The following is a 66,385-nucleotide window of genomic DNA, read 5'->3' as shown; positions in this document are numbered from 1 at the left end:
TCTACTTTCAATTATGAGAGCCACATGTCACGGACTTGAACCTTTTCAAGCTCCCGTGCGGCCTTAGACACTTTCAAGCCCCCTTGAAGCGCTAAGTCAGCCTACCCAAGTGTGCTAACTTAGTGAAGACTAAGGCTAGACAATTGTTTTGCTTACTTGGGTGTGTAGGAAGAGGTTAGGCAAGTGAGCAAGAGAGTTTGGGAATGTATACAACTTGTATTACTTGAGAGGAGAGATTACAACTTGGTTGCTTGGTGAGGAGCAAATGAACTCCCACCTCCTATTTATAGGCCTTTGGCCTTACAAGAACATTCTAGATGTGTACAAATGTGTGGCCTAGATTTAGTGTCTAGAATCCTCCAGAAATATCCACACAACTCTAGAACTATCTACTATGTACAAGACAAGTCTAGAGAATTCTAGAGAATTCTATACAACTCTAGACAAGTCTAGAAAAGGCTAAACAACTCCACACTAATCTAGAGAATTCCAGAAAGTTCCATACTTGTGTAGAGAAGTCTAGAAAGCTCCAGTCCATGCAGGCTCCATGTCATCGTCTGCTGGGCGTCTGCGTGGCGCCTGCGTGGCATAGCCTCTTGGTAGCGGGGTGTGACATTCTCCCCCACCTAAGCTCGCGACGCCCTCGTCGCGTCTTCTTGCTTGAACCGCTGGATATGCTCTGCGAACTGCCATAGTGTATCCTCATGCTCCCAGCTCGCCTCGCTATCTGGCAGGTTCTTCCACTTCACTAAATACTCTGTATATTTGGGCACACCTCTCCTGCTCATCACACGATCTGCAAGGATGCAATCAACTTCCTTGTCAAAGGATGTGACGACTGCCGTGGGTGCCCTATGCGATATGCCCCGAGTAAGGTCTTCCGTGTCTTCATGATAAGGCTTGAGCATGCTGACATAGAAGACTGGATGTATCTTCAACTTGGGTGGAAGCTCCACCATGTAGGAGACCTTGCCCACCCGTTTGACGATGGGGAACGGGCCCTCGTACCTCTTTACTAGCCCCTTATGCACACTCCGGAAGGACTTAAACTGTTGGGGTAGTAGCTTAACCATCACCTGGTCTCCCACTATGTACTCCACCCACCTTTGCTTGGTGTCGGCCCACTTCTTCATCTTCTTTGCTGCCTTGTCAAGGTACGCCCTAGCCAAGTCGGACTGCTCATGCCACCTCTTGGCAAATTTGTAGGCCGCCGGACTCTTACCATCGCAAGTCGAAGCAATGGCGTTGGGTGTCATAGGCTGCCGTCCGGTAACAACCTCAAATGGACTGTGATTGGTAGCCTCGCTCCGCTACAAGTTGTAAGAAAACTGTGCCACCCCAAGGAGTTTGGCCCAATCTCGCTGATTAGCACTCACATAGTGCCTTAAATAAAGCTCCAGGAGAGCGTTGATGCGCTCCGTCTGCCCATCTGATTGGGGGTGGAAACTCGTAGAGAAGTTGAGATCCGTCCCCATCTTCTTGAAGAGTCCCGTCCAAAATCTACCCGTGAAACGCGGGTCTCTATCACTGACAATATTCTGCGGAACTCCCCAAAGCTTGACCACATGGTCAACAAACAACTCTGCTGCCCTCTCTGCTGTGCAGTCTGCTGGTGCGGGTATGAAGGTGGCATACTTGCTGAACCGATCTACCACCACTATAATGCTCCCACAACCTTCTGACTTGGGCAAGCAAGTAATGAAATCCATAGAGACACTCTCCCATGGTCTCTCTGGAATAGGCAATGGCTCCAATAGGCCTGCAGGATGCTGTTGCTCAATCTTGTCTTGTTGGCACACAAGGCAAGTCCTCACATATGTCTCCACATCATCACGCATCCGAGGCCAATAGTAAGAATCTTCTAGGAGTGCTAGTGTGCGTCGCATACCTGGGTGACCAGCCCATTTGGTGTCATGGCACTCCCGTATCAACTCCTTTCGCAAGTTGCCCCACCTGGGCACAAATAGTCGGTCCCCTGTAGTGAGAAGTAAATCATCCCTTAGCCAAAAGCGCCGAGTCTTCCCTTCCTTAGCCAGCTGAATAAGGCTTTTGGCTAAAGGGTCATGCTGTAACCCCTCTTTGATCCGCTCCACAAGAGAGTGTTGGGGCCGACTGATAGCTGCGAGCTCGGCCTTGCGACTAAGTGCGTCCGCCACAACATTGGCCTTGCCCGGCTTATATTCGAAATGGTAAATGAACTCCGCTAGGAAGTCCTGCCAACGAGCTTGCTTGGGGCTAAGCTTCTTCTGTGTCTGGAAGTAGCTGGTGGCAACATTATCTGTCTTAATCACAAATTGTGCCCCGAGCAAGTAGTGCCTCCAAGTACGTAGGCAATGGATGACCGCCGTTATTTCTTTCTCTTGCACAGTATAGCGCCGCTCAGTGTCATTAAGCTTGTGGCTCTCATAAGCTATGGGGTGTTCTTCCTGCATCAACACACCCCCAATAAAGAAGTCTGATGCATCCGTGTGCACCTCATATGGCTTGGAGTGGTCGGGCAAGCTAAGTACCGGCTCCTCCGTAACTGCCCTCTTCAAGTCATCAAATGCCCCCTGGCACGACTCTGTCCAACTCCAAGCACGCGCCTTCTTGAGAAGGTCTGTCAATGGGGCTGCTCTCGCCGAGTAACCCTTGATAAAGCGGCGGTAGTAGTTGACAAGCCCAAGGAATGAGCGTAGCTCTGTCACCTTAGTGGGCGGCTCCCACTCTTGAATGGCCCTCACCTTTGCCTCATCCATCATCAGCTTGCCATCCCGTATCTTATGCCCTAGGAACAACACCTCCTCTTGGGCAAATGAGCATTTCTCTGTCTTCACATATAGGTCGTTCTCCCGTAGGACTTGGAAGACCGCCCTCAAGTGCTGCACGTGCTTCTCTAGAGTGGTGCTATACACAACAATATCATCCAAGTACACCACCACAAAGCGATCCAAGTAGGGATGGAAGAGCTTGTTCATCAAAGTACAAAAAGTAGCAGGTGCATTGGTGAGGCCAAACGGCATAACAAGAAACTCATATGAGCCATACCTCGTTACACACGTAGTCTTAGGCTCATCCCCGTCCGCTATCCGCACCTGGTAGTACCCCGAGCGCAAGTCAAGCTTAGTGAAGTAGCGTGTTCCACCAAGCTGATCAAAGAGATCGGCAATGAGAGGAATGGGGTACTTGTTTTTGATAGTCACCTTGTTGAGCACCCGGTAGTCGATGCACATGCGCAAGGACCCGTCCTTCTTCCTCTGGAACAACACCGGTGCGCCATATGGGGCCTTCGATGGTCGAATATAGCCCGCATCTAACAGTTCCTTAAGTTGCCTCCGCAACTCCTCCAACTCTGGGGGTGCCATCCGGTAGGGCACCAAAGCAGAGGGTTTAGAACCCGGTTCCAGCTCAATCTTATGATCCACCTCCCTCCTAGGTGGAAGCTTCTTGGGTAGCTCATCACGTCCGTGTACTCGTCTAGCACGGCTCGTATCTTCTTAGGCACCTCTTCTTGTGGGGAAGGGACTATCTCATCTTCGGGTGTCTCCAGTAACGTAGCAAGGTAGCTAGTCTCTCCCTTCTTGAAGCCCTTCTTGAACTGCATAGCTGACAAAGCTTGGGCTTCCAACTTGGCGCCTCACTCCACTGGCACCATGCATGCTGTGTTGCCTTCCATAATACACATAGTGTTAGCAAAAGGGATGGGGAAGGCTCTCACCTTGTCTAAGAACTCCAACCCAAGGACTAGTTTGAAGTCGTCCATAGGTACCACCGATAGATCTATGTGGCCACCCCACTCGCCAATGCATGCTTGGACGCCGTGTGCCATGCCATGTATAGCCTTTGCCGCCGAGTTAACTGCCTTCATGGAGCCCCCTTCTTTGCTATACTTGAGGCCCAATCTCTTGGCCTCGTCAAGGCTCACAAAGTTATGGGATGCACCCGTGTCCACCAAAGCACGTGTGGGTGTCCCATTGATGCTCGCCTCCACGAACATTAGCCCTTTAGCCGCCGCCTTAGGGACTTCAGTTTTAGTCTTAATGGCATTAAGGATTTGCAATGAACCCATCTGCGCCTCCTCCTGTTGTTGCTCTTCATAACGGCTCGTCATGGCATTGAGGGTCTTCCGCTTTGGGCAATCTCGTACCCAATGTGGTCCATCACATATGAAGCAAGAACCCTTAGGCTTGGGTGCTCCTTCCTTGTTCTCCCTTCCCTCTTTGCCTCCATGGCCACCACCTGGCTTACGGGACCAATCCTTGTGGGGTGCAGCGCCCTTGTCTCCCCCACTTTTGCCGGCATACCTCCCCTTGTCCTTGTCTTTGTCTTTTGGCTTGGACGAGGGTTCCTTCTTGGAGCTGAAATCAATAAAGGACTCCGCCTCTGCAATAGCTGTGGCAAGGTCTTGCACGTTGCGCCGCCTCAACTCCGTCTTAGCCCACAACTGCAATCCATCCATGAAGAAGAAAAGAGAGTCCTTGTCGGATAGATCCGGGATCTCAAGAGTCAAGTTAGTGAATTCCTTCACAAAGTCCCGAATCGACCCAACCTGTTTTAGCCTTCGGAGTCTGCCCCTAGCTTCATCCTCGGCATTCTCAGGATAGAAATGATTCTTAATTTCCCTAGTGAAATCAGCCCAAGTATCAATAGAGACCGTACCTTTGCCTATGTCACCATACTTTTTCCTCCACCATAGCATGGCGTGGTCGGTGAGGTAGTGGGTCGCCGTGCGTATCTTGATGGTCTCATCGGTCATGCCTGTAGCCTCAAAGTATTGCTCCATGCTGAAGAGGAAGTTCTCCAACTCCCTCGCTACCCGGTTCCCACCATAGCACTTAGGCTTGGGAAGATCAACCCGGGGTGCTACTACCCCCGTAGTAGCTGTGCCGGACGCCACCGCCCGTTTGCACAATGTCCAGTCCGCTCGCATTTCCTCCACTTGCTCGCGGAAAGTGCCAAGCTCCTGATCAACATAGCCACTTAGGGTGGCAAACTCCCCCAACATAAGTTCTCGAAGTGCTTGGAGCTCCTGCCGAAAGTCACCACTTAGGGTATTGAGTGACCCTTTGACAGCATTCTGGACCTCAACGTCCTCCGACTCCAGCCCATCCATGCGCTGGTGAGCATCCTCAAGCTGTTCCAACACGTTGGCTATGGACCCCTCCATCATTGCCACACGTGCCTCTAAGCCCGCCATGATGTCCTTCGACCTAGCCCTCGTCCTCACTCCACCTGGAGGGGGATTTGTTTCCCTTCCACGTAGAGTCTCCTCTTGGGTGCCAGTCACATCTGATAGCTCCGCCATAGCTTCCTCCACACAAGGTGTGACGCTTCACGACCTTAGCTCTGATACCAACTGTCACGGACTTGAACCTTTTCAAGCTCCCGTGCGGCCTTAGACACTTTCAAGCCCCCTTGAAGCGCTAAGTCAGCCTACCCAAGTGTGCTAACTTAGTGAAGACTAAGGCTAGACAATTGTTTTGCTTACTTGGGTGTGTAGGAAGAGGTTAGGCAAGTGAGCAAGAGAGTTTGGGAATGTATACAACTTGTATTACTTGAGAGGAGAGATTACAACTTGGTTGCTTGGTGAGGAGCAAATGAACTCCCACCTCCTATTTATAGGCCTTTGGCCTTACAAGAACATTCTAGATGTGTACAAATGTGTGGCCTAGATTTAGTGTCTAGAATCCTCCAGAAATATCCACACAACTCTAGAACTATCTACTATGTACAAGACAAGTCTAGAGAATTCTAGAGAATTCTATACAACTCTAGACAAGTCTAGAAAAGGCTAAACAACTCCACACTAATCTAGAGAATTCCAGAAAGTTCCATACTTGTGTAGAGAAGTCTAGAAAGCTCCAGTCCATGCAGGCTCCATGTCATCGTCTGCTGGGCGTCTGCGTGGCGCCTGCGTGGCATAGCCTCTTGGTAGCGGGGTGTGACACACAGGCCACTTGACCATTATTTCTTCAACTCCTATCAATAACACAATTGGCAAAGATGATTAGGTACTAAATCTCTTAGCAAATTTATTATATTCTTGTGTGAGCTCGTTACTTTTACTGATTTTATTATACATATTTGAATCATCAAATTTTAGGATTGATTCCTCTCAGACGCAAATAATTTTTTAGGTGTATTATTTGTAGACAAAGTTTGAGCTTTATCCGATCCGTGTAAGGAACCTTTTGCACGAGTTCTTTAGATTAGTTGGGATAAAAGCACTGAAACCTCATTACGATGAAAAAAAAAAAAAAAAAAAAATACCGAAAAGAAAAGAAAAACAAACAAACACCTACTAGAAAAAGGTTTTATAAGAAAATGTTTGAATTTTTTGACCCATTCAACGTAAATGTCACTCGTATATATTGTGATTTAGCAAATAACTCCTAGAGTATTTTTAAAGAGGATTTCAACCATTCACATTTCACTTTTGAAGAAGAGGAGATGCATTAGGGCACAAGTCTTATTAATCATTTATTTAGTTGGAAAACAGATAAAATTTATTTGAACATTAATCTCCAACAGGATTTACCACTGAAGCTATATTATAAATGGACAAAAGTTTTAAATTTGTTGAACAGTCTCATCAATAATAGTAAGTAATTTAAGTTTCCTTTCCAGATATATTATTACTTTCTGATGGATCGGTGGGGACAATAAAGAAAGATGCTGATACACTGTAATTGGAACCTAAGTACTTAACTACATTAATTAAGGCTTTTTCATGATAAATCCTTTTGTTTCAACAATTCCTTCTATCAACGGATTTGGATCTCTCCAGATAGATCTCTCTGCTGTGCGGCATCCCTTCAGTAGATCTAAAGGTTATAAAAAGGACACGTCCTTTAACTAATTTAATGTAGTTAGGGATGCAACTTCGGTGGGACTAACTCGTGTAACTCGATTTTTCCTTGAAAATTTTATGTAAGTGTCTAAGGAGGTACTTGGGACTGGATTAAAATTTAGATCCTAAATTTATTTTTGGCAGGATTTGGGTAAAAGTTTTACTAACTTGAGAAACCTTAAATACAAAAAAATTATATTTAATATTTAATTATTTATAAGAGGGTATCCAACTAACTTTGACAGGCTTGCTTACCTTAAAAATTAATAGTTTTAAAAAAATAGTAGTAATTGAATTTTAGTTATAAAAACAAAATACTATAGAATATAAGGTTTTGAGTTACTTTGAAATTCTAATAAGAAAAATTTTATTAACCACTCCACAACTCAAAATTTTACTTGGTGGTTTAATTTTATTATTATTATTAGTAGTAGTATTAGTAGTAGTAAAATATTTTAATGTCGATGTAATTTGAAAAACTTGAGCAACATGGCATGGGTTGAGACATTATGGATTTTTCAGGATTTGGGTTTGACACGGACAAATGTGTTAGAACCATAAGTTTGGTGCGGGCTAATAACCCCTGTTCCACCTAACCCGCCCAGTCCCACTCCTGTACTGTAGTGTTATGGAATACATTAAAATGTCTTTTTTTTTTTTTTTTTTTTTTGGGAAAAAGTATGTTAAAATGATATTGCAATGCTCCGTCGACAGTGATTAATTGGTCGATTTTTTTGAGGAACGATCTCGTCTCCATAGCTTTGCTGATCTTAAATAAGTTTTAGTCGAATTATGACTGATCAAGATTCAAGACACGGAACTGATCATTAAAGAATGAAATTCCAAATTTTTTAGTATGTTTTAGAGAATGAAAGAGTTTAATTACTTATAGAAGATAAAAGTTAAATAGTATTTTGTGTTTAAAGATAGAAAATGTGAAACAAGGAAAGGGTCAAATCCATATATATCAGTACTATTATTAAATGTGCAAAGAGTTTCAGTACTTCAGTATTTATTTATTAATATAGAAAAAGAGTTTTTATAAATAAAAAATTACTTAAAAATTATTTAAAGAGTTTAATTCAAATTACAAATTACCTAATAAAATTTATAAAAATTAATTTAAAGAATTTAATTCAAATTACAAATCACCTAATAAAATTCATTTTTCTTGTCCCACGTTGGTTTTAAGTAAAAATGATTACATGGAAGCCTCTTATAAAACTATAAACCTAAAGAAATAATAATTATATCTTTCTCGGCCTTTTAGCTAAGATCAAGTGTAGTACTAAATTTTTTTGAATCGGCCTTTTAGCTAACATTTTTTGGTCTTTTGGCTAAGAGTAAGTGTAGTACTACTTTCTTGGCCTTTTGGCTTTTTAGTATTTATTTATTAATATAAAAAAGAATTTTTATAAACAAAAAATTACCTAAAAATTATTTAAAGAGTTTAATTCAAATTATAAATTACCTGATAAAATTCATTTTTCTTGTCCCACATTGGTTTTAAGTAAAAAGGATCAATGGAAACCTCTAAAGAAATAATACTAAATTTTTACCTAAAAATTATTTAAAGAGTTTAATTCAAATTACAAATTACCTAATAAAATTTATAAAAATTAATTTAAAGAGTTTAATTCAAATTACAAATTAGCTAATAAAATTCATTTTTCTTGTCCTATATTGGTTTTAAGTAAAAAGAATTACATGGATGTCTTTTATAAAACTATAAACCTAAAGAAATAATAATCACACCTTTCTCGATTTTTTGACTAATATTTTTCAGCCTTTAAGCTAAGATCAAATGTAGTAGCCATTGCGTATTCGAAGGGTCTTCATTAAATACAATTCTTATTTATTTTGGACTATTTCCAAGTAATAGTTGTTGGCTGCCTTTGATTTTAATTCTCATTAATTTCAGTTGAGATGAAACAATCCTCTCACCAAATGTAGATTGGGATCCACGTTCGTACCTCCAAAAATTAAAAAAGAAAGAGAGAAAAAAGACAAATATTGAAATAAGGTGCTTTATCTATACTTCCCAGACAAAATCGTTGAAATAACAATATTTACCGAAAAAAAAAAAATCGTTGAAATAACAAGTGTACCAGACAAAAAAGCTTTAGTGCACCCAAGAGTATTTTTGATCTATGGAGGTGTTTGGATTCTCTTCGATGGTGATTTAGTATTGTGGTGATTTTTAATACTAAAAATTTATGGAAGCCCCAGCCAATTTTCTCATAAGAAAGTATTTATTTATTAATATAAAAAAAAAAGATTTTTATAAACAAAAAATTACCGAAAATTTATTTAAAAAGTTAATTCAAATTACAAATTATCTAATAAAATTCATTTTTCTTGTCCACATTGATTTTAAGTAAAAAAAATTATATGGAAACTTCTTATAAATAACAGACCTAAAGAAATAATAATCACACATTTCTCAGCCTTTTGACTAAAATAAAGTTTAGTACTAAATTTTTTTGGGTCAACCTTTTAGCTAACCTTTCTTGGTCTTTCGGCTAAGATCAAGTGTAATACTACTTTCTCGGCCTTTTGACTTTCAGTATTTATTTATTAATACAAAAAAAGAGTTTTTATAAATAAAAAATTACCTAAAAATTATTTAAAGAGTTTGATTCAAATTATAAATTACCTAATAAAATTTATAAAAATTAATTTAATGAGTTTAATTCAAATTACAAATTACCTAATAAAACTCATTTTTCTTGTCCCACATTGGTTTTAAGTAAAACTATAGACCTAAAGAAATAATACTAAATTTTTTTGGGTCAACCTTTTGGCTAAGATCAAGTGTAGTACTATTTTCTCTGCCTTTTGGCTTTCAGTATTTATTTATTAATATAAAAAGAGTTTTTAAAAACAAAAAATTACCTAAAAATTATTTAAAGAGTTTAATTCAAATTACAAATTACCTAATAAAATTTATAAAAATTAATTTAAAGAGTTTAATTCAAATTACAAATTACAAATTACCTAATAAAATTCATTTTTCTTGTCCCACATTAGTTTTAAGTAGAAATGATTAAATGGAAGTCTCTTGTAAAACTATAAACCTAAAAAAATAATAACCACACATTTTTCGGCCTTTTGACTAAGATCAAGTGTAGTACTAATTTTTTTGGGTCGACTTTTTGGCTAACATTTCTTTGTCTTTTGGCTAAGATCAAGTGTAATACTACTTTCTCGGCCTTTTGGCTTTCAGTATTTATTTATTAATATATATATAAAAAAAAAGAGTTTTTATAAACAAAAAATTAAGAGTTTAATTCAAATTACAAATTACCTAATAAAATTCATTTTTCTTGTCCCACATTGGTTTTAAGTAAAAAAGATTACATGGAAATCTCTTATAAAACTATAGACCTAAAGAAATAATAATTATACCTTTTTTAGCCTTTTGGCGAAGATCAAGTATAGTACTAATTTTTTTTTAGTCGGCTTTTTGGCTAACCTTTCTTGGTCTTTTAGCTAAAATCAAGTGTAGTACTACTTTCTCGGTCTTTGTGTAAAGAATTTCAATATTTCAGTATTTATTTATTAATATAGAAAAAAGAGTTTTTATAAAAAGAAAAATTACCTAAAAATTATTTAAAGAGTTTAATTCAAATTACAAATTCCCTAATAAAATTTATAAAAATTAATTTAAAGAGTTTAACTCAAATTACAAATTACGTAATAAAATTCATTTTTCTTATCCCACATTGGTTTTAAGTAAAACGGATTACATCGAAGTCTCTTATAAAACTCTACCTCAAATTATCTTTTATTTTGAGTTTTTTAATAAAAGAAAATCTAATTAGACAATGATATATTTAAAGAAAATAAAATAATTTTTATAGAATTCTAACACAAATTATCTATTTTATTTTTAATAAAACTCTATTGCATTAGACAATGATATGTTTAAAGAGTTTTTATAAAACTCTAACACAAATTACATATGTATCTATTTATTATGAGTTTTTTAAGAAAAAAAAATTTAATTAGACAATAAATTTTAATATAAAAAAATATTTATTAATTGATATAAAAATAGTTTTTAAAAGTGTTTCTATAAAACTTTAAAACAAATTACCTATTTATCTATTTATTATGAGTTTTTAATAAAAGGAAATCTAATTAGATAAGAATTATTAATATTAAAAATATTTATTAATTGATATAAAAAATTAAATAATTTTTCTAAAACTCTACCACAAATTACCTTTTATTATAACTTTTTTAATAAAAGAAAATCTAATTAGATAAGAATTATTAATCTAAAAAATAGTCTATAAAACTCTACCACAAATTAGCAATTTTATTTGCTTTTAGTATTTCAATATTTATTTATTAATATAAAAAATATTTATTAATTGATATAAAATTAATTAAAATAAAAGAGTTTCTATAAATAAAATGAATTAAAATAAAAGATATCATTATTAAAACAACTAAAAATAGATAAAATAGGTAATAGTTTAATAAAATAATTTACCAAATAATAAAATAAATTACAAAACATTCATCACATGCATCACACGTGCCTTTTACTAGTGTGTGTATATATATATGATTTTTTTACATATGTAAATAAAGAAAGATAGACTGTGAGCATCTTCAGATCAGAACAGTAACTAATAAAAAGTTCAAATCGGTGGTAACCTAAATTTGATTTGATAAATTATACATAAAAGTATTCAGATCATTAAGTAATTTACATAAATTCTTGAAGTTTGATGCATTTGAGAAATATGTCCGATCTAAATTAAATTTTGGACTTATAAAAAATTAAAAAAAATAAAAAGTCAGGTTTTGGGTTTAAAAACAATGTGATTGAAATTTTACCTAAAAAAAAAAAAAAACTATGTGATTGAAAATGTCAAAGTTGAACATTTCTCTTTGAACTGAGAAGGGGGTCATTAATAAAATTAGGGTTAATTATAATGACACCCCCTGAGGTTTGATGTATTGACAATTATAAACAACTTAACTGTTTTTTGGACAAATACACCCCCTATAATAATTGTAATCCAAACAAGTCCTTAAAATGTTAGAAAAGATGTTATTGCCCTTCAATATTAATTCATTTTTATTATAAAATATCATAATTCATAAAAAGTCAAATTTGCCCTTATATATATACATTATTGCCCATATATATATATATAGAGAATAGCCGAGAGGAAAAGAGGAGCAACGGCATCGCCACCACTATCACCCACCATCACCACTCATTGCCACCACTACTACCCACCATCACTAGCCATCGCCACCACTACCACCATCACCGAAGATCGATGTTTTACCGGTGGTGGTCTTCAAACCTTAGGAAGTGGTCTTCTTTATTTGTAGTTGATTACCGGTGGTGGGTCTTCGAGCTTGTTGCCGTCGTTGAACAAGAAGAGTGGTGGGTTTTCGGGGTCGTTGAAGAAAAAGAAGGGTGGGTCGCCACCGCAAAAACCTTAAGTTCCACCGTCCGATAAATTGATGAGAGAGAAAGTAAAAGCAGAGGCACAAACAGACCCATTCAGTAGTATTCTCAGTACCATCCATTTCAATCACTCCAAACCCATTGCAGAAGCCCAAGTCTTTTTTCATTCTCACTCCCTTCACACACACACACACAGACGTATGTATGTATGTGGAAGTCTTCTTTGAAGAGAACAATTTAATTGTGTAATGTGTAGCTTGAATGGGCTATGAATATGCTCGATTGCTGACTTGAATCTGTCAATTTTGTGTGGAGATTTGGTTTACTCAAAAGTTTTTGTGCTGAATTAGTTTTTCGTGCCTTTGAAGTCCAAAATTAGGGTATTTCGGTGGTTATTGCTTCGATTGTCTGTGAGTGATCAGTGCAGCTGAAATCTGAAGAGTTCGTTATGTTTTTTAGGAATTAGAAGCTCATGACCTTCAAGTAGATGAGAATCGGGAGGTTTCTAGAGTTGAAGCAAGCAATAAGGGTTTGTGTGAGGGTTTTTTTTTTGGGGTCTTCCCTCTTGAGCTGGAAATGTGAAGGTTAATTAGTTGAAAATTTGTCAACATGAAGTTCTTTATTACAGATTGGTGTATTTGGGTTTGGACGAAGAAGATCAAGAACGGATGAAGCTGAAACCCATCGTGGTCTGGTTGAAGATAATGGAATCATTGTTTCTTAGCACCAAATCTAGTTGGCAGGAGGTGGTAATTTTGCATCGTAAATGTATGATGGTGTTTTTAGGTGGGAAGGAAGTGGATGAAGCGGTTGATCAACTCTGTGGGTGTTTTAGTCTTTTTAAAATGTTTAATATTTTATGGTTAAAATGAATTAAATATTGAGGGCACTTTTGTCTTTTTACATCTTCTAAGGACATGTTTGGACCTTTGAGGATGTTAACTTTATCAAACCTAAGGGTGTAGTCGTTAAAAAATGAAAGGTTGAACTTCCACCGGCTCGGTGATAAAAAATAAAAAAAACTTCGACCGGCTCCGGTTGCGTCAGACAATTCCATCCTTCTGTCCGACCGGGTGTAAAACACTCCCTCTCTTTCAATTTCTCTCTCTAAAGCTCTCTCTGCTCACTCATTTTCTCTCTCTTCTTTTTGTTTGATGTACTCTTCAGAGGCTAGGTTATTTTTATTTGCGGTTAAATCGCATCTGAATTGGGGCAAAACCGAGCTCTATCTGTGCTACACTCTCTCTCTTCACACACAGGTACATGCAGATTCTGAATACTCTGTAATAGAAAGAAAATTTTTATTGGTTCTGCTTTATAAGTAACACGATTTACTATTGTTTGATTAATGTTTTAGGTTTTCTTTTTTCTTCATAAAATTTGAGTAATTGAATACATATGTTTTAGGTTTCTTTTATTCTTCATAAATTTTGAGTAATTGAAGACATATTATGTATATATATGTGTGTGTGTGTGTGTGTGTGATTGGGACAGCTTATTGACATTATGTAGATACGATTAGAGTTCATATAGAAGGAAGAACTATAATACTTAGCAAATTCATTAGTATTTTTACCAATTATATTTTGATTTGGAACGTAGAAAATCGTTCACTTGAACAAAATAGTCCAAAATAATGCTAATATTTATTGTCTGCTTGATAGGAGGATTCAAAAATGGATTAAAGGGACGGAAGGAAGGACAAAAATTATATTCTAGGGAAGGGAAACGTGTTGTTCCCTCTTTTTTGGTTGGGTGGAAGGAAAGAAAAGGTTGACACTTTTTATTGTTTTATTGGAACTAGGAGGAAAGGAAGAGGAGGTTTTGGATCTTATTTCACCAATATACCTCTCTTACCAAATAAGTTGGAGTTAATAAACTTGGGTAAAAAGCATACTTTCTAGTTCATCCAACAAATATTCTTTGTTCGTTCTCCTCTTCGGTTCAATTATGGATGAAAGTAAAATGGTGGACCTGGAGGGATGCCTATGAAGTTTAAATTGGAATGCCTTATTTTAGCTTTCTCACTCCAAACCACCTATGGGCTATGAGAAAAGCCCAAATGAAGAATTTTATATGACAATCTTGCTCCTTTGGTGAATTTTTTTTTTTGATAAGTAATAATTGAAATAAAAAAGGCGTTCAAGAGGGGACGCATCCCTTAAACAATAGTGGAACTAGGGATTAAGATCCAAAAGAAGCCAAAAAAATAATTAAATCATCGGAAGAAGAACAGGACTTCCTCTTCACATAACTGAAAAGAGAGCGTATGATGTGAAGTTTTAGAATCGCCATGGACGATTCTTTCCCTTCAAACATTCTACTATTCCTCTCTTTTCAAATGCACCACCAAACACAATGTGGTACAACTCTCCAATAATCGCGAACAACGCTGCTCACACGGCATCCTCTCCATATACAAATCAAATCCTTAGGATAACAAGGCATAACCCAACGCATACCAAACAGACAAAAGATAAGATTCCAACAATCCCTCGCCATAGGACAATGCATGAGAATGTGAGCAACTGACTCACCATCTTGTTTGCACAAGCAACATCAGTTAACAAGATAATTGCCCATTTTCCTTAGATTATCAATCGTAAGGATCTTACCTTAAACAGCGGTCCAAACAAAGAATGCCACTCTAGTTGGAGCCATGGAACGCCAAATAGTCTTCCATGGAAAATAAACAATATCGAAATCAGAAAGGCATAAGAATAAGGAATGAACTTCAAAGCGAGCATGGGAAGAGGGAATCCATGTCATATCATCATTACCTCTGCCAACTGCCTCTTATCGATACAACAAATCCAAGAAAACACATACCTTGTCCACCTCCTAATCCTGAAAAGAGCGTCGAAATTGCATGTCCCACGTAATCCCTCTGTTATCAAGGTGATAAGAGTTGGCTACGTAGGCAAGTCTATCAACTGCAATACTGTATAACCTGCGAAATAAACAAGATAAAGGCCAGTCTCCGCACCAAAGATCCTCCCAAAAGCGTACGCATCTGCCATCACGAACTTTGAATCTAATATGAGTGGAGAAAGCGTCCCATTCCTTCCTTGTGAATTCCCACGCCCCAACTCCTCCCACAAGAGAAACCAGACGAGTAGACCAACCACCACTCTCTTCCCCATATCGACATGAAACAAGCCTTCGCCAAGGGCGATGTCTTTCCCTTCCATACCTCCACAGCCATTTACCCAGAAGAGCTTGGTTAAAGGGGACCATTCTTCTGATGCCACGACCACCAAACTTCATTGGCTTACAAACTTGTTCCCAATTGACAAGGTGATACTTAAATTCATCACCTCTTCCACCCCAAAGGAAATTCCTTTGAATTTTTTCAATCCTATCGGCAACAGAGCATGGAATTTGGAACATAGATAAAAAATATGTGGAAAAGTTTGATAAAGTGCTCCTTATAAGCGTAACTTTCCCTCCCTTAGACAAGTATTACTTTTTCCATCCTGCTAATCTCTTTGCATACCTATTAATCACAAGGTCCCAGCACCCACTGTTTTAGAGGAAACCCCTAAAGGCAAGCCCAAATACGGAATTGGAAAAGAACTCACCCTACACCCAAGGATTTCCGCTAAAGAAGAAATATCTTGAACATCTCTAACCGGAACAAGCACGCTTTTAGCCACATTAACTTTTAGACCAGAGACAGCCTGAAAACAGGCCAAAATGCACCTCAGATATCTAAGCTGAGACACATTAGGATCACAGAAAATTAGGGTGTTATCTGCAAAAAGTAAATGAGAGACCTCCATCTGATGGACAGGATCTCTTCCCACCATAAAGCCCTTGATAAGATCAAGATCCTCTGCTCTTCGCATAAGTCTGCTTAAGCCCTCCATAACAATAAGAAAGAGGAAAGATGACAAGGGATCTCCTTTTCTTAAACCTCGAGAGCACCTAAAGAAACCAGCAGGAGACCTGTTCACAAGAACAGAGAATTTGACAGACGAAAGGCATGTCTCAATCCATTTACTTCCAAACCCCATTCTCTGAAGCAAATAAAGTAGGAAATTCCAATTCACATGATCATACGCTTTCTCAATGTTAAGTTTGCACAAGACTCCGGGAACACCACTTCTCAATCTGGAATCCACACATTCACCTTCAATAAGAACTGAATCAAGAATTTGTCTTCCTCAAACAAAAGCATTCTGGGAATCTGAAATAATCCCATCCATCACTCCCTTCAACCTAAGAGCAAGAACCTTAGCCAGAAGCTTGTAGATACATCCCACTAAGCTGATAGGACGAAGGTCTTTAATGTCAGAAGCACCTCCCTTCTTAGGGATAAGGGCAATGAAAGTTATATTAAGTGACTTCTCAAAGGCACCAGTAAAATAAAACTCCTGAAAAGTGCCCATGACATCGTTTTTCACAACTGTCCAACATTCTAAAAGAAACCGCATAGTGAACCCATCTAGCCCCGGTGCTTTGTCCCCATTACAACTAGATAAGGCCTTTAGAACTTCTTGTTCAGTAAAAGGATTCTTAAGCCCTTCCCTATCGATCTCGAAATTGGCCTCGAAATGAAGACCATTAAGTTTAGGTCTCCAAGCAAGCGGTTCGGTATAAAGCTTATGATAAAAAGAAGCAATCCCATTATGCACATCTTCCTCCCTCCACAACTCTACACCTTCCACCCAAATACGTCCTATATGATTACTTCTTTTATGAGCGTTAGCGAGTCTGTGGAAAAATTTTGTATTGCGATCTCCCTCTTTTAGCCAAAGAGCCCGGGATTTTTGTCGCCAAGATATCTCCTCCATACTAGCAATCTCAACAAAAGTTGCCTGACAAGAAGCTCTCCTAGAACGCAATAACTCCACATCCCCACCCGCCTCTTCTAGGCGATCAATCTCTTAAAAATCAGCAAGAACTCTACTCTTCCTCCATTCAAGATTCCCAAAAACGTCTTTATTCCACTTTTTAAGATTGAATTTGAGAGCCTTCAACTTAGTAGTTAACATGAAACTAGATGAGCCTATGATAACAACTCCCTCCCACCAAGACTGAACTTTCCCTTGGAAGTGCTCCGCTCTTAGCCACATATTCTCAAATCGAAACGGAGACCTTTGAGAACTCAAACCTTTGCAATCTAAAACCAAAGGAACATGATCAGAAATGACCTGAGCTAAAACTGCTTGAACGACATTCGGGAATTTCTCTTCCCACTCCCTAGAAATCAAGAAACGATCCAGCCTTGAAAAAGTTACTGGTCCCTGCCATTTGACCATGTATAGGCTGCGCCTTCCATAGGTAAATCAATGAGAAGATGCTTGTCAATGAAATCAGAAAACTGATCCATTTCAAAAGACCTCCTACCTCCTGTGGACCTCTCTAATAACAGAATTGAAATCCCCACCCAAGCACCAGAGAAGAGACCATATTTCTTGAGCATGATTAAGCTCCTCCCAGAAAAAAGATAGACCCCAGTGAAAACCCAACTGAAATTGTCCTCTTCCAATTTGAACTTGCAAGACACTGAGAATCTCCCTACCCACACATCCAACTGAGACACCCATCTACAATCCCACATAACTAAAATACCGCCCGAAGTACCTGTAGCATTCAAGACCTCCCATTCTACAAACCTTCCTCCCCACAAGCTCCTAACCACCCCATCCGTAATGGATGCCAACTTTGTTTCTTGCAGACAAACAACTTGGGCCCCCCACTTCCTCAAAACAACCTTAACCACCCTCCTTTTATTCGGGTCGTTGAGACCACAAACATTCAAGAAATAATTCGTAGCTGCATTAAAAACCAAATAAGATAATCTCCCCTCCTCCTTTCTTCGCGCTCCAACTCCTAGTCCTTCCCCTCTCCTTCACCACCCCTTTCTTACCTTCATAATTGACTTCAGAGATAAGATTTTTGATCTCCTGTGCCCCTTTCCAGGATGATAAAGGCCTTGGGTTCACTACCTCTTCAGTCACAGCTACCTCTCTGCCTTCCACTATTGCTTGAAGAATGGAATGTGTCTGATTACTATTTCCCTCTGAAGAAACACCTAGCAACTCACTAGCAGCTCCTATTTTTTCAATCATCCAGTCCTTACCCAAATCAGCATTTGTTACTGAACAACCAGATCTCTCAATTTCCAAAGGTTCCTCCTCTAGCACTTCAGAGAAATCATTCTCCATCCAAGGTACAAACTCGTTAGAACAGACTTCTTGGATAGAAACCAAATCAGTAGCCACCTCCTCATCACAATCCCTTCCAAAATCAAAAGGCTCTGAAAACGAGTCAGAATCGGTACAGTCTCCCAGTCCACTGCTCAAAAAAGTAACCAATTTATTCTCCTCTTCCCCGTCAGACGATATGCAATTAAAACCTTTCAAAGCAAACATAAAGGCGAAGTTCTTTGAGCAGAGCCATGGTTGACTCATTAGACAGCTGAAAGTGAAGGTCTCTCCCAACTCGGACCAAGACCCCATCTGATGAGTCCTGAACTTCACAATTGAGTGAATCAGCTTGGCCTGAAGTGACAATTTCACTGGCAGTCTTCTCTGTGCCCATACTCTTCAGCAGGTGCCGAGGGCACAACAGACATAACACAACTCTTCTCCATTGACATCTCAACATCGCCCCTCACCTCTCTAGAAAGGGTGGAAGAAGAAGAAGGTGCTTTAAGGGAGCTCTGAGAATGAGAAACAGAGGACATACCTGGGTCAGTGGAGGTCCATTTTTGTTTATCTTTCCTCGACCATCTATAAACATGGTTGCTTCTGTGAGAATCCCAAGATGAAAGTCTAGAACTGCTTCCCATTATCCGAGTTGTAGTTGGAGGGGGCTTGAGTGAAGAATCAGTGCAACACTGTAGATGACGAAAGCCCTTCTTGTCTATTCCCACACCAGCCTCATCTTCACTTAATTTCATCCATCTCCTCTTCTCCGGTGAGTTCCAGAAATTCACTGAGGGAGCATGAAGAAGACGACCCTGTATATGATCAGTGGCTGGATTGGGTTTTGCATTAAGAAAAGAAACTGACTTCTTATTATTGGGCCCCAATGAACCATTCTTTTTAAGTCTTCAAACGGCCCAATACTTAACTTAGCATTGTTTCGGCTGGACTTGGGCAACTGTGGGTTGGGCTTATCATTGAGGAAAGAAATGGATAGCTTATTGTTGGGCCTCCGCATAACATTCCTTTTAAGTGAAGCTTGTGGTCCATAAGAACCTACCGGCCCATTGTTCAGCCCAGAAAAAAGAGGCCCATACCTATGCCCATCTGAGTCCGCTGCATGAAAGGCCCTCGTGAAGCCACGTGGTTGCCCACGTGGTTGATAACCATCAAGACGATCAAAACGAGGATTTGAAAAGCGTTGATGATGGGCGTTATGCGTACGCCTCGGATATCTGTCTACCCCACTCGCTGCCGGCTCGTTGGCGAATGCTCTTTGCTTTCCTTGAGAACTGAGTTTAGTCTGCAAATGCTGATGATGCCCACTGTTGAATTCTCCGTCAGACGGAAGGGGAGAAGCCTCACCAAACCCATAATAGGATTTTGGAAGGATGCAAGGTGAGGTTTCCTCAATCAAACTGATCTTGAAGGCTACTCGATGGTGAAATATGGAAACCATAAGGTTCCATTTGGATCGAAGGATTTCAATGAATGGATTTAGGTTCAATTGTGTAGAAAATATTGCTTGATGAATTTGAGAGGATTTGAAATGAAGTAAGAGAACTATAACTTATGTATGGATTTCAAATAACAAGGTATAAGGAGTTACTTGAAATCCATGCCGGCAAGGATTCTAGTTGCCAATGATTGTCATAAAAAATTTCTCTTATACCCATAATCTAACATATGAACTTCGCTATCCAATTCCAATAGCCAACCTTTCACGTAAACTCAAATACCTCGATGTGAAATCTATTCATTTATCCAAAGGAGACCTGAACTTGCGCTCGCTTATCTTAGACTATTGCTTATTTATAGGGTTGAATTGTGTAGTCTGAATACCAAACCTTATCTTTCTACAAATATATCTTGTGTTAATAAAATAACCAATGATATTATGTAAGTGTGCCAATCTTTTAGAAATGCAATGTGGTATAGTTAAAGGGAATGAAAAAATGAATCAAGATAAAGTTCTCCCCAGCTATCTAGCATGGCAGATCTCATGTAACTAATTTAGGACCTCTTACTTCACAGTTCTGTTACGGCTAAAACTTAATTGAGGAGTCATCCTGCATTTGAACAGCATAGATCATATTGAGATGACCAGGTAATATAAAAGTATACATGATATATAAGTAAAATTCATTAAAAGCACTCGAAAGGGGAGCGTGCACGAGGACCAAAGCATACAAAGAAGAATAGCTATACTCTCAACCTATCTACAAAACCCAAAAATATCCCCCAGAGATGTACAATTTTGCCCCTTAACTCAAAAGAATAAAGAACTCAAAATTTATTACAGCGCTTCACATAAAGAATATTACATTCAAAAAAATCTTATACATTCAGGTTGATATTGTTTCCCCTGCCCCCGATAAGTGAGTGGGTGATATCCCTTGTCAAATTAATAAAGCATATCTTTACTTTGCCAAGCAAAGATTCCTGATCCATAAGTAGAATGCATCATGTCAGTCAATAGGGGGAACTGCAAAAATGCAAATAATGTTACTGGAACACAAGCGGTTAGCGCCACAGGAATGACAATCCATGCCAGTTGATTGCCAAGTAGAACGAAAAAGGTTGCACTAAAAGCGATAAGCATTGATGCTATAGAGAAGAAGAGGGTTGTAAGACCAATAATCAACCTCTTTGGTAAGGACTCAAGGAAATCTTCCTCAGCATATCGTGAAGTGAGGATAGATAAAACATTAATATTGAAGTAACAGAGGAAAATAGTGCAGATGCATCTGATATGGCAAAAATTATGAATGACTTGGCTTGAAGAAAATTGGGCGTGCCTTGAAGAAAATTGGGGGTTCCTTCATTACTGTTTCCTCCCGGTACAGTAAAAATTGCAGCAAACATCACTGTCGTAATAAGCGTAGCGACAAGCATGCATGCTGAGGCAGTGTCTTTCATCCACTTCTCTCCTTCTTTGACCAATTCCTTATGCTCCTCAGTAAATAACATTCGGGGTGTTCGACCTTCTGTGTTTCTCATCTCTCTGTATAATGGTTGGACATTCTTCTCCACTTCCTTTGAATTTTGAGAAGAATAAAACATTACAAAAACAAAAAAGCATTTTTAAATGAGAACAAAGATTAAAAAGTGCTATAAAACACAAACTAACAATTACCTTGAACCATAATAATTCTCGTTGCATCTGAAGTGCGGCACCAGACACAATATTAAGTCGATTTGAAGGAGCCAACTTTCCAGCCAAGTGTAGCATATTATTATTGTTTGTATCTTTATAAGAAGTAATTAAATCTTTATGTGCTCCTATGCCATAAATGAGTTTGAATATCTTCTCTTGGCGATGCATAACTGCAATATGAAAGATGCTTCGGCTTTGCTCATCTACTTTCCAAATTAGATCAGGATAGGGACGAATAAGCTCAACGATAAACTCGAAGTTTCCAAACTCTACAGCAACAAATAATGGTCGTGAAGGGCTTCTAAGTAAGTCCCCAATATGCGAGTCACCCAATAGCAGAACTTGTTCCCAAAGACACTCGAGCAACTTTAGGGCTTGAATGCTTAGTAATTTTTCCTCTCGAACATCCATCATTCCTAGCATCGGAAGAAAACCTAACTCAGTCAATGAACAAGTGAAGATGTAGATAAGAAATAAAAGTTGTGTCATACCTACAACTTCTGCTGTGTGCCAAACTAGTCTAAATCTCTTTTCTTTTTCTTTAAGTAGAGAGAGACTACAAAATAACATATCATTATTGTTTTTGGAAAAAAGAAATCATATTTTGTTAGGAAAACTAATTTAATAAATAGGAAAATACTTTTTTTTTTTTGATAAGTTAAAACAAATAACAAGGAAAATAAATAGGAAAATACATTTACAAATATTTTCCACTAAATTTGATTTTTTATTACAAAAAATCATATCAGAAATTTTAATCTTTGTTAAATAGTCTTATGGTTATGTTTATAATGTCTTGTAAAAGATTTAACCAAAGTTACGTAGTCTAACAACATGCCATAAATGACTAGTATGAGTTAGAGGGATAACAATAGATAGAGTACGGACCTTTGGAGTTTTTGTGCTTCTGGTATTTGGACAAGCTAGAGGTGTCCCCGGATTCATCAGGTGTTTGTGTGTGGAACCCTTCAAGAAAAATAATTTAAGTTATATTTACAAACTAATGATTTGGATCAACCAATGTTACTCAAATTTATAGCAGTTCTCCATTCTTTTACCCATTCATATTCCTATTGCCCAGGTTGTTGAGTAAATCCTACTCTCTGGAACTAAGTTTTACCAATGGTCTCAGAAACATTACAAGACGAATTCATTTCCTACATTTTAATCTCAAAGAGACCATGGGAGTCCGTCGACCACATTGTCCCATTCAAAAGGTGTTGGTGAATATTTTCCATGCAAGGAGACTTGTGGGAAAAATAACTTGCAGACTAGAATTCTTCCTTGCACAAGTCTTACTTGGTCTTCTTGGAAATACTTCCCTTCTGTCCCCACATTTTAGGGTCAATTTGATGCTTTTCTTTTATTTGAACTTTGTTATTTAGGAGGGAAGTCTTCTATATTAGGTAGTCTGCCACTCAGCCTCCTTCCCTTGTGATTAATTTTTCCATAATGATAAAGTGGCAATTTCTGTTCCCGGCTCCTCATCATCTAATGTTCCCACATCCTAGTACATTTTTCGCTAAACCTGTGCAAGTCGGCTTACTTAAGCACGGGCTAGCTAGTGTTTATGAACCAATCCAATCCAAGCAAAGACAAATCTAATGTATAAGCTTTTTCTGTCCCATAAATGATTAACCTGAACACACTCAACTTTATCATCATTTTCTACTTTAATTTCACCATATCTTTGCATCTACTTTATGATTATTTTCTCCCTCACTTTTTTTCTTTTCTGCTGTCTTCTAGTTTCCAATTTTTTTTTTCGATCAGAGAGATTTCTGATCCAAAAAGTTAAAACTCCTTGGCATGCTGATTGAGTTATATCTTCTAATGGAAATCAACATAGCAACATTTTAGAGCCAGTTAGGTGAGCCTAATGTTGCATGCTTGTTTGTTAAGAAATCAAGCTTACAATTCAAGCTAAACTAGAGTAGATTTGCATGGTGAATAGCCTTGCTACTGAGCCATGATGGTAGCCCAGCAGTGGCAGAACATTCACAATAAGTGTGACATGGTGAATCTTGAGTTGTGTAAAACATCGTGATGATTACAATTAGTAATAAGAATATGAATTCACTAGGAAATGGAGAAACTAACATGGATATATACATCTCTGCCAGATTCCTAGCTGACTTGTGCCAGAAAATGCGAAAGGCTTTCGAGCTAAAACATGAAGGGCTGTCTCACCATTTGAGTCCCGCTGAATGGCTAATCCTGGTCGGGGCTTGAGGAGGTCCAAAGCTACATCTAAGAATAGCATGACACAGTTGATTAGCTTGTTGACAGTAGTTTCTTCAATACAGAAGTATGTAAAAGTAGAATGTTACCTTACCATACAAGTCAGAACTGATAGTAGCCATAAGTAGTCCAATATAGTCTGCCTCTGTTAGATCTTTATCATCAGTGACCGAGTAGAGATACCACACCATGTCCCTGTAACCTAACAAAGCAGCCATGTGGAGTGCTGTCACTCCCTTACTACCCCTCACTGCCGGCAAGTTCTTGTTCTTTTTCACCATTACCTCTGCAATCCTTGTAATTCCTGTTGCAGCAGCAAAACAAAGTGCTGTATTGTCGTACTTGTTTTGCAATGCTAAATCTTTAGCATCCATAAATTTGACCAACTCCTCCACAAACTTGGTCTGCTTGGCCCCAGCAGCAATGTGAAGGGCTGTTTCCCGCCCTTTTGTGATCCTAGCAGTTAGGGCATGCGGATGCAATCTGATAAATTCTTTAGCCTTGTCCCAATCACCTGTGAGTGCAGCTTGGTATAGTGGCACATACATGGTAAGATGTATGGTTGGTTTAGTCCCTGCCAGAAATTATACAAGTACCGCAATTGAGTCACGACTTATGCTAGTGATATTAACAAACTTAACAAGTAAGTTTCTACCTAATATAACTAAGAAATTGCATCTATGTATTGAGGAAGCAATGCTGGTGATGTTGAAATTTTAGTGGTTGTATTGGCAATGATGGTATGGCTCAGCAGTGGTTGTGGTACTTGGACATTGTAGCAGTTATAAGTTTGATTTGTTCCATATTTTTAAGTTTTTACATTTCAGTATAAGATTAAGTTCAATTACTAGCTGGTATATGTTGAAGAATTTAAATATTCAAGTTACTCCCTCTATAACAGCTTAAGCTTTTAGAGTAGAAGGTTGTTAACATGGTATCAGAGCAAGTTAGGTCCTGTGTTCAAACCTCACTGTCGCCCTGCTTAAAATTTTTTTTTTTCCTAAATGCCCTGCTTTAAAATTGAAATATGCTTTGGACCAAAAGAAGACCAACGTGATGGGGTGTGTTGAAGGATTGGAATAATTAGGTTACACCCTTTCTAACAGTTTAAGTTTTTAGAGTAAATGGTTGTTAATAGTATACATAATAGGAAATTTTGACTTTATTAAGGGGGAATTATTTATTTGTTTGTATATTGACAGGGGATAGTTCAGTTAATTGTAATTACACTTTATTTATTGTATCCAAATAACAATGGATTTTTTTTTTTTTTTTTTTTTTTTTGCCAAAGGTTAACATATTTTGACACAAATTAAAAACAAATGAAAAAGTGTTCATGAATGATTTGGTTTTGCAGGGTGAACAAACTAAATTACTTACTAATGGAAAATAAATAAATCATAAAACCAAGAAAAAGACTGTGTGAAGAATAGACTTGCCAACTCGTAGAAATGAACTGGGTAATGTTGGCACTGCTACTGAACCATTGGCACTGTTAGTGAGCTGAACTGAAACAATTTGTGGTGGGGGCAACGGTGGAAGCACATCAACCCGAATTTCTCCATTAAAACTGCTTGTAGCTAAATGATCAATATTTGCTTGTTCTTCACCTGTTGTATCTATTGTTCCAGATTCATATAGGCTTGTCGTGGAGTTTGGATCGGAGTATCTTTCTGGGAAGCATGACTGGATTGAATGACTTCGTCCCAACTCCTTCGAGCTGTTCATGTCCTACTCTCAATTTGCAATAAATGTTTCAAAAGAGGAAATGTGATAGTAACAAACTGATGAAGATTTTAGAGCAGTACCTGGATTATATATGCAAAAGAAGTAAAGTCTATTGAGGGACAGCAAAGAAGTTTCCTTGGGTTAGGGATGTGTCACTACTGCTTGTATGTACTAACCCAGAAAGTCTAGAATTCTGTCATCATATATCCGTGTGTGGCTTTCAGGGTATATATGATACAAGTATGGGTAATATCCTTCTGGATGGTCACTAAGCTGGTGTCTTCAAGTAAGTTTCTTGGCTCTTTAAGATTTTGACCTTTTTTTTTTGGAGTAATTTCTTGGCTCTTTCTAATTTGACCTTTTTTTAAAAAAACAAAATAAAAAAACAAAAAGTCTAGTTTCTTGGCATTTTATATTTTGACCTTTTTTTCAAGTAATTTCTTGGCTCTTTCTATTTTGACCTTCTTCTTCTTTTTTTTTTTTTTAATTTTATTAATCTAGTTTCTTGGCCTTTTATACTTTTGACTTAAATCACACGGATTCACACCAATTGTTGAGAATCTGTTGCCAGGAAAAGATGTGAATGAGAAGTTGTTCAAGGTTTTGCATAGGGTATAAGTATTGTCCATATATTTCTTGGTTACCAATGGTATAACCTTCTCATCCTCAAATAGGAGGGGAGGGGTTTGAGCGTGGGAGTGGGCAGAAGTTTGAGTACTTACCTAATCAATATATATATATATATATATATATATATATATATATATATTATTGGCCCCTAAGCTGGTTTCTAGAAGTTTCTTGGCTCTTTATATTTTGACATTTCTATTTAAGTAATTTCTAGGCTCTTTATATTTTGACTTTTTTTTTTTTTTTTTTTTTTTTTCAAATTAGTTTCCTGGCTCTTTTGATTTTGACTTAAATCACACGGATTCACAAGAAGTGTTGAGATTAGCAGGAAAAAATGTGAATGAGAAATCACTCAGAAATGATGCTTGGAGAGTGATTAAATTGACTAGGGGCTGTTGAATTCCAGTCCCCCCATATGGGACCCACATTGTACGTGTGGGTTTGGTCACATAAATTTTGTTTTTTATTTTGTTTAATAAAATTTAGGACAAATTGCATAAAAAAACCCATCGACTTTTACCCGTTTGTTAAAAAACTCCCCTTATGAATATTTTTAGCAATTAACCTCCCTCAACTAGGGATGGCAACGAGGGCGGGTTTGGACGGGTGTACCCTTCCCCGCACCCGCATCCGTTTAAAAATTCCGCCCCCGTCCCCATCCAAAACTTAAAAACGGGGGAACTTTCCACTCCATTCTTGTAACCGTTTAGCATTTTTACCCCCGCGGATACCTGCCCCGTCCCATTTAAGACTATAATTTAATTATTGTTGAAATGAACTTGCTCTTCTTTTTTTTTCCTCTCATTTTCAATTATTCATCATTGCAACTTTTTTTTTAATAATTTTTTTTGTTATTTTAAAATTATTATATAGGGTACTTAATATATAATGGGAAATATATATACTAATGAAATAAGGATACTTAAGCAATTCGCCTATTTAAACGGGACGGTGCGGGGCGACCTCTTCCCATCCCCGCATCAAACCCGCACGGGTTTTTATTACCTCAAACCATTTTTGCCCAGATAAGCAAAACGATCTCCCAAAATTGCCAAAAACAGGGCGGGGTGGGGCAAATTGTTACGGGAGCGGGTCAAATTTCCATCCCTACCCTCAACTATCATGAAAGGGTATTCTAACTAACTTTTATTAGAGTGATTGTGTGATAAAATTTTCGGATGGAATTACCCTTAAAATCAAAATAATACATTAGTATTATTAAAGTATCCAACACTCACTCTATTTTTATTTTTTTAACTGCATAAAACACTAAAACGAGGCCTCTTATTATGAAACGAGGCTTTTGATTTTTTCTTTCAAAATGTTCTTGCATTTGAAATATATATAGTAGTATGGTAGTTATTTATCAAATGTCAACTTAATTGATTTTGGTGAAAAAAAAAAAAAAAAAAAAAAAAAAAAAAAAAAAAAAAAAAAAAAAAAAAACAAACTTGTACCATTTTTTTTATATAAAATAAGATAAGGAGAGAGATATATATACGAGAGATTCAAAAATATCCTTACCATGATTTTTTATAAAATTTAAAAGCAGAAATTTATATGATTCTAAAAAATTATGGATATAGCATACCCAAAAAAAATGTAGTGATGTCTACGGTAATATCAAAACAAAACTCCCCTCCCCCATCCGGCAGTACCACCCAAAATATATTTCACACTTATTTTTTTTTATTTTTTTATAATCAAAAGATATTTCACTTAAATAATAAATATTTGTTTGGATTATCTTTAATTATTTATTTATTTTTTTAGAAAAAGCATTTATTAGTACATAAAATTTGATTTATTTCAACATTATAAATCTTAATCTTAATATTTTTCTATTAATGATCAATTAAATACGGTCAATTGTATGATGACACGTTTTCTTTGAATTCGGTCTTAAAAGTATTGGCCAATAAAGCACTAACACCAGTCCTCACTCTAAAAGCAGAGATTGACTTAATTGATGGGAGGAAGAAAAAACAGTTGTAGTACTTCCTCTCTCCCATAATAGTTGGGATATATTGGGATTATAACTTTTTATGAAAGTATTTTTTATTGTACAAATAATGAGTGAAGTTCTATTTTTATTCTAACTTTTATTGTACAGAGATTTAGTCAAATTTTAAAACGTGGGAAATTACTTTGTACTTCATTTTGTCGGGGTATTACATTATTTACTTGAGAAGTGATACTTCTTCCAACTTCAATTGCCGACTCATTCTACGAATACAACGTAGTTGGAAATGAGTCGAAAAGAAAGAGATGTTTACGGAATTTTGTTTTAAAAGTTTTAACGTGATCCAATCACGTTATATTCGGAATATGAGTCGATAATTAAAGTCGGAAGACCTATCATTTTTCTATTTACTTTGAAGTTTCAATTTTGAATGTTTATTTGTGTGATGACAGTGACGTGTATATAGTACCATATGGTGGGGCATGACGTCATTTATTTTTCTTTTGAAAATTTAATGTCTTTAATCAAACAAATGAAAAAGGAGCAATTTGAGAATTTGATGAAAAATAGTACGTTTATTTTTTAAAATGGACATGTATTTTGGGACGTTTCAAAAAAGAAAGATGAACATATATTTTGAGACGGGAGTAATAAGTAGTATTACATATTTATGTAAGTGGAGAATGACTTCATTAAATAGATCTTCCTTTATAAATTTAGTAAGATGTGATTACTAGATAATATTACATCTCATCCAATTCTTAGTATTAACAGTAGGTATGACCAAACAAAATCAGCCAACAAAACTAAAGCTTCAAATAGTTAACTAAATTGCCAAACTTGTTTCCTTTTATTGGTTAAAGTGTGGCAATCTTGTGAACATGTTTGCATGGGGCAAGTGTGAGGTGTTGGTAGATTACGGGTGCATAATTTTACATCGCTTAAGTAATGCATAATCTTACATCGCTTAAGTAAAGTCGATGGTAGTCTACCAACACCTCACACTTGCCCCACGCAAACATGTTCATAAGGTTGTCACACTTTAACCTACAAAAGGAAACTAGTGTGGCAATTTGGTTAACTATTTGAAGCTTTAGTTTTGTTGGCTGATTTTGTTTGGTCATACCTACTGTAAATGCTAACAATTGGATGAGATACTATACTGCATTATCTAGTAGTCACATTTTACTAAATTTACAAGGGGAGATGCTATTTAATGAAGCCATTCTCCACTTACATAAATATGCCATACTACTTATTATTCCTAGTCCCAAAATACATGTTTATCTTTTCTTTTTCAAAATATTTCAAAATACATGTTCTTTTTCAAAAATAAATATACTATTTTTCATCACATTTCCAAACCTTCCCTTTTCTATTTACTTGGTTAAAGACATTAAATTTTCAAAAGTAAATGATGTCATGCCCCACTGTATAGTACTATATACACGACCCTCTCATCACTCAAATAAACATTCAAAATTGAAACTTCAAAGTAAATGATGTCATGCCCCCAAAAAATGAAGTACGAAGTAACTTCCCACCAATTAAATTCTGTTTTAAAATTTGACTAAATCTCAGTATAGTGAAAACTTCAATAGTTAGTAGTACTATCATTTTCACAACCATGGAACTTCACTCTTTATTTGTACAATAAAAAACATTATTAAGTCAATCTCTGCTTGTAGAGCGAGGACCGATGTGTTAGTGCTTTATTGGCCAACACCTTTAAGACCGAATTCAAAGAAAACGTGTCATCATACAATTGGCAGTAGTTAATTGATCATTAATGAACCGTTGCTTGTGTTTTTTTTTTTTTTTTTTAACCACTGTTCCAACATGACAATTCCTAAATCAGAGATCAAGATGTGACAATTACTGAAATAAAGACTTTAAGAAGAGAGTATCTATTTATCTATTACTAACGAAGATTTCCTTATTCGACACGAAGGAGTGTAGTCGCACAAAAACCGATCTTCCACAAAGTTTAATTCAACAATCTTCCTAGTTATTTGTGAGAAAAAGCTCAGAAAACTCCAAATTGATAGGGGTAGCAACTTTTGATTTCCCTTGCCCAACTATTCTCCTATTCACACTTCAAATTTCTTGCAACAGATCATTCAATTCCACACGGCAAGGCCATAGTAGTCAACTTCATGAAACAGATCATTCAATTCCACACGGCAAGGCCATAGTAGTCAACTTCATGAAACATACTTGTTTGGGAGTAAACAAACATGTTGTTGACGTAAGGGTTTGTGTCATGGTTTGTTGTATCAGTGATGGTCGTGATATCGGTTGTGATCGTGATATCGGTTGCGGTGTAACAGATTCAGATAAAGTCAGTTGTATCGGTGATGGTCGCGATATCGATCGCGGTGTAACAAATTCGAACAAAATTAGAGTAACGTATCGATCGATACGTAACGTATCGAATGATACGACGAACCATAATTTGTGCACACTCTTTCATATTTCGGAGGGAAATTGATTCGATTATATCATCTCTCAAGATTCATCCCATGCTTTATAACTTTTTGGGTAGGTGATATCCCCTTCATGTGATCAACTACCCTATCTGTAGATTAAAAATACCAAATCAATAAAAGTTTTAAATCAGTCTTGGCTATATATATATATACCTAATGTGATATACAATTGCAATTATGAGGCCATATCTTCAATGCCATAATCCTCAACTGTGATAATGCTTTCGCATTACTTGCTTGCAGCTCCATAAAAATTTCTCCTTGAGAATCACAGGGCACTTGACCCTTATGGGCTACATGCACTACTTTTCTAGATATTTCAAATTGTTGTGTGATCCAAGAGTGTCTCTACTCTCACCCCTTACTTTCAACCACCTCATACTGCACCCCCTACTCTCATCAGCTCTTCCCTTCTTCCTCTCTCTCTCTCTTCTCTCTACACACACTGTCACTACTATCACTCTCTCTCTCTCTCTCTCTCTTCCTGCATTGGGCTGTATTTTGGTAATTTCTCTTGGGCTGTATTCTGTTCTTTGGAGAACCTGGTTGTTGGGCTGTCTTGGGCCATTGGCCTTATAAATTTACTCATACATACATATATATATATATAATTCTTCTTTTGAAAAGACTTAGCTCCACCCTTTTGTTATAGATCCTCGTCACCTTTCAATGTCACTTTTTTGTGACAAGTTAACTTGCCAACTTGGCAATCCTCTAAATCTTCATGCCCAAAATCTTCTTGGTTACAACAAGATTTTTCATCTCAACTTTAAAATTTAACTATATTTCGAAAAAAAAAAAAAAAAAACACAACTTTAGAATTTAACTGAAACTTTTGACTATTTTGAAATAGTTTAGGTTAGGTTTTAGGGTTTATGGGTATAATATCTGTTCAACAAAAGCAGCTTGTATAATGTAAACTTTGTAAGAATCAATTATTTCAACATAAATAAATAAATAAAAAAAAAAACACCCAACTTGGTATGCGAAACTAAAATCAAATTTATAGCTAAAACTCAATTATTTTCACCCTCTTATTTCTTATTCCCACTATTTTTCTGTCCCTCCAAATTAAACAGGAATTTGTTACTCAATTTGGGTTGCCGTGTTACATTGGAGGACTTTTAAACATCACATGGCTACAATATAAACATTATATTGTCTAGTGCATAAAACATCATTAAAGTACCTTACAATGCATATCACATCATGTGCAAAAAACACCAAAGTTTTAATTTGGTGCAAAAAAGTCCATTTGACAAATTTAATCTTAAGTTGATTAAATTACCCTTACTAAACCATTTTATCAAATATACAGAAATAAATAATTTTATAAAAATACCGAAATGACACTATTAGAGAATGCCCTCACTTGCAAAAACACACCCCCAAAGTTTTGAAGTTTTAATTTTGTGCAAGTGACAAGTTTAAATTATAAGTTAACTAAATTATTATTAGTGACATTAGTGAACAATTTTATGAAATATATAAAAATAAATAATTTTGTAAAATGACCTGACGGACAAGTAAATATAAAAATAGAAAATAAAAATAAAATTATAAAATAAAAGTAAAGAAAAAAAAAAAAATAATAATAATAAAAGAAAACAAATTTTCTCCAAAATCTGAACACCAATATTGAGATATATTTTTTTGGTACAAAAACAAAGAAAAAAATTAGTAGCAAATAGTAAATTAAAATCTCAAAAAATTCAAATAGATGCTTCACAAATTCTAAAAGCTTCACAGAAAAACTTTAGAGATATTTACAGAGAAAAAAGTTTCAAAAGAATATATACATCCTTTAATGTGCCCATAACCCCTATACTATGAAATTAGTTGCATATATACTCCCCTTGCATTTTTGGAAAAGTAAAATAGTAAAATGGACATTACAACACTAATTTATGTTAGAGGGGTATTTTGCACAATGTGAAAAGATTAGGATGTTTTTTTGGATACATTTTTAAATAGAGGTAAAAGTGCTTTGCAAAAATTTTACTGAGTGTTTTCTACACTTGTCCCAAATAAGAGCTATAATAAATAGATATGCTATCTTTAATTACTAAAAATAATATGGTGAGTAAATACTCACTTATCAAATGGTAATTTATTATTGATCCACAAAACTAATAAGGATGGTGTAAATCCTCGCTAACCCCAAATAATACATACCAATTGGAGATCTTATCAAATATGTAATATATAAATAAGCCAAAAAAAAAATATTTGTGGTGTTTCATGATCCAAATGGTATTGAAGAAACCATAAATCCGGATATCCACATTAGAGATGTAGCAATTGGTAATGGAGGCAATTAAACATACTATTACAAAAAACACACACACAAAACACCAATATTGTGTGATTATGATTTTACCATTCACTACCAGTTGAAAGACAGTAGTAGAGAAACGAGAGTCTGTGCTGAGTGGAAGGAGAAGTCGTTTATGAAAAAGGCTCACGGCCCTATCCACTGCCCTAAAACACACCATATATATATATATATATGGTGTCTCATCTCATCATGGCATCCACATTCCTCTTAGCCCATCACTTTAAGATAACAAAATTTATAATTTTTCTAATTTTGTAAACATTATTATTAATTGTGTTTCTACTAAATTCCATCCATGCAATTATATATATATATATGAAAAATTTGGTCAAAACAAGTGCGTGTAACAATCAGATCATAGACAAATAGCCTCACTGAAATCCGCTAAGATAATTTAAATTATCATCATAAGCCCCTTTACATGAACCCTAATTTGTATACATATTCCGACAATAAAAATAAATAAATAAATAAAAATTTAAAAACTTAGATAATCAATAAAAAGTGAGATGATTAAGATTCAAAACAGAGAACAAAAGTCAAAAGATTTTTGGTAAAGAGTGCTCAGACAGCCAAGGGTTTGTCTTCAACTTCTGCGTATTGAATCCCAGAGTCAGAAACTCTAGTCCACATATAGCTTCATCACCACACAAACACACATCTTTTAAATAAACAAACAAACCCAAAAGATTATATATAAAATAGAGAATTATAATGCAAAAATAAAGCACTAGATTAGAACTGAAAAAAAAAAAAACAAAAAAAGGGAGTGGAGAGGAAGAGAGAAGCAGAACGTAAACTAGAGAGATGAAAGTTATTGCTGGTATCGTGTATATATATAGAGAGAGAGGTTTTTGTGCGTGCTAGGGTTTCAGAGTAAGGAAAAAACATACTATGTATATTGCCGGATTTGAAGGTAAAAAAAAAATTTAATACTAATAATTTGCGGATTTGGTAATTTAGGTGTTCTTTAGTAGAATAAACGGGTCGGGTCATATTAGTGGACCGGGTCTTATAGACTACTTGGATTTATGTATTTGAGGGTTAAAACATATATTTTGCTATGGATTTTACCGTGATGTGAGAACGATTAGTTATTCATAAATCATTGACGGATTCTTTAGGTAGAATTGTTATAAAAATATATCATGTTAGGTTTGTGTAAACAGGTCGGATCTTTTAAATGGATATTCGTGCTAACCAGGATTCACATGATGTGAATGTTGAAATTTTATAAAATAATACAAAAGTTAAAGAATTTTGAAAAAGAATTGTTTAATATATATGAATCAAATGGGGTTTTTCAACCACTTGAATAACAATTAAAATGGTTTTTATTTTTCCAAATTTTGCTGTAAATTAAGATGTAAAAAACTTTTACTGAAAAAATAGTAATAATGTATTTTCTTTCATATTTAAAAAATAAAAAGAATCATTATGATATTACTGGTTGGCCCAATCCATATTCGATCCGTTGCAATGGATTGACTATGACTTGCTCATATTTAACCGACAAAACCTGACCCAACCCGTTAGCCAACAATATAGGGAATTTCTAGATACTTATGTGTATTTTTCATTAGATTAGATACAACAGCTTATTTTTAACAGAGAATTTTATTCTTCTTATAGAAATCCAAGCCTTTGACTCGATACTAGCAAAATTCACACGTGGTGAATTAATTATGATTTTTTTTTTTTTTTTTTTTTTTTTTTTGCACACACTAAAATCAAATTGAAATATACTTGAATCCTTAAATAAACACCATTACAAAATATTTGAAGTATAAAATCGAAATTGAACTCAATATATATGATCATAATTTACACAAATCCATATAATACAATAATATACTATGAATTCAAATCGAATAAACAATTAAAGTAAATACAAAAAAAATAATATTATTAATAAATACAAACATATGTAAATTGAGTATTTTGGAACTAATTATAACTACCTTATTAAATATGATTATATAAAAGATTTGAACTATGAATAACAAATGCAATGGGATTGAATATGGTTCACACCATGCACTAAAAAAATATTTTATTTTACAAATACCAAAATCAAATTGAAACACACTAAAATCCTCAAAAACTACCATCATGAAATATTTGAACTATAAGCTCCAAAATGAACTCAATCTATTCGATCAAAATTTACCCAAACGCATACAATACAATGATGTTCTGATTTCAATTCATATAGACAATTAAAATGCGTATAAATAATTAAATTTTTAAAAAATACAACTATATGTAAATTTAGTACCTTTAGAGCTGATTACAGATAACTTTATGTTGATGGGTTGACTTGAATCCTTTGGTTGGGACTAATCCATTTGAACATTATTCACATTCAATGTAAGTAGGGTTATATTCAACCATAAATGGAAAAATATTGAATGGAACCTAACTTTCTAAAGGCTTACTGAGATAATTGGAGAATTAATTTATTCAGTTCTTAAAAAAGTTAATCTGTAGCAAACAAGTATCACAAATTCAATAATGAATTGAAAAGGCAAACACCATTCACTTGCATGACCAATATTTTTTCATAAACAATATCATATGAATAATTTTTTAAAAGACACTAACTGATAAAAGAAAAAAAAAATGAGGAGTTTTAATAAATAACATATATAAAAAATGACTTGAATGAAGGTTAAGGTTACCTAATATTGATGTCATAGTTGGAGAGTTCTTCAAGAATATCCCACCACAAATAAAATTTTATTTTCTTCAATTCCTTGTTTTAGGTAACAAAACTTTCAATTTTATTGGTAGGAACAACTTGGTTAGAGATCCAAATGAATCTATGTGCATTTTTTAAATCATATACCCAATTTTTTATGGAGGAAGAATATGTATTCCGTGGCAAAAGTGATGGGAGGTAGCTTGTTCTTGCTAAAAGAAAAAGGAAAAGAAATGAGATATTTTATTTTAGTACTAATACATGAACATGTATAAATGTTATTGAGCTAATGAAAACGAATATCAAATATATATATAGCATTCTTCTTCCATTTTTCATATTCCAAATGAGGATGCCAAATGCATTACTCCCATTGCTATAGAAGGCAGTAATGCATTATCTAACCCCAACTAAACAAAAAGATGAAGATTCTGGTAAATCACAAGACACGCCTTGCAACAATGAACCATCACATAATTTAAGAAAAAAAAAATGTTAGAAAACTTTGGAGACAATGACCCATCACATAATTTAAAAATACTATTAATAATACATTTTTTTAATTTAAAATAGTATAAAAATGTATTGAAATAATTAACTTTTTTATACATTTTTATAAGTGGGATAGATAGATAAGAATATTGTATTGAAAATATAAGAAACTATGAAACTGAAGTTGGGTGGACGTCTATTTTAAAAACAAAAATAGTAGTCTCTTTTTTTCGCAGCGTTTTTAGTTTTTTATTTTAAAACAAAAATGGTAATTTATTTTTCCTTTTACATTTTTTTTTCTTTTTTGTTTAAACCTTTCTGGAGGCATTACAAACCATTATATATAGTTGATATATATGTTAATAAATTTTCTAAATTTAAAATAAAAAAATTGGAAATAGAGAAATTTTTTGAAGTTGGGTGGACGTGTGTTTTAAAAACAAAAAATGGTACAATTTGTTCTTTCCCTTTTATGTTTTCTTTTTGTTGTGTGTGTGTGTGTGTTTTTTTTTTTTTTTTTTTTTTAAACAAAGTTGGTACGATTTTTTTTTTCCTTTTACAATTTTTTTTTTTTTTTTTTTTTTTTTGGAATAATGTGAATTAGGCTCTAGAATTTTTTTTTTTTCCATGTAAGTTTTTTTTTCTTTCCTTTTTTATAGTGAAGAATATAAAGAATAAAAAGTATAATTAATTTGATTTAAAAATACTTTTAATATTTTTTTAATATAAAAATTATGGTTTAAATATATACATGTTGAAGAATCTGAACAATCCAATAGAGTAATTAATTGGATTAAAAAACATGTTTTTTGGTCTTCCTCAACTTTTATTTATAAAATATTAGGTCATATATAATATATACATTTATATATCCTTATCAATCTCTCAATAGGACTCAAGCGTTGTATTTACATATAATAAAAATAAAATTTTAAAAAATTATTACTTTATATGGAGAGAGTTGTCCTACCGAAAGAAAAATAAATTCTTAAACTATCGCAAGCTGAAGAAATCCAATATTACCAACTTAGCCATAACTTTAAACTAATTTATAGATAAAAAATACTCTAAACTCCGATATTTTGTTCACAATTCATCTTCATCACAAAAGAATCGGCAATTGTGTCATACAAAAAGCTTTACAATGTGGAGTCACCCAATTTTTGTTTGCCATTTATATCGCTATAAATAAGGATCTCCACTTGCTCACATCTACAAAATCAATTTCCCAAAAATAAAAATCTTTTTATTCCAAAACACATAAATTCCGAATTATCAAATTTTGTACAAAAATTCAGTATATGTACATGTATATACCTACCCCTGTGATCTTTACTTCATAAAAATTATTGACAATAACATCTTCATAAAATATATTGTGTCGCATCTGTGCGCCCTATATATACACACATACACAAGATAACATATACATACATACATACATATCTATATTATAGAAGAAAAATAAAAGAAATTGGTGAAAGTAAGCTTACGGTTTCCTAACCAGAATAAAGTTGACCATAATATCTTCATAGAATATCTTGTGTCGTATTTGTGCGCCCTATATACACACACATACACAAAGATAACATAGACATATATATATAGATATCTACATAATAGAGAAAAAATTTAAAAGAAATACAAAGATAACATAGACATGCATACATAGATATGTAATAGATATCTACATAATATATATAGAAGAAAAATTTTTAAAAAAAAATTTAAAAATAAAAAAAATAAAAAAAATAATTGGTGGAAGTAAGCTTACGATTTCATTACCAGAACAAATTTTTTCTCATACCTAGGACTTTCTCAAGCAGTATCGTCTTCTTTATAAAAGTAAGAGTAGAAAAAAATAATGATTATGCAAGTGAGAAATTCAAACGGAAAATGAGAGCAAAGATATTCTTATGCATGTATGTGTAACACAATTTATTAAAATTAAATAGAAAGATGGAAAGTCAAGAGTTGTAACTCTTGAAATAAATACAAGATATTTTTTTATTTGAAATAAATAAAAATGTATAAATGTTATATATATAGAGAGAGAAAGATATTCGTGTTTAAGTGTAAGGCAATTTATAAAAATTAAATAGAGAGATGGAAAGTCAAGTAACTCTTGAAATAAATGCAAGATTTTTTTGATATAAAAAAAAAATTGTAAAAATGTTAAGAAATTCACAAAATGGCTTACAGAATAAAATTAAGATAAGATATATATTAAGAAGAAATTTAATAAAGGTAATTTACCTTTAAAATGTATTAATTCTTGATTTTAATAAATATAAAATAGACTTGTGATTTAGGAAAAAAATTAATAAAGGTAATTTAGTTTTTAAAGGTATTACATTTTTGTTTTAATTCATATAAAGTAATTTATAATTAATGAAAATGTATTTAAATAATTGTAGAAAAAAATGCTTACATATAAGTAGTACTACTGTTGGATAGGGCAACTCAAATGACATAACTGTTGAATGATTAAAAGATTTTAATGTAAAGTATTTAATAAAAATTATTTTGTATTTTTTTAAAATCTAAAAATGTTAATAAATTAGCTACACTTTTAGAATAGTATCATTTAAAATGTATTAATTCTTGATTTTAATAAATATAAAATAGACTTATGATTTAGGAAAAAAATTAATAAAGGTAATTTAGTTTTTAAAGGTAACCCTTTTGTTTTAATTCATATAAAATAATTTATAATTAATGAAAATGTATCTAAATAATTGTAGAAAAAAATGCTTACATATAAGTAGTATTAATGTTGGATGGGGCAACTCAAACGACATAACTGTTGAATGATTAAAAGATTTTAATGTAAAGTATTTAATAAAAATTATTTTGTAATTTTTTAAAATCTAAAAATGTTAATAAATTAGTTACACTTTTAGAATAGTATAGATATAGATATTGGATTGGGTAGGCCAAGATTGGTCCAAGACTGTCTCTTAGGACCCGTTTGGCATGCGTTTTGCTTTAGGCGTTTTGTTTTTGGCTAAAACAGAAACAGTGTTTTTACTATTGGAGTGTTTTGGCAAAAATCGGAAGCATGTTTGGGAACGATATTTTGTTGTGAAAATATCGGAAAAAGAAACATGAAAAACATGTTTGGTAAGTCATGCGTTTCAAGAATTTTGAAAACAAAACATGTTTGGTAACTCCAACTGTTGTAAAAAAAAAAAAAAAAAAAAAAAATATTCATGTTTGGTTATCATTGTTTTTAATTTATTTTTATAAATTTATTTCTATATAAATAATCTATATATTTTTAATAAATATATTGAAATTTGCACACACAAACATATATATATATATATAATCAAAGTGTAATTACAGAAGCAACTGCTTTAGCGAAAATGTAGAATGTTAGTTCTAATAATTAAACTAATAATTTCAACCATTTTGCATATTATCTTGATCTGAAACTACACTTCAAGTTATTTGAAATTTCCTAGTACAGTTTGTTCCTTTGGTGATATTGTCGATAGGTTTGTGTTTCATTCATTTTGCTCATTTTGCGTATTAGCGAAAGGAGAAAAAAAAATACTACACAGCTCTGATAAGAATTTTCGGCTCTTGTAAGTCTGCACTGATGGGAATTCAACTCCAAGATATAGACTTGTGCCTTCTCTTCTATAAGGAAATGTAAACCCCCACCAAATTACAAACACATATTTTTTGCTACAAAAAAAAAAAAAAAGAAAAAAAAAGAAAAAAAAAGAAGGAAGTTGCCTCTTAAACTTGGGTACATACTCGCAATTGCGTGTAAAACATCACTAAATTCATACTTGGGCTCCCAGAAGATTATATCACCTTGTTCCCCAACCAGACCAAGGTCCTTCAGCCGCCTTTATTGATAATACTCCAACTCATCCAATTCCAACTCCCTCTCGTTGAAAATCTCATCAATTTGTTGCAACACCTTCTTCTCCCCAGCTCTTATCCCAACAGCAATTTCAAGTCTAGGATCAAGAGACTCTCATTCCTTCAAATTCTCATCCTGAAATCCACATTTTCAATTAGTTACTAACAACTTAGAGCTATTGGATGTCAAAAATTCAATGAAAATTTCATCTAGGGCGGTGAGTAAATAGGCAACAAAAAGTCTAAGTATATAAACCGCCAAAAACTATGCTTCTCTTGTAGCGTCTTCATTGTATTTTGAATTCCCCAACGGTACACCAGAAATTCAGCAAGATGCATTTTTCTAATCAGCCCAAAAGAAAGTTCACATAAAGCATTTCTTGTTACAACATATTCTTGTTGAATACTTTTGCTTTATATTGATATTGCACAACTTATTTACTTTGGAAGTTGCGGATCGTTGATGGGTTACAATGTCACTTTTAAAAAGAACACCTGGTAAGATGAACAAATTTAACCCTAATATAAATTATAAGAGAGCTACCAGCGGTAATCATGATTCTCTCGAGCACTTTTCAAACAACAGAGTTTGAGATTATGAAAATATGAGCACCTAATGCAAAAAAGTCTCCACCCCAACTAGATAATGTAGTATACAGCTAACGATAATGCTAAAGACCTTATGTAAATTAATTTCCATGAACAATTGAATGCATTTACATCACACCACTAAATACCAGCACCAGATTTATACAAATCAACGCCCGTCCAATGAGCCAATCAAAGTAGCTCATACAGAAAAAGACCAAGACTAATTCCATTTATCGAATTTCAATTTCAAAACTTTTTTACACCAAAGTTCATATAATGCCACATTAACAACAAATGAAAAAGAATATATGGTATGAAACAAGTTCCTCAAAAATTGTACTCAAGTTTCAAAAGGACAACCCTTAAACGAGGAATAACTCTAACCTTGAATCTCGGAAAGTTCCTCTTCTGACCTGCATTGGAAGAGCATCAAATAACACTTATCAACACCAAAATTAAATGGCCATAGAAAACAGAAAATACCAACAAAAGAATGAACAATAAACAAGCAAATTTGAAAACATAAATTCAGATATTAAAAAAGGAATCACAAGAGAAAAAACCAAACTAAGCAATGCACATTAGTATATAACATAATTTGCCAACAAAAAGATAGGTAAATCCATTTAAAACTATAAAAATTCACAAGAATCTGTAGCATAATATGAGAATAAACTTAATACAAACATGAGGAAAATACATTTGAATCACTTTAACATAAACCCCCAAAAAATAAAGTCATACCCACCAATATATAAAAGAATTTGCCAACAACAGATTGATAAACCCATTAAAGACTATAAAAACTCTAAAAAAAAAAAAATTATAGCATAATATGAGAATTAACTTTATAATAATACGAGGAAGACACATTTGAATAAATAAAACATGAACCCAACAACCAAATCAAGTCAAACCCACCAATATATGGTTGAATCCGTGTACTCTAGAAGAATGTCGATGTAATTTCGCCACTGCGAGTTGTTTATCGACTTCTCTCTGATGAGAAATAGAGCAACAGAGATCCAAGGTTTCAACCCACCATACAGTTTCCCAATCTCTGAAGCTGAGACTGTATCTGGGTTTATCCAAAACCTCTTGGGTATCTCTAGTTATAGAAGAGAGAGTACTCTTACAGTCAATATCACGATTCCTTTTTGTCGCCTCCCAAATCGCCCAAATCGCTAGACGTCTAGGATTTCAGAGGAGAGAGAAAAAATCGGGCCGAATGTTGCAAATGCCTTTTAAAGTTACTTCATTCGCTATAGTGTTAGACCCAACTACTTCCTCCGCTATAATGTTTTTTATTGGGCTACAGTATTGAAACAACAAAAAAAACTTTTGGGCCCAAATTTAGTACTAGTTAAAATAATGTTTTAGTATTGTTTAAAACAAAACAATAGCTACCAAACATGTTTTGGGCCTTAAATGAAGCCCTGCAACAAAAACACCTAAAGTAAAACAGTAACCAAACTGGCCCTTACCAAATTCCTTCATCACCCAAAATTCACTAAAGAACCTAATATGATTTGCAGACACAAAGACATCATCTGATAACCATAACCAGAGGATTTAGATTGCAATGGGCAAGTGAAGTGTGTGTGTGTCTGAATGTGACAAAAAGACCAGTCTTTTCTGTGTGTGTGTGTAAGTGAGAGATACTTTAAGGTAAGAGGATTCTTATAGGTCGCACGTGGTTTCACTATATTGTGAGTGTATCATCAATAAGTTGAACACGTGTGATTCAACTCCTTTTCTCAAATTTTTATTTTTATTTTTTATTGAAAAAACACATTTATGCACTTATTTACACATTTTTTACTCACACCTGGGCTCGAAATCCTCTCATCCCCTTTGAGGATGGAAAGATTATACAATTGAATTAAATGCCATTTGGTTTAACAACTTCTGAATTAAGGATCAGAAACATAAAAGTATACCCATGTACATTCACATACAACAATCTAGAAACATGTATGGATCATCAACTTTTTTTTTTTTTTTTTTTGGTCCTAGCAAAGCCAAACGGCACTTACAGAATAAAACAACACAACAACCACCAAAACTTGCTTAACAATCTTAATATGCATATGGCCCACCATTTGACACAAGGCGTGGCACTTTTATAGCTTATACCCAAACTGCATCATCAATCACACAAAGGCAAATGCATGTTCCAAAAGCGAAACGACACTTAAAGAAGTGTATAGAATATGCTACACAAGCCTGACCATACAAAACAAAACTTGCTTAACAATCTTAATGTGCATATGGCCCACCATTTGACACAAGGCGTGGCCCTTTCGTAGCTTATACCCAAATTGCATCATCACCACACAAAGGCAAATGCATGTTCCAAATCTTTTGGGAGCTTCGTGCCGTGAATTCGACGCCACAAACATCTAACCCTATATTTGACTTTGAAGACCCCTGCTGGCCAACACAGTACAATACAAATCTCAAGGACATCGAATGGTCGCTTGAATCGGAATCACAAAGTTTAACCAGTTTTCCGACAAACTTTCATCAGCGAAATCATCATCATCATCATCAACCCATTTATGAAACTGGCTAATCACTAAGAATCCTTGTAACGAAAGCACACCAGTCACAATCCGATGCCAACACAAGTCAGTAAGATGTATACAGTAGGATACCACCGACGATCTATCACCATCAAGACTTATAGCCACACTGGAAACCTAGCGATGACCAGCGTGACAAGAGGTTCCTACAAAACCAAGCCATGACCCATAGTCGATGGCGGCCAGAAAAAACTCATCACTAACTAGAGCAAAAGGTCGATTTCTGCTCGAAAAACATGCAATAAAGTCCCATGCGACTCGCCAAAGCCCTAAATTTATTCCTAAATTTAACAATGGAGACACCCTCAAACAACATGATGATGCAATAGTATGTGAGGGCCACACCGAAACCCAAATCAAATGTAACAACCCAAACAGGGGGTCCGGATCGCTAACCGGGTCCTTAACCAAACCCGAGAACACACTAGGGACAAAATGGTCATTTTATAATGTGATAATGTAATCCATCCTTAAACTAATCAGATGAGGTTTAAAATATTCATTCTTGATCATTTCATGACACTCGGTGAAGTTCTACGGTCATCGATTATGAATTCCCAAAAGTACTCTTACCCGGTTCAAGGCAATTCCCGACACTAATCCACTAAAACAATCATAACTCTCAACATGAATGGAATTTTGGGATAAGGTTAGTCTCATTGGAAAGCTAACTTAAAATACTTGAAAATGGGCTTAAGAATGACCCCTATTTGTGTCTTGAATGAAAAAGTTATGACTGTCCAAAATCCGGTGATTAAAACTGTCAAACTGTCAAGGCAAAATGGCACACTAGAGAACTTGAACCGGTTCAAAAGGGGCAGAATGCTCATTCTTGAACCCTAGGACCCCCCTTGAACCGGTTCAATAAGGCTGAACCGGTTCAAGATACCCAGAACCTCAAATTCGCCCCAAACCTTTACACTTTGGCTCAATCTTGGTCCTTTGTGACCTAACTCAAAGCCCAAACCTATCCCAAATCTTCCATATAAAGATGAAACTAACATAATTAAGTGGTAATGAAATTAAATGAGGCTATACATGGGTCCGATGCACCATTAAAATTAAGCAAAACCGTCATACATTAAAGATATGGCCTTAAGGCTTTACATGGGTATTAAAATCATGATGAGACTACAAAATACAAATGAATGGTCTCAAGACCATTTTCAACCGTGTGATATATATAAAATGACCCTAATACTATTTACAACAAAAAGGGGTGAAATCAACATTAAGCACTAAAGAGTCCAAATCCTTCAACTCGTCTACACCAGTGGTGGATTATCATCCGCCACTACATTACTGTGCCCTGAAAAAATGATGAATATAATGGGGTGAGCATAAAGCTCAGTAGAAGGTGCCTAAGACACACCTCTTGTGACCCCGTGAATCCAAACCAAAGAATAGGAAATTAGAGGACGGGATCATACAACTCCGGGGAGAAAATTTAACCATAATGTCAACAACGAACAATCCAAGTCATAACGACCCATGCAGTGCAATAGAATGCAATGTCATGCAATGTCGCTCCCCATTTCCAATACCATCCATCACTTTCAAACCGTTAATGTAACCCCCTTCGATAACCCCTCAACAACGAGAGAAGGATTGGCTACTGTTCCTGACCATTGGTACCCCCGAGGTGTCATTTGGGGCCAGATAGCTTAACCACGCTAGGGCGATCTCCCTAATTCCTTCTAGGCTACATTAACGCCACGGACCCTCAGTACCCCCTTAGCATCCGGGTTTTCACAAAATTCTTTTCTCAAATCTTTTTCCTAAAAACCCTTTTTTCTTTCCATTTCAAGACAACTTTCTCATTTTTCCTTATCCAATGTTATACATGAATGCATCGTGCGATTCCATGTCATATTATTATCCATTATCATACACCAAGTTCAAGTTCATCTCACATAGCATAATTTTACAAGAATCCCAAGAGAACATCATGCTTCAACCATATAAAATTTTGCAAATTCTAAATACAATAGGCAAGAAACATTACCAATTAAGCATGTCAATTTGCACAATATTAACTACACACAAAAACCATATACTTCATATACACAATTAAATCACTTTAGTGTAAAATCAACACAAATTAGCATGCTAAGACACAAATCAAGTAAAATAAACTCACAAATGTCAACTTATACACATAATCATGAACTTTATGTGCAACAACTAAATCATTTTAGAGGCAATCATCTCAAATTAAGCATGCTTAACTATAATTAACAAGGAAAAATTCACAAAGGAACAAGAATTTCATGGATTAGGAACCCCTACCTCAATCTAAGCCAAAATCCCCAAATTGTGCCCTAGATCTTAAATCTCCTAAAGTGCACCAAACTAGAGATTGCTCCGATCAACTTGTAGATCTCGTCATGGGCTTCATTTTGCCGCAAACTGCTCTCAAAAATACCAAAAGATGGAGGAGAAATCAAGTTTTGTAGCCTTGAAGCAAAAAGGAAAAAGAAAAAGAATTTTGAGAAGGGGAGAGAGAGACTTGCGGGAAGAGAGAGAGAGAGGAAAAGAAGAATGAGGCCAAAATGCCTCTAACCCTATCTTAAAACATTGATGTGGGTCCCACCCCTTTTTTATTTTTATTTTTATTTCTTTTCCCTTTTTACATCACACAAATATGTGTATAGTCACTAATAAAATCATAACCACATGCAACACATTAAATTAAATAAATATGATGCAAATGGACCCAACTAAAATCCCCGCATGCAATAGTTCCGGTAGCGGGTCCCACACGGGACCGTCCGGTCCGAAAAATAAAAAAATGCAAAAATGATTACCTTTTTATTTCAAAGAGTCTTGAACTCAATGAAATGCCCCAACCAACTCTCGGACACAACTGGCACATTCCACGGTGTCCGACACGTAAAACAAGAAAAGACGAAAATACCATCGTAAAATTAGAAAATTTCAAAAATTGGAAACATCACATCAAATACACAAAAACACCACGAGAAAGCAAATGTCTAGACATCAGACACGAACCCACCATAAAAATAATAGCAACACCTAACCAGGCCCCATAGGCCATGGTAACTGGTGGATCCATTGAAACCCAAAGCAACACCACAATGAGAGGGAAAACAAAACAACATATATATAAAGTTAGAACAAAAATGAAAACAAAGAGGACCATCACAATACCTAGATCAAAGGGGAAGATCAGCGTAAAACGTCCAATCTGTTGTCCACCGGACAAAGCACTCGAACCAACACCTGGCCAGAAACTTGAACCCAACCTAGTCAACCGCCCACAGAGACAACGGACTTGAGATTTCAGGGAAATCATCCCAGCGTAACATAGCCCCTTGGAAAAAACTCTAACTCCAATGAACAGAGAAACCGCCACCGTAAAAAGGGCAAGAACCTCTACAAGGTGAGGGAACCTTCAAACCTCATTCCCTCCGTCTGGATTGTCAACTTGAAGAATAAAATATTGTGCATCACCAAATAATTGAAGAGTCTCTGCATCATCAAAATGAAGGCTATCGAATTGAATGGCATGGGGAATTTTTAGAAACAAATGTGTATTTTTCTCAAGATTAGATACAAGTGACAACTTTTTTTTTTTGGTCATAGATCCAACTTTATCATTGTTCGAGACATCCAAACGCTTCACTTGATGGTTTGGAATGGTATAGTCAAGATTAGTCCAAGACTCTCTCTTGCCATATTCATTCATCATCCAAAATTTATGCCTATTTCGGTGATTTTTTACCAGTTTTATTTTATTATTATTATCAAAGGTTGTAGTTTGGTGGCACTTTTTTATATTTAAAGTAGAAAGATGGAATGTTTATAGGTGTAAATGTATTTTTTGTCAAGAATTTTGTGGCCCCCATGATATCTCATCTACCTCCTAAAATGAATGGTGATAATTTAAAAAAAAAACAAAGTGAGTATACGAGCGGTGTGATGCATGTGAGTTTCTTGCCAAAGAAAATATAATATAAATACACATAAAACAGTAGATTTAATAAAGGAGGAAGCTCCACTTGGAATTCTAGAGCTTACAATTTGGTACCACTGTTACCTTCCAAAAAAAAAAAAAAATTTGGTACCACTGTTTTTAGATTAGCGAGTGAGAAAAAAAATTGGTACCATTTAGAGTATAAGCTAAAGTACAGAACTTCCACTGGGCGCCGGTTGTGTCAGACAATTCCATCCTTCCGTCCGACCGGGTAATACACTCCCTTTCTTTCAATTTCTCTCTCTATGAGCATCCGCAACCCACTAGCGGAACCCAATTTCTGCGAGAGAGAGAGCCTTTGGGTCGTGCAGCGGCTTCTTCAAACTAGTAGGGCCCATTTAAGGCTTGCGGGCCGACTCGCGGTATTCAGCGAGCCGGCCCGCGATCGGGGTAATTTTTTTTTTTTGTTTTTTATGGTTTCAAAACGACGCCGTTTGGTTGCCTCTATTTTGCAGGTGCGCTGTATAGTAGCCAAACAGTGCAAAAATTTTAAAAAAACCTTAAAATAGGTTATTTAGAGCTCTTTTTTTTGCGAAAAAAAATTAAAATAAAATTCATTAAATAAAAAATATATTGTTTAGGCATTGTTTGTCCAAAAAAAAAAATTTGGGCCAAAAACAAATTAAAAAACCTTTTTTTTTTTTTTTTGTTTTTTCCCTTAAAATTTGTTTTTTTTTTTTTTAAATGTTTTTTCCTTTAAATTTTAAATGTGTAGGCCAAATAATGTATTTGGCTGTTAAGGCACTATTTCTACAGTACCAAACAGTGCGTTAAAGGCAAAAATTTTTAAAAAAAATGTTTAAAAATTCAAATTTTACCATTTTTTTTTTTTTCCCTTAAAATTTGGTTTTTTTTAAAAGATTTTTTGCTTTAAATTTTAAATGTGTAGGCCAAATAGTGTATTTGGCCGTTAAGTGTGATGCCCTTCGATTCTAGAGTCAAGGGTGATCAAGTCCGAGCACAGATCCGAGGGATACTAGACAATTAATATATAAATAAGTATAGAATACTAAAATGAAATGAGAATAAAATAATAAACTGAAAAGAATTCTAGTTATAAAATCCTCAAAATTTATAAATTAATATAAATTCCAAACTTTCCAACATCTGTACAACTCAAGAATCCATCTAGTGGACCCCTATCCAAATACCACACTGAAAAGGAAACAACTGTAATAAAATCTAAAGCGAAACATAGAAAGCAGTCCTACGTAGTCGGAGGAGTGAGTGACTGTATCTGCTCTGCACGATCAAGCTCTAACCCTGAAAGTGATGAACACCTGAAAAATAAGGGAGTGTGTCAGGCCCACATGCAAGTCTTATCCTACTACAATCCATACAGAAACCCGACACGCAGATACATCCTAGATAGCTCAACAAAAACTAAAGTAGTCCATATAGATATAAGTACATACTATAGAACGCTCACTAGACTATAGTGTAGTCTCAGCCTGAATAGAAGGTAACATGCAAATCGCACGTAACGTGGTCATGTATACCTAGACCTACCAGGGAACAACAACTATGTCCAGTTATCCATCTTAGGCGATATACGCACCCTAACCATGATCCCGAAACTCAAGCTCATATCACGGCACCATAAAGATATATATATATAAAATCCGTTCAAGGTATGACATTCAAATGTTTATTGACCTGTCATATATATAAGTAGGACTTCGCTTTTATAGTTAATCCACCTTACATTAGAATAGATAGGACTTAGTATTTTGAACTAATCCATCCCTAGAATAGGTAGGTCTTAGTGTTTTGAATTAAGCCATCCATAATATGCCACCGTCCCATACCAGTGCATATACATACATATAAGTAAGACTTAACATTTTATAGTTAATCCAACTTATTACAGAATAGGTAGCACTTAGTGTTTTAAACTAATCCGTTCTTAGTATGCCACCGTCCCATACCGGTGCATACACACACAACCAATCCAACAATTGACAAAACAGTACAAGCAGTTCATCAATGATAATCCAGAACAATATAATAATAATCAGAATCGTTACTGAACACATTATAGTAAAATTCTGAAACGTAAATTTCATAACAATCCATAAATCCAACAATTGATCCAATCTAAACCGTTAAAATATCAATTAACTCCATATAAGCATACTAGAGTTTTAGTTAATCAATTATGCTTATTTCAGTGCTTAAACATGATTAATACTGTTTAATCATACATACACAAAATGCTAGCATTATAGTAAACAATTAAATCCTCCAAACAGTTCAGAAATTGATACCGTTTTTAATAATTAAATATCAATTTAATCCGAACCAAGCCTAGATAATTGCCGGTATTCCATCACCCTTATAACACTGTTGAAATATGATTAAATATTATTAAATCATATACGAAAGATTTGGTAAGTTTCAGTGAGCAAACAACTTAATAAAACAGTGCTTTATATGTAGTCTTTTCTTTATCTTCATGTTGCTTCATTCTTTAATAAACTAATGTGATAATGCTTCCTAATATTTTCATAGGTCCATCACAATTAATTACATCTTTAGTGCAATTTAAACGGATTAAAAATACTCCAGACAACCCAAACAACCCCTAAAAAGACCAAAACTGTGCGTTTCGGGCGAGAGCAAGATCTCATAAGTTGAGAGCCTGCTCCATTAACTTGGGAGCCTGATCTAAGGAGTTGGGAGAAGGCTCCATACTCCTTGGAGCCGGCTCCATCAATGAGGGAGCTAGCTCCCTCCTTTTGGGAGCCTGCTCTCTCACTCCCTAAAACTGTTATGTGTTTCTGCTTCGTCTTCCTCGCCTCTGGCTATACTCAGGGCCTCTGTAATGTTTTACATACTTGTTCTAGTGTTCATTCAATGTCCCAGATTAATTATAAGACATCGATATGCATCAACGATCTCAATTAAACAAAGCGTAAACCCAAAGACAGCAAAAACCAGTTAACAGAACTTTAAGAATTTGCAAACCAGTTTAATTCAACGAATTTAAATATAGTTTAAACATGTATAAAAGATTTGTTTTAGCATTAATTAAACCCCTGGAATCTACCTAGGCATGCACAAAATACAGGTTTAGGGGAAAGAGTTAGAACAAAGACTTGCGTTTAGGTTTCCCTTCAAAACCTTAAACCGTCGTCTTTAATAATTTCGGCGACCTTACTGCTTTCACCGACCACTGTTGCTCCTAGTTCAACCCACGAGCAAGCCAATTTCCCCTCCTTGGTTCAGTTTTAGTCTAAGCCAAACCCTAATCTTCCTCTCTCTATTTCTCTCTGTTTCTCTCTGTCTCTCTATATGCGTGAATAGAGTTTACAAACCCTTGGCAGACGTATAAAGGTATATATATAGGCTTATACAAATACCAACCCTAATTCTAATTATATTGAGAGAAGGAAAGGAAAACTAACCTACTTACATAACCAAGTCGGCTACATCCATGAAGAAAATAAAACCCTAAAACTATTAAAACATTGAATTCACTAATCCACATAAGTATATAACAAAGAAAATAAATAAGTAAAACAAACAATTAAACAAAAATATTTAAAGAAAATAAAGAATACAATTAATTCAATTCAAAAGAACAACAAGTACAATTAAATAAACACCTGAATAAAACAATTCATTTAAATAACATAATTCACAATTAATTCAAATAAACAAGCAAATAAACAATTTAAAAAAATGCAATTAAATAATACTTAAAATGCTGAGTCTATCCTTTTAAAATTAGGGGTATTACATTAAAGCACTGTTTCTACAGTACCAAACAGTGCCTCAACGGCTATAATTTTAAAAAAAAGTTTAAAAATTCGAATTTTTTAACTTTATTAAAAAAAAAATTAAATTAAAATACTTATTTTCTTATTCCAATCTTAAAAAACCATTACATAATAAAAATACTAATACATGAAATGTCATAACATCTTAATATAAAACAAAATGCAACATAAATTAAACATCTTCATTAGCATAGCGGTTCCACAAATTTTTCATCAAATCATTCATCAATCACGTATTTGTCTCTCTATTACAAATTTGAAGTTGGCGAGAGGATATGTGTGCCGCTAAAACCGATGGGCATCAACTTAACGTGGGAATCGAGATTGTAACCTCCGGTGGCGAAGTCCATCTTCCAACATTTGCGTGACGCTCATCTTCAATGATCATATTGTGAAGGATGATGCACGTTTTCATTATGAGGCGTAAGTCATCTTTCTTCCAGAAACGCACTGGTCCTTGCGTTATTGCCCACTTGATTTGCAATACCCCAAAAGCATGTTCCACATCTTTCCTTGCTGCCTCTTGTCACTAAGCAAATAATTTTTCTTTTGTAGTGGTTGGATGCGGGATGGTCTGCATCAAAGTTGTCCACTTAGGGTATATACTATCAGACAGGTAATACCCCAATCTATAGTGATGTCCATTCATTACATAATTAACCAGAGATAATTGGCCATTTATGATACCGTTGAATACCGAGGAATGATCCAACACATTTATATCATTGTGTGAACCTGGCATTCCGAAGAATGCATGCCAGATCCACAAATCTTGTGGGCAACTGCTTCCAATATGAGAGTTTTCTTGCCAGATCGTCCCCTATGTGTGCCTTGCCACTCCACGGGCAATTATTCCACTCCCAGTGCATACAGTCGATAGAACCAAGCATACCCAGAAATCTTCTCTGCTCCACTTCTTCAAGCAACCTTGCTATGTCGGCTTTGTTGGGTGGGCGCATATACTCCTCTGCATACACAGTAACAATAACATTACAAAATGCCTTCAAGCATTTAATGGCAGTGCTCTCGCTGATTTTAATATACTCATCATAGTGATCGGCTGCACAACCATATGCAAGTATACGAACAACAGTTGTCATCTTCTGTATAGAAGACAACCCCAGAAGACCAGTCGCATCCTTTTTTTGGACAAAGTAGCCATCATAAACTTTAACATCATTAAGGATACGAAGAAAAAGTTCTCGTCGCATCTTGAATCGCCTATGAAAGTACTCCGATGGATATGTGCAATTGTCGTTGAAGTAGTCTTTCATTAGCTAATAGTGGCTTACCTCTCGGTGACGATGAATGTACTACTTCTTTTTACGGACTGGAAATACTTGCTCAACTGGCCTTACTGAATTCACAATCTCATAGAATTCGTTTTGATCTTGTTGAATCAACACCCCAAAAGGATCATCTTCCGAAGAGGATGACGAGGAAGATAAAGAATTACAGTAAGCTAAAGGAAAAGCTTGTGATGATGAAGCCATTCGAATTTTGAAATTGAAAAAGATGGATGATGATATTTTGCTACAATGGAGAGAGATGAATATAGTAATGATTTTCAGATGAGCAAATGAGTTTCATTATATAAGATGAAAAATATAGCCGTGTTTAGGAAAAAAATAAAAAATAAATATTATTTTAATTTTTTATTATTATTTTGTTTGGAGAGCGATAATTCGGAGAGTCTGAGAGTGCATGTTTCTGGAGAGCGAAAACTGCTATCATGGCTCTTGAAATTGTTGATGTGACTCTTGAAAAATCTAATTTGGCGTTTTTAGAGAGCCAGAATCTGGAGAGGGGCGGTGCAGATGGCCTATAAGTTTTCTCTGCTCACTCATTTTCTCACACTTCTTTTTATTTTATGTACTCTTCAGAGACTAGTGTTTTTTATTTGGGGTTAAATCGCATCTGAATTGGGGCAAAACTGTGCTACACACTCTCTCTTCACACACAGGTACATGCAGATTCTGAATACTCTGTAATAGAAAGTAAATTTTTATTGGTTCCGCTTTATAAGTAACACGATTTACTATTGTTTGATTCATGGTTTAGGTTTTCTTTTTCCTTCATAAAATTTGAGTAATTGAATACGTATTAGGTTTCTTTTATTCTTCATAAATTTTGAGTATGGAAGACACACACACACACACACACACACATATATATATATGATCGGGACAATTTATTGGCAATATGTAGATACGATAGAGTTCATATAGAAGGAAAAACTGTAAGATTAAGCAAATTCGTTAGTATTCTTACCATTTAAATTTTGATTTGGAACGTAGAAAATCTGACACTTGAACATAATAGTCCGAAATAATGCTAAAATTTATTGTTTGCTTGATAGTATGATTCCAAAATGGATTAAAAGGACTGAAGGAAGGACGAAAGTTATATTCTAGGGGAGGGAAACGTGTTCTTTCCCTCCTTTTTGATTGGGTGGAAGGAATGAAAAGGTTGACACCTTCTATTGTTTTATAGGAGCTAGGAGGAAAGGAAGAAGAGGTTTTGGATCTTATTTCACCAATATACCTCTCTTACCAAATAAGTTGGAGTTAATAAATGTGGGTAAAAGCATCTTTTCTAATTCATCCAACAACAATATTCTTTGTTCATTCTCCTCTTTTGTTCAATTATGGATGAAAGTAAAATGGTGGACCTGGAGGGATGCCTATGAAGTTTAAATTGGAATGCCTTATTTTCTAAACACGTTTCTCACTCCAAACCACCTATGGGCTATGAGAAAAGCCCAAATGACGAATTTTATATGACAATCTTACTCCTTTGGTGAACTATTGAAACCTTAAGGTTCCATTTGGATCGAAGCATTTCAATGAATGGATTTAGGTTCAAATAGCTTGATGAATTTAAGAGGATTTGAAACTTATTTGAAATCCATGCCGGCAAGGATTCTAGTTGCCAATGATTGTCATAAAAAAATTCTCTTATACCCCTAATCTAACATATGAACTTCGGTATCCAATTTCAAGAGCCAACCTTTCGCGTAAACTCAAATCCCTTGATGTGAAATCTATTCATTTATCCAAAGGAAACCTAAAGTTGCACTCACTTGTCTCAGACTATTGCTTATTTATAGGGTTAAAATTGTGTAGTCTGAATACCAAACCTTATCTTTCTACAAATATATCTTGTGTTAATAAAATAACCAATGGTATTATGGAAGTGTGCCAATCTCTTAGAAATGCAATGTGGTTTATTTAAAGGGAATGCAAAAGTGAATCAAGATAAAGTTCTCCCCTGCTATCTGGCATGGCAGATCTCATGTAACTAATTTAGGACCTCTTACTTCACAGTTCTGTTACGGCTAAAACTTGATTGAGGAGTCATCCTGCCTTTGAACAGCATAGATCATATTGAGATGACCAAGTAATATAAAAGTAAACATGATATATAAGTAAAATTCATTAAAAGTGCTCAAAAGGGGAGCGCCCCCGAGGACCAAAGCATACAAAGAAGAATAGCTATACTTTCAACCTATCTACAAAATCCAAAAATATCCCCCAGATGTACAATTTTGCCCCTTAATTCAAAAGAATAAAGAACTCAAAATTTATTACCGCCCTTCACATAATGAATATAACATTCTAAAAAATCTTATACATGGAGGTTGATATCCTTTCCCCTGCCCCCAATAAGAGTGGGTGATATCCCTTGTCAAATTAATAAAGCATATCTTTACTTTGCCAAGCAAAGATTCCTGATCCATAAGTAGAATGCATCATGTCAGCCAATAGGGGGAACTGCAAAAATGCAAATAATGTTACTGGAACACAAGCGGTTAGCGCCACAGGGATGACAATCCATGCCAGTTGATTGCCAAGTAGAACGAAAAAGGTTGCACTAAAAGTGATAAGCATTGATGCTATAGAGAAGAAGAGGGTTGTAAGACCAATAATCAACCTCTTTGGTAAGGACTCAAGGAAATCTTCATCGGCATATCGTGAAGTGAGGATAGATAAAAACATCAATATAGAAGTAACAGAGGAAAATAGTGCAGATGCATCAGATATGGCAAAAATTATGAATGACTTGGCTTGAAGAAAATTGGGGGTTCCTTCATTACTGTTTCCTCCCGGTACAGTAAAAATTGCAGCAAACATCACTGTGGTAATAAACATAGCGACAAGCATGCATGCTGAGGCAGTGTCCTTCATCCACTTCTCTCCTTCTTTGACCAATTCCTTATGCTCCTCAGTAAATAACATTCGTGGTGTTCGACCTTCTGTGTTTCTCATCTCTCTGTATAATGGTTGGACATTTTTCTCCACTTCCTTTGAATTTTGAGAAGTATAAAACATTACAAAAACAAAAAAAAAAAAAAGCATTTTAAATGAGAACAAATATTAAAAACGTGCTATAAAACACAAACTAAAAACTAACAATTACCTTGAACCATAATAATTCTCGTTGCATCTGAAGTGCGGCACCAGACACAATATTAAGTCGATTTGAAGGAGCCAACTTTCCAGCCAAGTGTAGCATGTTAGTATTGTTTGCATCTTTATAAGAAGTAATTAAATCTTTATGTGCTCCTATGCCATAAATAAGTTTGAATATCTTTTCTTGGCGATGCATAACTGCAATATGAAAGATGCTTCGGCTTTCCTCATCTACTTTCCAAATTAGATCAGGATAGGAGCGAATAAGCTCAACGATAAACTCAAAGTTACCGAACTCTACAGCAACAAACAATGGTCGCGAAGGGCTTCTAAGTAAATCCCCGATATTTGAGTCATCCAATAGTAGAACTTGTTCCCAAATACACTTGAGCAACGTTAGGGCTTGCATGTGTAGTAATTTTTCCTCTTGAACAACATTCATTCCTAGCATCGGAAGAAAATCTAAGTCAATGAACAAGTGAAGATACATATAAGAAATAACGCTAAACTAGACTGATCATTTTTCCCTTTTTTTTTTTTGGTTGGTGGCTAGGTGCCAAAGTAGTCTAGTTAAGTAGAGAGACTGCAATTCCTAGCACAACTTTTAAATTTATATTTAACACTAGTGGATTCAAACTCCAAAACTTCATATGATTATTGTTTGGGGGGAGAAATCATATTTTGTTGGGAACACTAAATTTAATAAATAGGACAATACATTAACAATTTATATTTTTTTGGAATTTGATTTATTTATTTGTTTTGTGGAAAAAAGTATGGCTTTATTTACTCCAAAAAAATCATATCAGAAATTTTTTCTTTGTTAAGTAATTTTGTGGTTATGTTTATAATGGCTTGTGAAATATTTGATCAAGAATGTACTTATCAAAAAAAAGATATTTGATCAAGATTGCAAATTCTAACTACATGCCTAAGAAATAGATAAGAGTACAGACCTTTGGAGCTTTTGTGATTCTGGGTGTTGCCAGATGCATCAGGTGTTTGCATGTGGATCCCTTCAAGACAAATAAAGTTAAAGTAAATTTTTTTGAATACAAACCAAGGATATGGATCACGCAATGTTACTCAAATTTATAGAAGTCCTCATTCTTTTACCTATTCATATACCTATTGTCCAGGTTGTTCAGTAAAGCCTACTCTCTTGAACTATCTTCATACCAATAGTATAATAAACCGTATAGGAAAAATTCTTTTGAAATACATTTTAATCTCAAAGAGACCATCTGAGCCCGTCTCCCTCATCGTCCCATTCAGAATGTATTCATGGACATTCTCCATGCAAGGAGACTTGTGGGATAAATCCCTTGCATACTAGAAGCCTTCCTTGCACAAGTCTTGCTTGGTCTTCTTGGAAATACTTCCTTTCTATCCCCACATTTTAGTGCCAATATGGTGCTTTTTCTCAAACAGTAAAAAGTCAGTTTGTTTTGCATTCTGTGTAGACTTGACACCTTACAATCCAACGATGGTACCGATAGACTTTTCTCTCAGTTTCATATAAAAAATTTAGTCAATCAAATATTTATAAATAATGTGTAATAGTATGCAACTGCTAGCAAAAATTGTCCAAGGGAACTTATCATGATAGAAGAAATCCAAACTTCAATTTTGAAAAGGTGTGATATTGTGGCCCGAATTTGGTGCCTGGTCACGTCGCGACCCACTTTTGACCTGACGACCCTTTTTTGCTTGTGGGTCATAGACCCTAATTAGTACTCTCTTGTTACCTAATATATAAGGGCGTTTAGGGTTTGGAGTGGGTGAGAGAGACACTGAAAATCGTACAGATAGAAGTGAGGGGTTGAAACTTGTAATATCCAATTTTACATATAGTGAAAACTTTCGCTGGATCTCCACCGTGGATGTAGGCTTTGTCGAACCACGTATAAATCTTTGTGTTCTTTGTGCGGTGTGTTTACTTTTCTGTCATGTTTTGTGATTGTTGCTTGTGTTCGCTGCATTTGTCGTAACAAAAAGTTTTCAAGATATTGTCAGCTTTCTCGTTTCAAGTGTTTCTGTATTCCCTCCTGTTACATGTATTCCACTTGGGCATTCTTTTATTTAAACTTTGTTATTGAGGGAAGTCTTCTATGTCAGGTAGTCTGCCACTCAGCTTTCTTCCCTTGTGAGTAATTTTTCCATATTGTTAAAGTGACTGTTATCTGTTCTTGGCACCTCATCATCTAATGTTCCTAGTACTATTTTTTGCTAAACCTGTGCAAGTCAGTTTACTTAAGCATGGGCTAGCTAGTACGTCTAACACATAAGCTTTCCGTGTCCCATAAATGATTAACTAGAACACTCTCAACAACTAATTGCCACACATTTTCGACTTTGCTGTTCATTGTGTTCAACTTTATCATCATTTTCTACTTTTAATTTCACCATTATATTTACATCTTCTAATGATAATTTTCCCCCACACTTTTTTTTTTTTGATAAGTAAGATTTTATTAAAAACGCTCAAAAGGGGAGCGGAACCTAAAGAAACAAAAGGGCTAAAGGGCGCCTTAGACCTTCAGAGAGGCCAAATAAAAAATAAAAAATAAAGAATAACCTTGCTATTGAGCCATGATGGTAGCCCAGCAGTGGCAGAACATTCACAACAAGTGTGACATAGTGAATCTTAGAGTCGTGTAAAAAATCGTGATAATTACAATTAGTAATAAGAAAATTAATTCACTAGGAAAAGGAGAAACTAACATGGATATATACATCTCTGCCAGATTCCCAGCTTACTTGTGCCAGAAAATGCAAAAGGCTTTCGAGCTAAAACATGAAGGGCTGTCTCGCCATTTGAGTCCCGCTGAATGGCTAATCCTTGTCGGGGTTGGAGTAAGTCCAAAGCTACATCTAAGAATAGCATGAGAGAGTTGATTAGCTTGTTCACAGTAGTTTCTTCAATATTGAAGCACATAAAAGTAGAATGTTACGTTACCATACAAATCAGAACTGATAGTAGCAATTAGTAGTCTGATACAGTCTTCCATTGTTAGATCTTTATCATCAGTGACCGAGAAGAGAAACCGCACCATGTCCCTGTTACCTAACAAAGCAGCCACGTGGAGTGCTGTCACTCCCTTACTACCCCTCACTGTTGGCAAGTACTTGTTCCTTTGCACCATTACCTCTGCGATCCTTGTAATTCCTGATGCGGCAGCAAAACAAAGTGCCGTATTGTTGTACTTGTTTTGCAATGCTAAATCTTTAGCATCCATCAATTTGACCAACTCCTCCACAAACTTGGTCTGTTTGGCCCCAGCTGCAATGTGAAGGGCTGTTTCCCGACCTTTTGTGATCCTAGCAGTTAGTGCATGTGGATGCAATCTGATAAATTCTTTAGCCTTGTCCCAATCACCTGTGAGTGCAGCTTGGTATAGTGGCACATACATGGTACGATATTTGGTTGGTTTTGCCGCTGCCAGATATTATACAAGCACAACAATAAAATCACAGCTTATGCTAGTGCTATTTACAAACATAAGTAAATTTCTACCTGATATAACTAAGAAACTGCATCTATGTATTGAAAAAGCATTAGTGATGTTGAAAATGTAGTGTTTGCAGGTACGTGACGTTGTAGGAGCTACAATTTTGATGTGTTCTAATTTTTCAAAACTCAGCTGTAGTTGTGGTACATGACATTGTAGCAGTTACAATTTTGATGTGTTATATTTTTTGAAGTATTTAAATTTCAGTATAAGATTAAATTCAATTTATTAGTTGCCACTTGGTTCCCCAGCCAGTTGGCCGCAATGTTTAAATTCTATAATTGGAGAGGTCTTGGGATCGAACAGTGGTGGTATCTTGCACACGCACAGGAATAAAATCAATTTATTAGTTGGTATATACAATAATAGGCAATTTTGACTTATTATGGGAGACTTCTTTTTCTTTTTTATAATTTTATTTGTTTGTTGAGTAAAGAGAGTTCAATTGATCATAATTGCACATTAAGCTTGTATGGAAATAATAATGGTTTTTTTTCCCCCCCAAAGGTTAAAACATATTTCGACACAAGGAAAAAGTGATCATGAATGATTTGGCTTTGCAGGGTGAACAAACTAATGGAAAAGATTGTGCGAAGAATAGACTTGCCAACTTGTAGAAATGAACTGGGTAATGTTGGCACTGCCACTGAACCATTTGCGCTGTTAGTGAGCTGAACTGAAACATTTTGTCGCGGGGGCAACGGTGGAGGCACATCAACGCGAATCTCTCTGATTAAATTGCTGCTAGCTAAACGATCAAAACCAGCTTGTTCTTCAAATAAGCTTGTTGGGGGGGTGGATGTTGCCACGGAGCCTGGGGTGGATGTTGCCGCGGAGCCTGGGGTGGACCTTCTTCTTGGGAAGCATGACTGGATTGAATGGCTTCGTCCCAACTCCCTCGTGCTCTCCATGTCCTACTCTCAATTTGCAATAGATGCTTCAAAAGATGAAGTGAAATAGTAACTACTGATGAAGATTTTAGAGCAGGATAGGGATTTATATGTGCAAAAGAAGTCAAGCCAATTGAGGGCAGCAAAAAAGCTTCCTTGGGTTTGGGATGTGTCACTTGTCACTACTGCTTGTATGTACAGAACCCAAAAAGTCAAGAATTCTGTCATTATATGTGTGTGGCTTTAAAGGCAATGTCTTTCTTGGTGGCCTCCTAAGCTGGTGTCTACAAGTAAGTTTCTTGCCTCTTTCTATTTTGACCTTTTTGTCACGGACTTGAACCTTTTCAAGCTCCCGTGCGGCCTTAGACACTTTCAAGCCCCCTTGAAGCGCTAAGTCAGCCTACCCGAGTGTGCTAGCTTAGTGAAGACTAAGGCTAGACAAGTGTTTTGCTTACTTGGGTGTGTAGGAAGAGGTTAGGCAAGTGAGCAAGAGAGTTTGGGAATGTATAGAACTTGTATTACTTGAGAGGAAAGATTACAACTTGGTTGCTTGGTGAGGAGCAAATGAACTCCCACCTCCTATTTATAGGCCTTTGGCCTTACAAGAACATTCTAGATGTGTACAAATGTGTGGCCTAGATTTAGTGTCTAGAATCCTCCAGAAATATCTACACAACTCTAGAACTATCTACTATGTACAAGACAAGTCTAGAGAATTCTAGAGAATTCTATACAACTCTAGACAAGTCTAGAAAAGGCTAGACAACTCCACACTAATCTAGAGAATTCCGGAAAGTTCCATACTTGTGTAGAGAAGTCTAGAAAGCTCCAATCCATGCAGGCTCCATGTCATCGTCTGCTGGGCGTCTGCGTGGCGCCTGCGTGGCATAACCTCTTGGTAGCGGGGTGTGACATTCTCCCCCACCTAAGCTCGCGATGCCCTCGTCGCGTCTTCTTGCTTGAACCGCTGGATATGCTCTGCGAACTGCCATAGTGTATCCTCATGCTCCCAGCTCGCCTCACTATCTGGCAGGTTCTTCCACTTCACTAAATACTCTGTATATTTGGGCACACCTCTCCTGCTCATCACACGATCTGCAAGGATGCAATCAACTTCCTTGTCAAAGGATGTGACAACGGCCGTGGGTGCCCTATGCGATATGCCCCGAGTAAGGTCTTCCGTGTCTTTATGATAAGGCTTGAGCATGCTGACATGGAAGACTGGATGTATCTTCAACTTGGGTGGAAGCTCCACCATGTAGGAGACCTTGCCCACCCGCTTGACGATGGGGAACGGGCCCTCGTACCTCCTTACTAGCCCCTTATGCACGCTCCGGAAGGACTTGAATTGTTGGGGTAGTAGCTTAACCATCACTTGGTCTCCCACTATGTACTCCACCCGCCTTCGCTTGGTGTCGGCCCACTTCTTCATCTTCTTTGCCGCCTTGTCAAGGTACGCCCTAGCCAAGTCGGACTGCTCATGCCACCTCTTGGCAAATTTGTAGGCCGCCGGACTCTTACCATCGCAAGTTGAAGCAATGGCGTTGGATGTCATAGGCTGCCGTCCGGTGACAACCTCAAATGGACTGTGATTGGTAGCCTCACTCCGCTGCAAGTTGTAAGAAAACTGTGCCACCCCAAGGAGTTTGGCCCAATCTCACTGATTAGCACTCACATAGTGCCTCAAATAAAGCTCCAGGAGAGCGTTGATGCGCTCTGTTTGCCCATCTGATTGGGGGTGGAAACTCGTAGAGAAGTTGAGATCCGTCCCCATCTTCTTGAAGAGTCCCGTCCAAAATCTACCCGTGAAACGCGGGTCTCTATCACTGACAATATTCTGCGGAACTCCCCAAAGCTTGACCACATGGTCAACAAATAACTCTGCTGCCCTCTCTGCTGTGCAGTCTGCTGGTGCGGGTATGAAGGTGGCATACTTGCTGAATCGATCTACCACCACTATAATGCTCCCGCAACCCTCTGACTTGGGTAAGCAAGTGATGAAATCCATAGAGACGCTCTCCCATGGTCTCTCTGGAATAGGCAGTGGCTCTAGTAGGCCTGCAGGATGCTGTTGCTCAATCTTATCTTGTTGGCACACAAGACAAGTCCTCACATATGTCTCCACGTCATCTCGCATCCGAGGCCAATAGTAAGAATCTTCAAGGAGTGCTAGTGTGCGCCGCATACCTGGGTGACCAGCCCATTTGGTGTCGTGGCACTCCCGTATTAGCTCCTTCCGCAAGTTGCCCCACCTGGGCACAAAGAGTCGGTCCCCCGTAGTGAGAAGTAAATCATCCCTTAGCCAAAAGCGCCGAGTCTTCCCTTCCTTAGCTAGCTGAATAAGGCTTTTGGCTAGAGGGTCATGCCGCAACCCTTCTTTGACCCGCTCCACAAGATAGTGTTGGGGCCGACTAATAGCTGCGAGCTCGGCCTTGCGACTAAGTGCGTCCGCCACAACATTGGCCTTGCCCGGCTTATATTCGAAATGGTAAGTGAACTCCGCTAGGAAGTCCTGCCAACGAGCTTGCTTGGGGTTAAGCTTCTTCTGTGTCTGGAAGTAGCTGGTGGCAACATTATCCGTCTTGATCACAAATTGTGCCCCGAGCAAGTAGTGCCTCCAAGTACGTAGGCAATGGATGACCGCCGTCATTTCTTTCTCTTGCACAGTATAGCGCTGCTCAGTGTCATTAAGCTTACGGCTCTCATAAGCTATGGGGTGTTCTTCCTGCATCAACACACCCCCAATAGCGAAGTCTGATGCATCCGTGTGCACCTCATATGGCTTGGAGTGGTCGGCCAAGCTAAGTACCGGCTCCTCCGTAACTGCCCTCTTCAAGTCATCAAATGCCCCCTGGCACGACTCTGTCCAACTCCAAGCACGCGCCTTCTTGAGAAGGTCTGTCAATGGGGCTGCTCTCGCCGAGTAACCCTTGATAAAGCGGCGGTAGTAGTTGACAAGCCCAAGGAATGAGCATAGCTCTGTCACCTTAGTGGGCGGCTCCCACTCTTGAATGGCCCTCACCTTTGCCTCATCCATCATTAGCTTGCCATCCCGTATCTTATGCCCTAGGAACAACACCTCCTCTTGGGCAAATGAGCATTTCTCCGTCTTCACATATAGGTCGTTCTCCCGTAGGACTTGGAAGACCGCCCTCAAGTGCTGCACGTTCTCCTCTAGAGTGGTGCTATACACAACAATATCATCCAAGTACGCCACCACAAAGCGATCCAAGTAGGGATGGAAGAACTTGTTCATCAAAGTACAAAAAGTAGCAGGTGCATTGGTGAGGCCAAACGGCATAACAAGAAACTCATAGGAGCCATACCTCGTTACACACGTAGTCTTAGGCTCATCCCCGTCCGCTATCCGCACCTGGTAGTACCCCGAGCGCAAGTCAAGCTTAGTGAAGTAGCGTGCTCCACCAAGCTGATCAAAGAGATCGGCAATGAGAGGAATGGGGTACTTGTTTTTGATAGTCACCTTGTTGAGCGCCCGGTAGTCGATGCACATGCGCAAGGACCCGTCATTCTTCCTCTGGAACAACACCGGTGCGCCATATGGGGCCTTCGATGGTCGAATATAGCCCGCATCTAACAGTTCCTTAAGTTGCCTCCGCAACTCCTCCAACTCTGGGGGTGCCATCCGGTAGGGCACCAAAGCAGGGGGTTTAGAACCCAGTTCCAGCTCAATCTTATGATCCACCTCCCTCCTAGGTGGAAGCTTCTTGGGCAGCTCTTTAGGCATCACGTCCGTGTACTCGTCTAGCACGGCTCGTATCTCCTTAGGCACCTCTTCTTGTGGGGAAGGGACTAGCTCATCTTCGGGTGTCTCCAGTAACGTAGCAAGGTAGCTAGTCTCTCCCTTCTTGAAGCCCTTCTTGAACTGCATAGCTGACAAAGCTTGGGCTTCCAACTTGGCGCCTCGCTCCACTAGCACCATGCATGCTGTGTTGCCTTCCATAATACACATAGTGTTAGCAAAAGGGATGGGGAAGGCTCTCACCTTGTCTAAGAACTCCAACCCAAGGACTAGTTTGAAGTCGTCCATGGGTACCACCGATAGATCTATGTGGCCACCCCACTCGCCAATGCATGCTTGGACGCCGTGTGCCATGCCATGTATGGCCTTTGCCGCCGAGTTAACTGCCTTCATGGAGCCCCCTTCTTTGCTATACTTGAGGCCCAATCTCTTGGCCTCGTCAAGGCTCACAAAGTTATGGGATGCACCCGTGTCCACCAAAGCACGTGTGGGTGTCCCATTGATGCTCGCCTCCACGAACATTAGCCCTTTAGCCGCCGCCTTAGGGACTTCAGTTTTAGCCTTAATGGCATTAATGATTTGCAATGAACCCATCTGCGCCTCCTCCTGTTGTTGCTCTTCATAACGGCTCGTCATGGCATTGAGGGTCTTCCGCTTTGGGCAATCTCGTACCCAATGTGGTCCATCACATATGAAGCAAGAACCCTTAGGCTTGGGTGCTCCTTCCTTGTTCTCCCTTCCCTCTTTGCCTCCATGGCCACCACCTGGCTTACGGGACCAATCCTTGTGGGGTGCAGCGCCCTTGTCTCCCCCACCTTTGCCGGCATACCTCCCCTTGTCCTTGTCTTTGTCTTTTGGCTTGGACGAGGGTTTCTTCTTGGAGCTGAAATCAATAAAGGACTCCGCCTCTGCAATAGCTGTGGCAAGGTCTTGCACGTTGCGCCGCCTTAACTCCGTCTTAGCCCACAACTGCAATCCATCCATGAAGAAGAAAAGAGAGTCCTTGTCGGATAGATCCGGGATCTCAAGAGTCAAGTTAGTGAATTCCTTCACATAGTCCCGAATCGACCCAACCTGTTTTAGCCTTCGGAGTCTGCCCCTAGCTTCATCCTCGGCATTCTCAGGATAGAAATGTTTCTTAATTTCCCTAGTGAAATCAGCCCAAGTATCAATAGAGACCGTGCCTTTGCCTATGTCACCATACTTTTTCCTCCACCATAGCATGGCATGGTCGGTGAGGTAGTGGGTCGCCGTGCGTATCTTGATAGTCTCATCGGTCATGCCTGTAGCCTCAAAGTATTGCTCCATGCTGAAGAGGAAGTTCTCCAACTCCCTCGCTACCCGGTTCCCACCATAGCACTTAGGCTTGGGAATATCAACCCGGGGTGCTACTACCCCCGTAGTAGCTGTGCCGTACGCCACCGCCCGTTTGCACAATGTCCAGTCCGCTCGCATTTCCTCCACTTGCTCGCGGAAAGTGCCAAGCTCCTGATCAACATAGCCACGTAGGGTGGCAAACTCCCCCAACATAAGTTCTCGAAGTGCTTGGAGCTCCTGCCGAAAGTCACCACTTAGGGCATTGAGTGACCCTTTGACAGCATTCTGGACCTCAACGTCCTCCGACTCCAGCCCATCCATGCGCTGGTGAGCATCCTCAAGCTGCTCCAACACATTGGCTATGGACCCCTCCATCATTGCCACACGTGCCTCTAAGCCCGCCATGATGTCCTTCGACCTAGCCCTCGTCCTCACTCCGCCTGGAGGGGGATTTGTTTCCCTTCCACGTAGAGTCTCCTCTTGAGTGCCAGTCACGTCTGATAGCTCCGCCATAGCTTCCTCCACACAAGGTGTGACGCCTCACGACCTTAGCTCTGATACCAACTGTCACGGACTTGAACCTTTTCAAGCTCCCGTGCGGCCTTAGACACTTTCAAGCCCCCTTGAAGCGCTAAGTCAGCCTACCCGAGTGTGCTAGCTTAGTGAAGACTAAGGCTAGACAAGTGTTTTGCTTACTTGGGTGTGTAGGAAGAGGTTAGGCAAGTGAGCAAGAGAGTTTGGGAATGTATAGAACTTGTATTACTTGAGAGGAGAGATTACAACTTGGTTGCTTGGTGAGGAGCAAATGAACTCCCACCTCCTATTTAGAGGCCTTTGGCCTTACAAGAACATTCTAGATGTGTACAAATGTGTGGCCTAGATTTAGTGTCTAGAATCCTCTAGAAATATCTACACAACTCTAGAACTATCTACTATGTACAAGACAAGTCTAGAGAATTCTAGAGAATTCTATACAACTCTAGACAAGTCTAGAAAAGGCTAGACAACTCCACACTAATCTAGAGAATTCCGGAAAGTTCCATACTTGTGTAGAGAAGTCTAGAAAGCTCTAATCCATGCAGGCTCCATGTCATCGTCTGCTGGGCGTCTGCGTGGCGCCTGCGTGGCATAGCCTCTTGGTAGCGGGGTGTGACATTTTGCTTCAATTTAGTTTTTTTTGGCTCTTTTATATTTTGACTTAAATCACTCGGATTCACACCAAGTGTTTGAGAATCAGTTACCAGAAAATATATATATATATATATGAATGAGCAGAAATATGCTTCCAGTGTGATCTAATTGATTAGGGGCTGTTGAATTCCTTCCAGTCCTCCCATATGGGACCCTTGTACAATAGGCACAACAGTTTAGCAAGTTCATTCACGGTCATCCTTGTGTTAATGTCATACAAATGGAAGATTAAAATTAACGTGAGTAGAGTTAGTAAAGAAAGATATGATAGCATGTGAATTAACTAGACTCTGGTCTTGGATAGAGCCGAAT

The 66,385-nt window shown here is 36.7% G+C and overlaps 1 protein-coding gene, 1 long non-coding RNA gene, 3 other non-coding genes and 1 pseudogene across 5 annotated transcripts; 1 reads left to right on the top strand and 5 right to left on the bottom strand.

Annotated features, from left to right (window-relative positions):
• Positions 1 to 11,987: 11,987 nt before the first annotated feature.
• Positions 11,988 to 25,588, top strand: LOC132303855 (uncharacterized). The gene is made up of 2 exons (XR_009481386.1): positions 11,988 to 13,525; positions 25,451 to 25,588. It is a non-coding gene; the product is annotated as an uncharacterized LOC132303855 (long non-coding RNA).
• Positions 20,457 to 25,547, bottom strand: LOC132303848 (ankyrin repeat-containing protein At5g02620-like; annotated as a pseudogene).
• Positions 25,589 to 33,052: 7,464 nt separating the features above from the next.
• On the bottom strand, positions 33,053 to 33,164 carry LOC132284521 (small nucleolar RNA Z152/R70/R12). The gene has a single exon (XR_009472303.1). It is a non-coding gene; the product is annotated as a small nucleolar RNA Z152/R70/R12 (small nucleolar RNA).
• Positions 33,165 to 33,298: 134 nt separating this feature from the next.
• Positions 33,299 to 33,382, bottom strand: LOC132284513 (small nucleolar RNA R11/Z151). Its single transcript, XR_009472301.1, has one exon. It is a non-coding gene; the product is annotated as a small nucleolar RNA R11/Z151 (small nucleolar RNA).
• Positions 33,383 to 33,523: 141 nt separating this feature from the next.
• Positions 33,524 to 33,622, bottom strand: LOC132284505 (small nucleolar RNA Z157/R69/R10). Its single transcript, XR_009472300.1, has one exon. It is a non-coding gene; the product is annotated as a small nucleolar RNA Z157/R69/R10 (small nucleolar RNA).
• Positions 33,623 to 54,446: 20,824 nt separating this feature from the next.
• Positions 54,447 to 58,987, bottom strand: LOC132303844 (ankyrin repeat-containing protein NPR4-like). The gene is made up of 4 exons (XM_059801291.1): positions 58,363 to 58,987; positions 58,140 to 58,277; positions 55,411 to 55,865; positions 54,447 to 55,295 (listed from the first exon to the last, which is right to left on the bottom strand). The coding sequence occupies exons 1-4, from the start codon at positions 58,814 to 58,816 to the stop codon at positions 54,684 to 54,686; spliced, it is 1,659 nt and encodes a 552-aa protein (XP_059657274.1). The 5' UTR covers positions 58,817 to 58,987; the 3' UTR covers positions 54,447 to 54,683.
• Positions 58,988 to 66,385: the final 7,398 nt, after the last annotated feature.

The sequence above is a fragment of the Cornus florida genome, unplaced genomic scaffold (genome assembly GCF_030987335.1).
Source record: "Cornus florida cultivar Cherokee Brave unplaced genomic scaffold, ASM3098733v1 CherokeeBrave_3.0.0_Hap2_Chr01, whole genome shotgun sequence".
Classification (NCBI taxonomy): domain Eukaryota; kingdom Viridiplantae; phylum Streptophyta; class Magnoliopsida; order Cornales; family Cornaceae; genus Cornus; species Cornus florida.
This window is presented reverse-complemented; position numbering and strand designations above follow the sequence as displayed.

Excerpts from the sequence above, each read along its gene's own strand:
- LOC132303844 (XM_059801291.1), bottom strand. The coding sequence starts at position 58,816 with ATGTATGTGCCACTATACCAAGCTGCACTCACAGGTGATTGGGACAAG. Across the intron at positions 55,866-58,139 it reads GCTGGGAATCTGGCAGAGAT|ATTTTCTTCCGATGCTAGGA; the intron begins GTATATATCCAT and ends TCATTGACTTAG. Across the intron at positions 55,296-55,410 it reads GAGAATTATTATGGTTCAAG|GAAGTGGAGAAAAATGTCCA; the intron begins GTAATTGTTAGT and ends CAAAATTCAAAG.